General features: G+C 40.7%; 8 protein-coding genes and 1 long non-coding RNA gene across 9 annotated transcripts in view; 7 read left to right on the top strand and 2 right to left on the bottom strand.

Annotated features, from left to right (window-relative positions):
• Positions 1-7,343: 7,343 nt before the first annotated feature.
• Positions 7,344-13,596, top strand: btk (Bruton agammaglobulinemia tyrosine kinase; the record flags this gene model as incomplete). The annotated part of the gene is made up of 17 exons (XM_080840112.1): positions 7,344-7,484; positions 7,649-7,753; positions 8,870-8,951; positions 9,107-9,235; positions 9,749-9,813; positions 9,982-10,178; positions 10,405-10,467; positions 10,654-10,708; positions 10,911-10,990; positions 11,467-11,594; positions 11,681-11,755; positions 12,002-12,173; positions 12,294-12,510; positions 12,671-12,735; positions 13,014-13,132; positions 13,256-13,413; positions 13,525-13,596. 17 exons carry the CDS (start codon positions 7,344-7,346, stop codon positions 13,594-13,596), a joined length of 1,923 nt encoding a protein of 640 aa, XP_080696238.1.
• Positions 13,597-18,989: 5,393 nt separating this feature from the next.
• On the top strand, positions 18,990-24,772 carry slc25a43 (solute carrier family 25 member 43). The gene is made up of 5 exons (XM_080841369.1): positions 18,990-19,377; positions 20,747-20,988; positions 21,099-21,271; positions 22,730-22,864; positions 23,427-24,772. Exons 1-5 carry the CDS (start codon positions 19,106-19,108, stop codon positions 23,643-23,645), a joined length of 1,041 nt encoding a protein of 346 aa, XP_080697495.1. The 5' UTR covers positions 18,990-19,105; the 3' UTR covers positions 23,646-24,772.
• Positions 24,773-25,420: 648 nt separating this feature from the next.
• Positions 25,421-28,401, top strand: slc25a5 (solute carrier family 25 member 5). Its single transcript, XM_080840513.1, has 4 exons — positions 25,421-25,611; positions 27,130-27,613; positions 27,704-27,844; positions 27,947-28,401. The coding sequence occupies exons 1-4, from the start codon at positions 25,495-25,497 to the stop codon at positions 28,102-28,104; spliced, it is 900 nt and encodes a 299-aa protein (XP_080696639.1). The 5' UTR covers positions 25,421-25,494; the 3' UTR covers positions 28,105-28,401.
• An 8,398-nt stretch (positions 28,402-36,799) lies between these two features.
• On the top strand, positions 36,800-38,736 carry LOC308366809. Its single transcript, XR_013968694.1, has 3 exons — positions 36,800-36,931; positions 37,309-37,451; positions 38,656-38,736. It is a non-coding gene; the product is annotated as an uncharacterized lncRNA (long non-coding RNA).
• Positions 38,737-42,265: 3,529 nt separating this feature from the next.
• On the top strand, positions 42,266-43,656 carry LOC308367383 (uncharacterized protein). The gene is made up of 5 exons (XM_080841284.1): positions 42,266-42,375; positions 42,610-42,673; positions 42,781-42,959; positions 43,377-43,465; positions 43,547-43,656. Exons 1-5 carry the CDS (start codon positions 42,360-42,362, stop codon positions 43,634-43,636), a joined length of 438 nt encoding a protein of 145 aa, XP_080697410.1. The 5' UTR covers positions 42,266-42,359; the 3' UTR covers positions 43,637-43,656.
• A 1,209-nt stretch (positions 43,657-44,865) lies between these two features.
• Positions 44,866-48,380, top strand: ube2a (ubiquitin-conjugating enzyme E2A (RAD6 homolog)). The gene is made up of 6 exons (XM_080841200.1): positions 44,866-45,049; positions 45,393-45,473; positions 45,787-45,812; positions 46,674-46,763; positions 46,906-46,994; positions 47,104-48,380. The coding sequence occupies exons 1-6, from the start codon at positions 45,006-45,008 to the stop codon at positions 47,230-47,232; spliced, it is 459 nt and encodes a 152-aa protein (XP_080697326.1). The 5' UTR covers positions 44,866-45,005; the 3' UTR covers positions 47,233-48,380.
• Positions 48,381-48,490: 110 nt separating this feature from the next.
• nkrf (NFKB repressing factor) lies at positions 48,491-52,997 on the bottom strand. The gene is made up of 3 exons (XM_080841097.1): positions 52,984-52,997; positions 51,757-51,881; positions 48,491-51,587 (listed from the first exon to the last, which is right to left on the bottom strand). Exons 2-3 carry the CDS (start codon positions 51,845-51,847, stop codon positions 49,300-49,302), a joined length of 2,379 nt encoding a protein of 792 aa, XP_080697223.1. The 5' UTR covers positions 51,848-51,881; positions 52,984-52,997; the 3' UTR covers positions 48,491-49,299.
• Positions 52,998-54,565: 1,568 nt separating this feature from the next.
• arr3b (arrestin 3b, retinal (X-arrestin)) lies at positions 54,566-60,602 on the bottom strand (the record flags this gene model as incomplete). Its single annotated transcript, XM_080840901.1, has 15 exons — positions 54,566-54,711; positions 56,709-56,758; positions 56,855-56,962; positions 57,147-57,284; positions 57,405-57,477; positions 57,635-57,719; positions 57,870-58,005; positions 58,090-58,166; positions 58,247-58,306; positions 58,418-58,614; positions 58,721-58,765; positions 58,881-58,941; positions 59,051-59,081; positions 59,992-60,022; positions 60,557-60,602. 15 exons carry the CDS (start codon positions 60,600-60,602, stop codon positions 54,566-54,568), a joined length of 1,284 nt encoding a protein of 427 aa, XP_080697027.1.
• Positions 60,603-65,492: 4,890 nt separating this feature from the next.
• The window catches only part of inppl1b (inositol polyphosphate phosphatase-like 1b), a 28,948-nt gene continuing 27,379 nt past the window's right edge, over positions 65,493-67,061 (top strand). Inside the window, exon 1 of the mRNA XM_080841095.1 lies at positions 65,493-67,061. This exon is cut by the window's right edge and continues 144 nt beyond it. The gene's annotated coding sequence lies outside the window, so the exon portion shown is untranslated.

A 67,061-nucleotide genomic window follows, 5' to 3' on the forward strand; every position in this document is an offset into this window, starting at 1 on the left:
AATGTCCACACTAATGATGAGAATAAAGGGCTCTTTTGCAATAACTGATGGGCTATTTATCCATTCCAGTGCTTTTACAGTGGTTGGTTTGTAAGAACTAACTTGTATGTTAGTAACTCATATGCTGATTTATTTTGCTTCCATCCTTCTCACAGAAAGAGATGATGAAAATATGAAAAGAGGACTAGAAAAGCACAAAAAAAAACTGCTGTGAATAGCATATGACATAAAGTACAAATGTAAGTTGCTGAAATGATGTCTGCACACAACCATTACAGCGTCAGAAGCCATATGGCATGGCAGCTCCACATGCATGGCAAATGCAGAGGGTGGCTTTCTTAACATTTGGGTTCCTTGTCTTCATCAGCTTCCCAATAGTGGACCTCAGTAAAAAATACTTGACCCAGCATAACCCTGAAGAGAAACACTGCGATGTGAGTTTCAACCAAGATAACGTTGCCATTGTGCTTACTCCAGGGAGCTTCACGCCCTGGGCTCTGTAAAGCGCCTTGAGACAATTTAATTTTTTTTAGTTTTGGCGCTATTAAAAATAAAATACAACAATAAGATATCAGGCAACCAGGAACACTACCATTCTTGGGGTCGATTAGCTTACTTTCTGTGAGCTAAACTGAGTTGTGACCCCAGAGACTAAAGCCCACGCAAGCAACTGCAACCCGGCCCCGCACTTCCCTCTCACTAATGCAGATGTCATGGTTCATCTGACAGTAAATATTGGCAGTCAGAGCACAGCGAGGTGAGAGCGAAATTCAACAATTCTTATGAACCACATGTCTGCCCACACGACTTCTGTGTATCAGCTTGTTAAAAACAAGAACTCTCATCACCCTCCATGACAGCTAAGCATTCAGTAAATATCTCTACATACAACTGTAAATATAATATTGCGGTGAGGATTCACTTGTGGCCAGATAAGCTGTGGCCAGGCCTATCTTGCACACAGTCCCCCCTAACATCAGCACCATGCACTCAGAGTACTTATCAGTCAGGAAGCTTTCTGAGGGAGGACATGCAAGGTTATCATTGCTCAATAGGCTACACCAACTGCTTTTTTTTTTCAGGCCATAACATAATGTGCTGTGCGATTACATTGAAGTAATATTCTGTGGCCTAAGTGGCAGTGGACAATCAATTACTTAGGTCCTTGGATGATCAAGGTAATATTAGCAGCTGTTGTCCGCTCCAGTGTGTATCAGCGTGTTGGTGTACATTTAGCCGGGTATTTGGTTATGTAGATTAAAAACAACACTCAGGCTCTTGTCCCTTTGGCCCTGTGTGCTATAATGCAACATTATAAATAAAGATGACATGTAATGCCATTGTCGGGTTGCATAGGTGAATACAGAAAGCACAATGTACATTTCTGCTTGATGTACGTATAAGAATGTCATGGCAAACTAAGTCACTGTGCAAGCTGACCCTTCTGAATGAGTGTCTTCCTTTATACTGTAGGGTAGCATTGATGCAACTTCCCCAGTTTGTGGTATTATAAGCAATTGTCCCTTCAGGTAACCATAAAATAATTCCAATACAACACAAGAAGACAATTCTAAATTCTCCAGAACATCACAAAACACAAAGGCAACAGTAAAGGAATCTTTTAATTAAGGAAAGATAAAACGGAGCCCAATAACAAGGGAGACGTGTAAATGTAGAGTGGTGTTGAAAGTGTTAAAAAGTTAACAAATACTCTGCTGTTGCATGGGTGACAGTGTGGTGACAGGGTGACAAAACTGGTGTCAGCAGCAGCTTTAGAAAACCAGGAAATGCTCAAATGTTTTTTAAAGCAGGTCTGTTTTTAGTTGGCGTACATCTCATCATCATCTCATACTCAGGCCAACTCTGGTTCACAAATGTTGGTACACATTATTGAGAAAATCCTAGCCTACAGTCCCCACATGGCCTTGATATAAAGGGGCCTGTTTTTTATCCCTTTTTTTTTTGTACCATATTAATCGTGTCCCTGTGTCCAAATGGAGGGACAAATGTTTTTGGGTGAATTTAGTTGTTTTTTTCTACTCAGGGCATATGGCTTATCATTATAAGCCAAGGCACAAAGCTTTCATTATCCCAAAGACCAAATGATTAACAAATACCCATATCTCTCTTTACCTCTTGTTCCGCCTCAGTATTGAATCAATGGGAGCCTTGTGATGTGTAGGAGGGGGACAGACAACCACAGAGATGCTGCTGATAAAGTTCCTGTGAACTCAATTTCTTCACCCAGACTCAAAATTACATAGTCATTCAAAAAAAATTGTGACATTGAGTTTTACATATACAATTCATGACAGACTCGGGTGGTTCGTTTGGCTTAATGAACCTTAATGACAACACAAAAAGAGCAGGAACCATTGGAAGTGTATTATGAAAGGGGGGAGGTGGGGTGGAGTTGTGGTGTATTGTATGCCGCTGATAGCTTGAGCCTCTGTCTGGATAAGTGGCTCGATGGCCTGGAACACGGAGCAGGACGATATGGGTGCAGGAAACAGATGTGCAGGGGCAGGAAATAACGACAAACAAAGAGTGTCATTGACACAGCATGAGGGCCCCATGCAAATGTCTGCTAATCAGTCGCTGATACCTGGACGCTGATACCTGGCCACTTCCAGCCTCTGCCGGACAGAGGTGGGCTTACCGATGCAGCGTCCCATCCTGGAGATGAAAAAGTGGGGCCACCCATAAGCCCAAACCCTGATCGAGTCCTCCCATGTCCAGCAATAGATGTGTTAAAAAACATTCTAATATTATAATTATACAATATCCAAAATGCTCATACTAAATTAAACAATAAAATATGTTAGATATGCTTTCATAACTTGATCACACCTTTCGAACTCAGCGCACTGAGAAGAAGCAATGCTGCACGGACACGTTGCAGAAGTTTCACAAAAAACAGTCCGGGGAAGAAAACTTTAATTCATTGTCCTGTCAAATACTTGCTCTCAAGTCGCACAAGAAGACAATGCACTAGTCTGACACAAGTGATTAAGGTTCTCCCATCAGACCATTAGCACTGACGCCCATAGATTCATTGATATTGTCCTTACATGTCCTTATAACCTGCTGCAACTATTTTTGTTGTGTAAATGTAAAGAGTGGTCCCTGGGCGCTGAGAAGCTGCCCACTGCTCCTGGAGGAAGTACGATCCGGGATGGGTTAAAAGCAGAGCGTGAATTCACAGCGACCTCAGGCCTGCGTGCGTGTGTGTGTGTGTGTGTGTGTGTGTCCTGGATCGCCTATCATATATAACACGTTTGTGTTGCAGTGAATCGCTTGTGCAATAAAAAACTGACTTGAAAGTCAGCCTTGTTTGTTTGAGTGCCTCTAAAGTGACTGAGCAGTTGATGTCATTCTGACTGCACCAGGAAAAACAAGGTTTCACAATATTCCTGTGAAATCGCTGCATCTTGTTTCTCTGTTTCAGGGGCTTTTTTTTGCATATATTTGAATTCCTTTTCTGTGAATGCATTATTAACACCTAAAAAAAAAAGACTAAAGATGCATAAAAACGACATACTTGTTTGGAACCATCAGCTTGTGCCAGCTCCTTAAGGGCCACCATTACGTACACGCCGTCCATCACAAAATGAATACATACAAATACATTTGAATAGAAAACAATAATCTCCTCCCACCTTTCAGACTAATACATCATTCTATACATATAAGCTATGCACTCTATTGTGATGTAGAGTTATAGATATCGTCATAGTTATAGATATGATGTATAGTTATAGAGTTTAGAACGACGCTCAGGCTCATTTGCTTTCTTCTGCTGTTTATTGTGAAACACAAGAAACTCTGATACTGAATGGGAAAACACATGAGGTCTAATCTCTACAAAACACGGTGGCTAAAGGCGGTCATACGCTTACTACACAGGCTCTACACGTATCACACAGCCTGAAAATGGTAACAGAAATGTCATGTTTTTTGTCAAGTAGGAAGACACACGTACATTCCAAAATCAAACACAATTAAACATTAACATCCTGCTACATTTCTGGTATAACTACATTACATACTCATACACATACACGCTACCCCCTGCACGTTACAAAATATTTCATAGACATAATGACCTGAAGGATTAGGACACCCTTGCATCTCTTGAACGTTCGTTCATTTGTGAAGCCTACCCAATGCCTTCACATACTAGGCAAAAAACATCCAAGTTTGGAAGAAAGCTTAAGATCTTATAGGCAAAATGTAATGTTACCAGCCTAGTCTAGGGGCAAAATGGAAAAAGTAAGTGGGCGTGTGGTTTATTCCAAGACAGTTGTTTAAGACATCATTAACACACAGCCTTCCGTCCATTTACAGCAAATGTCATAGAATGACAATACACCATTGTTTAATACATCATTATACTGCATCAAGTTGGCTATATTTATTTTTAATCTTGTACTTAAAAACAGATACAGAGCAAAATGGACTTCATTTAAATACACTTAAGGTACTTGCCCTGCATTTATAATCAATGTACTAAAAGTGTGCTATTTTCGAGCAATAAAAATGGACTAAGTATACTTATGATGTATCATTAGTACTACCAAATATAAACTTAAATACAACTAAGAGTACTTGACTACTATTTTGAGACGCCATTAAGATGCACTTAAAGGCACCCAGTGCAACTTTCGAGGCATAAAAATAAACATTGAATTTCTAGTCTTTTTTACACGTAGTAAATTTCAATAACTCCATACCATTACATATCGACATTCAAGGAGCAAAGATGAGACGTCGTTGTGTGGTGAGAACTGATAGAAAGTCGATAACAACAACAATCGCCGCCATTTTCTTTATTTTTTGTTACCTACAATAAATAAAGCAGGATTCCAGTCAATGGAAAAATGGCCTCTCCCCACCAGCGATTGTTGTTGTTTACGATTTTCTATCAGTTCTCACCACACCACCACGTCTCATCTTTGCTCCTTGAATGTCGATATGTAATGGTATGGAGTTATTGAAACTTACTACGTGTAAAAAAGACTAGAAATTCAATGTTTATTTTTCATTGAATGTTTATATAAAGTTGCACTGGGTGCCTTTAAATATACTTAGGTACATCTTTTTGACTAATTCTGTCCAAAAATGTACTTTGTTTCAACTTGAATCCACCTTTCAGATAACCAATACTACACTTATAATGTATAGGAAATGTATTTATGATTCAATCAAAGAGTGTGGATAATACATTGAAATATATCTACAACATGCAATGTCATACCCACATATTCTTATTGAATTATACATTTCCTATGTATTCTCAATGTATTAACAGTTATCTAAGAAGAGGATTTAAGTATACTCCAAGCTGAATCAAAGTACAGAACGAGTGTGGAAGAAGATGTATGTTATATTTAAGTGCATCTTAATGGTGTCTCCAAAAAATAGTACTTAAGTATATTTTTATCAGCACTACTAACATATTTTAAGTTTACTACGTACATAATTAGTACTTGAAAATAGCACACTTTTAGCTCATTAATCATGAGTGCACGCAAGTATCCAAATTATACAAACCTCAGTAAAAGTTTTAATCTGGGCTATTTTATTAGAGGGCAGTGTTACTGAGCGAATTCTTAGCATTCAGAAACAGACAGTGCACCTGCCCTCTGATGATGAGCTGGACTGGATCTCCCACCCGGCAGGTTCTACTGCCTGATGCCATGTTGCTTGGAGTATTGCCTCTGGCAACATACAAGACTCCCTTCCACTCAATGTAACAACAGTCCACCTATGACCAGAAAGACCACGTCTTAAATGTATTCACTGGTCTGCCTGGCTCTACCTATCATGTCCAGGTTGACAGGTTGAGCTCAGAATTTGTGCAGAAGCTGCATGAACTACCTGGCTGGTACCTGGAAGTCATTCTTGCCTTACTTCCCCAATCTGTTTCAAATTTGCATGACTTATTTGTGTTATTGTTATTGGTTTATATTAATTATATGAAACGCTTGGCATTTTTATTATCAATATATACACTACTGTTCAAAAGTTTGGGGTCACCCAGACAATTTCATGTTTTCCATGAAAACTCACACTTGTATTTATGAAATGAGTTGCAAAATGAATAGAAAATAGTCAAGACATTGACAAGGTTGGAAATAATGATTTTTATTTGAAATATTAATTTTGTTCTTAAAACTTTGCTTTTGTCAAAAAAGGCTCAATTTGCAGCAATTACAGCATTGGAGACCTTTGGCATTCTAGCTGTTCATTTGTTGAGGTAATCTGTAGAAATTTCACCTCACGCTTCCTGAAGCACCTCCCACAAGTTGGATTGGCTTGATGGGCGCTTTTTGCTTACCATACGGCCAAGCTGCTCCCACAACAGCTCATTGGGGTTGAGATCTGGTGACTGCGCTGGCCAGTCCATTACAGACAGCATACGAGCTGCCTGCTTCTTCCCTATATAGTTCTTGCATAATTTGGAGGTGCGCTTTGGGTCATTGTCCTGTTGTAGGAGGAAATTGGCTCCAATCAAGCGCTGTCCACAGGGTATGGCATGGTGTTGCAAAATGGGTTGATAGCCTTCCCTATTTAAAATCCCTTTTACCTTGTACAAGTCACCCACTTTACCAGCACCAAAGCAGCCCCAGACCATCACATTACCTCCACCATGCTTGACAGATGGCGTCAGGCACTCTTCTAGCATCTTTTCACCGAACCGAACCCACAAATGTGATGCTCCAGATACTCAACTAGCTCAAATGAAGGCCAGTTTTATAGCTTCTCTCACCAGCGAAACAGTTTTCAGCTGTGCTTACATAATTGCACAAGGGTTTTCAAGGGTTTTCTAGTCATCCATGAGTCTTCTAAGGCGATTAGCAAACACAATGTACCATTAGAACACCGGAGTGATAGTTGCTGGAAATGGGCCTCTATACACCTATGTAGATATTTCATTAAAAACCAGATATTTCCACCTAGAATAGTCATTTACCACATTAACAATGTATAGAGTGTATTTCTGATTAATTTAATGTCATCTTCTTTGAAGAAAACTGTGCTTTTCTTTGAAAAATAAGGACATTTCTAAGTGACCCCAAACCTTTGAACGGTAGTGTATTATAACTATTATATTTATTTATTTGACGTGGGGAAGGGCACCACAGGCAGTTCTGGTTAAGGCTCCCAAATGGCCAGCAGGGGCTATTCATTGTAGCGAGAAGCATCTCCTTTAAGACCTGATGATAATGCCTTTATTAGTAATTTCAAAGTTATTTACATTTCAAGATTTAAAAACCCATTCTTGTTGTTTGCTTTTGTCAAAAATCTTTGTGGCTTTCAGATAAGTAGGCGGAGGCATCATGTCAGAAAGGAACCTAGAGCAGCTCTTCATAAAACGTTCGCAACAGAAGAAAAAGACTTCACCTTTAAACTACAAGGAGAGATTATTTGTTCTCTCAGATGACAAGATCTCCTACTATGACTATGACCCTGAGAAAGGGGTAAGCTATGCACTCACATACATCATCACACATACATCAAGTAAGGGGTAAGCTATCCATCACACAGACATCAAGTAAGGGAATTTTCACATGCTGTTAAGGATCTCTGAATGCGTGACAGTTTAGCTGACCAACATGGTGGCTCAATATGCTGTTTTCAACAGAAAAAGAAAAGTTTAAAGGGGTCCATCGAACTCGAAAAGATAAAATGTGTGGAGACTGTAATACCAGAGGACAACTCTCCACCTGAACGACAGTTTCCTTTCCAGGTGAGTTCCTCCTCATATGTAGGTGAAAAATTGGTAAGACTTTATATTGATAGTCCGCCTACACTTTACAGATGGTTGATTGAAATTCAAGGACAGTCTTTCTAACAACAAATCCCTAACCTTAACCAACCATCACCATAAATTATAGTCAACAGAGTTTCAACAGATTGTTTGTTCATAGTCTGAACCTCTGTAGATAGTCTATAGGGTACTATCCCAATAAAGTGTGACCAAAAACTTGTACTGATGAACTTTTTAAAACTTCTTATCTTTTCCCTCTCACCCATGCCATTCCTAGAGTTTCATTGAAACTTAACAACTTAGAGTAAACGTATTGATAAGATGAGCTGCTGTGCTACAACTCTTAATAGTGAATGTGATAAAAAAAAAGGGTAGCTGTGGTTTCAAATCTTTGGTGCTTTGAAACTGTTGACAAGCCTGGCATGTACATACTTATGGTTCACATTCTTTGATTCCTACCAGAGATAGGAAGTGAATTAGGCATCGATTGTTCATGTATCCATATGCATTTTACACCACCGAGCCAGTGCAGTTCCCCCGATACGCTCTTACCACGATGGAGAGGCGACATGATTTGACTTCATGAAAGTGTATAGTGAGAAGTGAAACCAGGGCTCTTGAAAAAAGGCCATGAGCACAGCAGGTGTTGCAACTTTGAATACCACGCACATGCAGACACACACGCACTCACACACACACACACACACACTGATAAAGCAGGCAGCCGTTCACCCTGAGTGGTCATCACATTTTACTATGTAATGCTACTTTTTATGATGCCCCTCATACACTGCCATACCTCCCCGCTTTAGAATTCCAACACAATTACTTTTTTGTTTTGCCACGGTGACTGCTCCTTTCTACGGTAAGGGAAAAAGGATTCTACATTTAGACATTTAGCACATTCCGATGTCTGAATTTCTCAGTCAGAAGCAATGCACAGAAGGTTGGTGTTTGTGTGATTTACCTTAGGCGAAAATCAAAAGCACCTCATCTCAAAAAACAATAGTCTTAAGGCAATAGTGGCAAAAGTAGGTTAATACTGCAGCTAGCATCAGTGCTACTTCACAAAGATGTCTCCTTTTTTAAACACAGATCATTTATGATGAAGGACCTCTCTACGTTTTTTCCAAGTCAGATGACATCCGGAAACTATGGATACGCAAAATAAGGCATGGTCAGTGTGCTAATCAAGGCCAAAATCATGACACACCCTATGCTTGTCATTCAACACTGAATGACTCTATTTATCTATCTTGTTCGAGTTCTCGCCACTCATGCAAATCTTGTGTTGGTTTAATGGAAATGTCTTCCAACACATTTGTGTTCAAGTTGTAAGGTTCAACAAGGACCTGATGCATAAGTACCACCCTCGCTTCTGGGAAGATGGCATATGGAGATGCTGTCAGCAGGCTGTGAAACAGGCTATGGGCTGCCGGGTGCTAGAAACCAGGAATGGAGGTAAGGGGCTGTGACACATTAAAGTAACAATATGCAACAATTTGACACTTTTTGAGGTATGGTTTTATAGGCAACTAGATTTGGTACAATCCTCAAATGCATTTTGATAGCATATGGTCATGTGAAGGACAGATAAACACCTAGGCATCCAGGATATGCCCAATGTAGTTCTGTGTACCGGGCTGGAACACCCTGCAAAAATGGAAGAAAAGCTTTCACAGCATGACATTGCCAGATTTACTGCCAAAAGTTAGTGTGTTGGCAAGCTTCTTTCAGTGTGAGCTGCGCTATTGGTGGTGTTTGCAAGGTTTTTGCATGCCTTTTAGGTAGTTAGCTTGCTAGCTTTGAAACAGAACTCCTTATTGCTGCTTTGACGTTGCTTGAACAATCCAGTAGTTTTCATATGATGTGCATAGATATAGAAAGGGCATAGATTGTAATGCTGAAATGTTGTGGTACAATAGAGAATGTGTGTTCATTAAATTAAAGCTTTTCATATGATTTCTTTTGAAGGGTTTGCTAACAGATCCGAAAGACATCGTAAATCCCAAAAACCTCTCCCACCCACACCAGAGGAGGTCAGTAATTTCTCCACGTGAAGAACTGTCGTTCTTTCTTTCTCTCTCTCTCTCTCTCTCTCTCTCTCTCTCTCTCTCTCTCTCTCTCTCTCTCTCTTATTTCTTTCTCACAATCATCGTACATATATATGTCCAACTCTTATCCCCTACCTGTGTGCCCCCCACCAGGAGAAGCCCTCCAGACCACTCCCCCCACAGCCCCCGCCGCAGCCCCAGCAGCAGGGCCCTTGCCCAGGCAGCACCGTGATAGCAGAGTACTCATACCCACCCATGGCGCCCACAGACTTGGAGCTGAGGAAGGACGAGGAGTACACCATCCTGGAAATGAGCGATGCCAACTGGTGGAAGGCCAGAGATAAATACGGGTGTGTAAAACTGAAGAGATGGTTACAGAAATATTAAATTAGTAAAATATGACTAGCATAATTCAGGGTCTACGTGCCAGTAATTCTACCTAATTCACACTTCTGCTGTCATACCTGACCTCATTTCTTGACTCAAATCGAGTTTCAATTAATTTCACTCTATAGATGTGTTTGTTGATTGTGTGTTTTATCAAATAAACACTGTGGCTTTTTTTTCTCTTTGTAGGAAGGAAGGGTATATTCCAGCTAATTATGTCACAGAGGCAACGAACGGACTGGAGAAGTTTGAGTGAGTATTATAAGCACTAGCTATCACATTGACCCTTAAGATGAAAGCAGAATCTCTCAGGGTTTGCATCTACTCAAGAAACAAGAAGCGTGAAACATACCACTACTGAATGTATCTCTATGAACTTTATGAGCAGATACCCACAGTGTAAAAATACTAACAACATGTATGTTTTTGTTTGCACAGGTGGTACTGCAAGAATATGAATAGAAGCCAGGCAGAACATTTAATGAGGACAGAGGTGACTATTCAACTATGAGACACACGATTATCATGACAAGACATGATAAATGTTTATTATATGAATTTGGGCCGGGGAAAATAAATATTATCGGGGGGTTAACAGAAAAACAGGCCAAATATAATGAAAGTAGAAATATAAACTTCTTTTCAAAAGCTGATTTGTACCAGAAATCCTATGTACTATATGTTGTGCTTCACAGAACAAAGATGGTGGATTCTTAGTACGAGACTCCAGCAAAGCTGGGAAGTACACAGTGTCGGTGTTCTCAAAAGCTGGGGGGTGAGTTTCTGGAGATCTGATCGAGAGTGACAGTAAATGAGCAGAAAGCAGAACATGCAATTGAAGAAGAAAAAAAAAGCCAAAGTGAAAATGAGAGCAGATAGGAGATGGTGGATCGGAGTCTCCTGTCCAGATGTAACAATAGCCATCAGGTACAGTGCTGTATAGTGAGTAAACCTCACTCTTAAGTAAACCTCACAACTTAAGAGATGTGCTGGCAACAGACGCTAGCACCCATGGGTTTAAGCCTTTTTGCTAGCACGTGGGCTTCCAATCCCCTAAGTTCCGAGCTTGAGTCCACTGTGGGACTGTGCTTGTCCACACAATGCAGGCTACACAGAGCTGGGATCAGATGCATAAGAAGCCCATGACACTGCAGTAGCCATCTGAAATGACTTAATGCACATATCTCACCTGTACCTTTTTTTCTTACTGACCATATTCATTGAAAACTAAATCCTTGGCCTCTCCACCAGGGAGACTGTTGGCATGTGTAAACACTACAATATTTGCACCACTTCGCAAGGCCAGTTCTATCTGGCGCAGTCACACAATTTCAGCTCAATCCCGGACCTCATCAACTACCATCAGCATAACTCAGCAGGTAAAGCAAAAATTCACAACAGTGAGTTGTTTTGTACAGCATACTACTTAAACGTTAAACCTTTACTTGCCCACTCTCTATTGTAGGTTTAGTTAGTAGGCTGAAGCATTTTGTGTCCAACCGAGCTGATAGTGCACCATCCCCATTTGGCCTTGGGTATGGTGAGTATTACCAAAATTTGGGGAAATCAAAATATTTCATATTCATTTTATATTTAAGCGTCTATGAGAACTGTGAAAAGCCCTATAAAGATGTGATGTATTATTACTATTATTCTCTTATTATAAATATTCACTTCAATATATGAGATACCAAGTCTAAATAATCAGAATACATTAGCCCTGTTAATAAGCTGAAGTTGGCTATTCTACATATTCCTACCTGCTGCTGTTTTTCATTTTGTTCAGGTGTTTGGGAGATTGACCCTACTCACCTCACCTTTATAAAGGAACTTGGCTGTGGGCAGTTTGGGGTGGTTAAGTACGGGAAGTGGCAGGGACAGCACGATGTAGCCATTAAAATGATCAAAGAGGGATCAATGTCCGAGCTTGACTTCATTGAAGAGGCCAAAGTCATGATGTGAGAAGTTACAACACTGAATTGATCTATTTAGTTTCATAGATAGTTCTGACTACCAAAGGTTTGGGTTACACAAGTGGAAAGGCTGAGCATTTCATTTTTGTCTCTCAATGAAACCAGGAAGCTCCGTCACCAAAACCTGGTCCAACTATACGGTGTTTGCACGACACAAAGACCCATTTACATTGTCACGGAGTTCCTCTCAAACGGATGTTTGCTGACTTATCTTCGGGAAACCCTGAAAGGTCCTACCCCTATTCACCTCTTAGAGATGTGCAAGGACGTGACTGAAGGAATGGCTTATCTGGAGTCTCAACAGTTCATCCACAGAGATCTCGTAAGTGTTGCAGACAGACTTTGTAAGTTGTTGGAAATTCTCTTTATTTTGAATAACCCCTTGAGATGTGCCATCTCATTTTCAGGGGGGTCCAAGACAGATAAGACTAGCCCCTATTCATCTGTAACACAAAGTAATTTGATTCACTTTTTTTCCCCAGGCTGCAAGGAACTGTTTGGTAGCTGCCAATGGAGACATCAAAGTGACTGACTTTGGTCTGTCGAGGTACTGCAGTGTGTCTGTGCTGTGATGAGTGTTACGACTGAGAATTGCATTCAGTATATTCACAAGGAAACACCCAGTCAAAGGATATTAAATATCTGTAATCCTTTAGTATCAGATCTGTGATGAGATCTGTCTGCTTCCTATAGAGATCAGCTGGTGCAGCATGGTGCTATCAACGCCAAGGTCCAGGGAGCGTACATACAGATAGAATGCACTACACTGTATGTCGCTTTCCATAAAATGAGTAAATGTAATGATCTGATCTGTTTTCCATTTAGGTATGTGCTGGATGATGAGTACACTAGTTCTGCGGGAACAAAATTCCCAGTGCGTTGGTCTCCTCCTGAAGTTCTGCTGTACTGCAAGTTCAGTAGCAAGTCTGATATCTGGGCATATGGTCAGTCGTCATAGTCATATTTCATTATAGTCATATTGCAGTAACCATTCTAGATCATCAACATATTCCCACTCATATGTAATAATAAAAATAAAGAAATATGAAATAATGTGATGATTACAGGTGTACTAATGTGGGAGATATACACTTTGGGGAAAATGCCCTACGAAAGGTTGAATAACTCAGAAATAGTTGACAAGGTGTCGACTGGTCTGCGCCTCTATCGCCCCCAACTGGCCAACGAGAGAGTCTACTCAATCATGAGCACTTGCTGGCGAGAGGTAAAGTTGTATACATTTTATCAACACTTCATGCAAGAATATCTGATTTATTTTTTGAGCATTCACCCTGCCCAGTTTAATCTCAGTTCTCTCTCTGGGATCCATCCATAGAAAGCAGAAGAACGGCCAACCTTCGAAGAGCTAGCGTCAAATGTCCAAGACTTGCTGTACGAGATGCAATAGATGACTGCATGGCAGTACGATATGGCTATTCCAGTCTTCTTTCCCCCCACTGAAGAAGAAGTGGCACTGAGGAAATCCCACACATGGACATTGTGAGGACGAGGGTTGGATTCACAAAATCAGAGAGTCTATTTTGAAGAACTACAGACAAACATTCACCCTAAATGTTCTTCTGGGAACACAAATACTGTGAATAACTGAATGTGTGTTTCCCGGGCCTGTGGTTTTATCACCAAATTATATTTTTGACAATATGGTCATTAATTGCAATGGTTTATTATTGTTAATGTAAATGTATGATATTATTATTATCGTATCATTACTGTCATGGGGCTTGTGATTGATTTGTTTGTTATTCCTGAGATTTAATAAATAGTAATTAATGAGCTAGTAGCCTGCTTTATTTCAATATTTCATTGTCTCAAGTAGAAGACTTCTTGGCATTTTACATATTAGCAACAAAAAGTAAATAATCTGAAGATAGTCATCAGAACAGATTTTTTTTCCCAATTTGACACATGCAATAACTTTAGTCCAGGTGTTCTGCCCACAAAATTGATACCGATTCCTTGCAGTAATTCAACCAAATTCATGTTACAATATATTATTAGAAAAAATGCACGCACACAGTTTTAAACTAGACGTAACGCAAAGCGTTACAAAATATGACCACCGAACTGTTCAGTAGGTTTTGGCACAGAATTAGTCATGGTTGTCAGGGTGTTTTTATGTGTTTTTTGTGTGTAAATTGGTTTGTGTTTCATTTTTATGTATTAAAGGAATTATTTGTGATAGATTTTGATGATTTGGTTATGTAATGTTTTGTGTACTACTTTTTTGTGGATTGTTTTGGTATATTTTTCTTTTGCAATGTAGTTTGTTAAAACAGGTCACATAAAGTTGTTAAGAAAAGTTGAATTGACCCAAACACATACAGCCGCGGAAAAAATTAAGAGACCACTTCAAAATTATCAGTTTCTCTGGTTTTACTATTTATTGGTATGTGTTAAAGTAAAATGTTCATTTTCGTTTTATTCTATAACCTACTGGCAACAATCCTACCAAATTTAAAATAAAAATATTGTCATTTAGATCATTTATTTGCAGAAAAATGACAATTGGTCAAAATAGCAAAAAAGATGCAGTGTCTTCAGATCTCGAATAATGCAAAGAAAACAAGCTCATATTCATTTTTAAACTACACAATACTAATGCTTACACTTAGGAAGAGTTCAGAAATCAATATTTGGTGGAATAGCCTTGATTTAAAATCACAACTTTCATGTGTCTTGGCATGCTCTCCACCAGTCTTTCACATTGCCGTTGGGTGACTTTATGCTACTCCTGGCGCAAGAATTCAAGCAGCTCGGCTTCTTTTCATGGCTTGTGACCATCCATCTTCCTCTTGATCACATTTCAGAGGTTTTTTAAGGGATTCAGGTCTCGAAATTGGGCTGGCCATGACAGGGTCCTGATGTGGTGGTACTCCATCCACACCTTTACTGGCCTGGCTGTGTGGCATGGAGCATTGCCCTGCTGGAAAAAACATTTCTCAGAGTTGGGGAACATTGTCAGAGCTAAAGGAAGCAAGTTTTTCTTCCGGGACAACGTCTTACTTTGCCTGGCTGAGGTTTGTAAAAGACCATAAGGATTGAAAAAAGCGGACTGGAGGGTCTTCTAGTTCGTCTTCTCTGATGAGTCCAATTTTCAGCTTTGCCCAACACATGGTCGTCTGATGGTTAGACGGAGACCTGGAGAGGCCTACAAGCCAGAGAGTCTTGCACCTACTGTGAAATCGGACTCAAACCTCAGCCAGGCAAAGTACAACGTTGTCCCGGAAGAAAAACTTGCTTCCTTTTGCTCTGACAATGTTCCCCAACTCTGAGAAATGTTTTTTCCAGCAGGGCAATGCTCCATGCCACACAGCCAGGCCAGTCAAGGTTATTCCACCAAATATTGATTTCTGAACTCTTCCTAAGTGTAAGCATTAGTATTGTGTAGTTTAAAAATGAATATGAGCTTGTTTTCTTTGCATTATTCGAGATCTGAAGACACTGCATCATTTTTGCTATTTTGACCAATTGTCATTTTTCTGCAAATAAATGATCTAAATGACAATATTTTTATTTGAAATTTGGTAGGAATGTTGCCAGTAGGTTATAGAATAAAACTAAAATGTACATTTTACTTTAACACATACCAATAAATAGTAAAACCAGAGAAACTGATAATTTTGAAGTGGTCTCTTAATTTTTTCCGCGGCTGTATGTCTACTGTGTGTGTATGTGTGCATACGAATGTCTTCTGTGTATGTGTGTGTATCTGTTGCAGTTTTAACCATGCAATATGGTGCAGTTTTGACCATGTCAGCCAGAGATACCTGCAATTACATCACCTCATGTTTGCTTTTTCATTTTTAACTAGGTGGCGCTACACATACAATTATTGGTTATAGGATGGGTTGACATGGCCCCTTAAGACAAACATACAAAAAACATGTGGCCCTCCTAAGCCCTACAGTTCTCGGGATATTAGAAGAAAACTGTCAGGCCACCTACAGGCCAGTTGGTGTAAAAAAAAATTTGTATGGCCTCCAATGGACGGAATTGCACGAAACTTGGCATGCATTCAGGGGGTCTCATAATGATCCACCACTTTCAATTTTGTGCACTTTCGACAATATATGCATAAGTTATAAGTGACTGAAGTTGTGAAGAGTGCATAATATGAGGGTTTGCCATGCCCACACCACACCATTCTCATAACTTTGAATTCCCCATTTCTGAAGAGTAACCTGACCACGTTTGAAGGCATTACCATTAAATCTGTAGGAGGAGTTCAATCACATGCGAGGTGAGGAAACAAAGTGAAGTTTCCAACCACCAACAGGTGGCGCTATAGGTGATATCAGTCAGGCATATACGTGTTGGGGCCGGATCCAGCGTCCACCCTAAGACATTTTCTCTGGATCAAACAATGTACGCAAGAGTTATAAGAGACTTTGTGTTTTGTGGCAAGCACTGGCAAGTTGGCAAAGTTTGAGGGTCTGCCACGCCCACAACTTCCGACTAATGAGAAAATCTTCTATAACTTTTAGTCGCCCATGGCTGAAGAGTAACCTGACCACATTTCAAGGCGTTCCGATTAAATCTGTCGGAGGAGTTCGATCAGATGCAAGGTGTGCAAACGCCGTCAAAACGCATCTTCCGCTCAAAATGGCCGACTTCCTGTGGACCTGCCACCATGGCGTCAAGAAACTTTTTGGTGTGTCCAAGCATGATGAAGACCGAATTCCGTCAAGCTACGCCAAAATAACCCTAATGCGCAGGGTTTTTTTAAATGTTCTAGGGGGCGCTACAGAGCCATTTTGCTCCATCCATGGCTCCATCCGAAGATGGACGGTTACATGCTTGATGACCCTGGCAAATTTGGTAATTTTTCGAGCACTTTGACATACCGGCATGCGATTAAAACACCTAATTTTTGCTTTTTAATTTTAAAGGTGGCGCTATATATGTAATGACTGGTTATGGTATGGGTTGACATGGCCCCTTAACACAAACATACAAGAACAATTTGGACCTCCGGTTCTCGGGATATTCGAAGAAAACTGTGTCGCGCCACCTACAGGCCAGTTGGTGTATAACCATATAAATCAATGTATTGAAAGGGGTCCAGTCCGACGGGGGTGCAACGGATCAAAACGAAAATCAATGGTTCCACGCTAATCTAGTGGGGCTACATGCCCACCAATTTTCGTGCACCCCTTTGTTTCAGTGTCCCGGGAATCGTTGACAGAAAATCGGCAAACAAGAAAAAAAAAAACTCCGACTAAACCCGCGCGCCGGTCTTAATTAGTTTCTGTTGAAATGATGATGGATATTTATTTTGATATGAAACAAATATGCTTTGTATCGTAGGATAGTAAACCTGGTTTCTCTTGAATATGCTTTTTTCACGCCCTTGAAAGCTATGGCTTTTAGTTTTTGAATACTTCCAAACCTAGGTTAAAGTGACCTAGAGAGCCTACTTTCTTTGAACTAGTTTTTTGATCTGTTAAATGAAATGATCATATCAACTGCTCTGAATGATTTAATCTTCTTGGGATCAAAGGTAGCCTGTCATTATATTTGATGAAGACATGTTACAGCACGACACATTCTAAAGCACTAAACGGAGGTGTGTGCATGGAACGCCAACCTCTCATCGAATGCAATGAAATAATGACCAACAAATCTAAATACCACCACTAGAGGTCCCTCTCGCACATGGTCACCAAAAACACATTGCTCCTTACATTCCCAGGCTAATTCCTGACGCTCGGATGATGATCCTGCTGGGAAGAGGCATAATACTCTACCTAATTCACACAGAAGTATGATGTATTTAAGAGAAGGTCTGCTGTCATACCTACAATTAATTTCACTCTGCAGATGTTTCATCTGTAAAGATTGTAGGTTTATCATCAATTTGTCTCTTCATATAAGGGAAGGGTATAACCCGAGTAATTATGTCACAGATGGAATGAGCGGATTGGAGAAGTTTGAGTGTGTATAAGCACTAGCTATTACATTGACCCTCAAGATGAGAGCAGACCCTCTCTCAGGGGTTGCTTCTAATCAAGAAACAAGAAGTCACATGAAGTGAAACATGCTGAATTTATCTCTGTGAGCTATATCAGCATCTACCACCGGTGGTCAAATACGAAGAAAATGTATGATTATGTTTGCACAGCTGGTAGGCTACTGCAAGAATATGAATAGAAGCCAGGCAGAAGAGGACAGAGGTAACTATTCAACTACGAGACACATGATAATCATGACTTAAGGCATGAGAATTCTGTGAATTTGTGCTGGAGGAATTCAAATATTGGGGTTTTAACAGAAAAACAGGCCAAATATAAGGAAAGTGGAGGTGGTTCATAAAGCCACGTTGGTGGAATAACTGCCTAGCACTACCAGAGAAGGGGCGTCCCTCTCTACCTTTAAGAAGCTTTTGAAGACCCAATTACTCTTCAGAGATCCTGTCCTGTCCTAACTGGCACTTCGACTAGTGCTTAACTTGCAACATTCCCGCACTTCCTTTTCTTTTCTTTTTTTTTTAAAAAGATGTCCTATGTCAAGTAGTAGGCTATTTATTGTTACACCAGGTTATATTGCTCGTAGCTTGACTGTTTTCTCCCTTTTGCATCGCTTTGGACCAAAGCGTCTGCTAGATTGACTAAATGTTATGTAAATGTAAAGCATATCGGTGGTGTGTGTTTGTGTGCTCAGCTGAGCAAGCTGTTAGGCCCCTACTCCTCCTATAATTTTGTGTGTGGCAGTAGCTGCCCTGGCCAATCAGAATTAGCTTCTCTCTAGGTATGTGGTCTAACATCAGTAGTCTCGGAGAACGCGGCTGCTTCACACACTGAACTGTTCCATGTTTACCAGATACAAAACTCTACCTTTAATAAGTGTTGAGTTAGTTGGTGTATGTATTCGCACGGTAAATTGGATCAACGAGAATAATGGCAACTGTTAAAAGAGACGATAGATTGACACGCTCGCAGGGATCCCTCTGTGTTGGTTTTGCTGGGGTTTTCAGCAAAACGACAACTTCCCCTTTGGAGGTTGTAAAAATTGTAAGCCAAGTAGGCACTTTTCATAGTAAAAGAGGTTTTATTAACAGCTTTTTACTAATCTACCAGAATGAAGGTCTACGTGCGTTTTGGAAGGGAAATATGGTTTCCTGTCTTCGACTGTTTCCTTACAGTGCAATCCATCTGGCAACTTATAAGAAGTAAGTACACTGCATCAGGCTATCTAAATGTTTAACATATGTAGGCCGTAAATGTAACCGGTTGTCACATAGCCTATTTGTAACGTTAAACGCATGCTGGCTTCACTTATGCTAACAGAGCTAGCTAGTTGGCTAATTCTAGACTGTTTGTAAACAATGGGAGAAATGTCCGGTTGGTTGCTAAGGTAGCTCGCTCGTGTTTGGACTATTAATGGTAGCCTAGTGGGCTGTATTTGTTTTTAGTTTCACATCGGGAGATCTCGTGGTCTCTTCTATAATTTGTGAGCAACATTGGACGTAACATGGTTAATTTGAGCAATATTGAACTTTTTGGGAGGGGAACTAGTGACGCTTACGTTAGCCGAAAAGGGGTTACATCGATGTGCAATTTGTTTGTGGTTGCTAACGACCAGATTTTTAATGGTATGAACATGATAAAGTGTCAGTGCTCCTTTATTCTATACGGTGTGCACTTTCACCCTTACACTGTAGCCTGCGTTATAATGCCTTAACTACTCCGGCGAGATAGGAATTCAGTTCGTCAGTAGATTCATGTTCAACTTCCGTGCCGAAGTTTATCATCGTTCATCCAATGTGATGTGACTACGTAATCACGCTTAACCTTCTCCTCCAATCAGAAACATAGAAGTGTTGCCACACCCCTGCCGCAATCCATCGGGGCGTTTCAGTTGTCAGCAAGCTACGGCTCCTGGAAATGGGGTTTCCTTCCTGAGTATAAACTAAAATGGTCTGAGTGCTCATAGCCAGAGAAATGTCACGTGGCATGGAACATGTGTATACAAATCAGGCCCCGCCCCTCTGAATGTTCAGTACAGTATGTACCCGGAGTCTCGACGTGTGTCCTTTAGCCTTTGCCTATCGCTTCACACAAACAACTGTTAGTATCAAAACAGACGAACGAGCTGTAAAATATGGTCATAGGCTTAAGACAACTTTGTGACTGTGACTGGATAAAAAAAAAACAGCTTTCCCAGTGTAATGGTGCCTTCTATCTGTGTCAGGCCTTTACTTGCAGCAGCCTACATTTGTTAATTACATAATTGTTTTCATTTCTTTCAACTGTGGATAAATTGAGAAACACCTGATACTAAGGACCAAGATGTATGACGTCTACTGTGTAGATGATGATGCTTGCCAAGTCTTAAGAATTTTGCTGTGCTGAAGCAATTTGGTGCATGCAACAATAAACACTTTGACTTTGAAGATGCAAAGAATGTACAAAATGTTGTGAAACTGGCGTGTCCTGATCCATAATGATCTAATCATTTTTATTTCTGATAGGAAAAGATGTTCTCAAAAGTATAAAGCCTACTGCTTCATTTTATTTTAACCATTACATATTTTGCAGGATTGTCCACCAACATATGGATGGTTTGGGCCATATATCACAGTGGCAAGCCATGGTGGCTGGAGGCCTAGCAGGAATAACTGCTGCACTCACAACATACCCTCTGGAGGTGGTAGAAACACGTCTCATTGCCCAGAACTACAAGGAGGCGACCTACAGGGGTGTGCTGCACACCCTCTCTAAAATCTACCACAACGAGGGGCTCCTGGCTCTCTATAGGGGCTTCTCCCTTACTGTGATTGGTATGTCCCGATTCCTCTATAACAGTGTTAATGAATATCAGAGTATGCACAAGATTGTCCTCGCGGTATGAACAGAGATGACCCCTTATACTTGGTTTTTGTTGTGATAGGTGCAGCTCCATTCTCTATTGGCTGCTATGCAGTTTACGCCAACCTGGATAAGTTATGGCAGGAGTCACACTTTCGCTTCTCTTCTATGCAAAACTTCATTAATGGTTGCTTAGCAGCAGGAGTGGCCCAGACTCTGTCATTCCCCTTTGAGACAGTGAAACGGAAAATGCAGGTGGGGGAACCTTTTTATCACTTATGATTCATTTGGATTAGATTTGTCGATAATAAAGTTAATCGTGTGTGTGTTCTTGAGCTTTTATGGGTCAAAGGTATCAACGATTCTGAGGTACTTCAGCTGTAGATAAACTTGACTTGGCCATTGTAATGTTAAGGCCTTTCATTCACTTTCTGACAGACATATAAATGCTAATTTGCAATGATGTGCCTGTGCTGCAAGTGAGTAGAAACAACAGTGCGCCAAACATATATCTCTTTTGCAATGTTTCACTACATAGTTCCTGATGGACCACAGGCCTCACCAATGATGCAGTGCCAGTTTTCTCCATGAGATGGCACAATTCGGCTATTGCTAATCTCTAAATCATAGATGGAGTTACTAAAAGACTATTGTAACAAAACCTTTTCCTTTGTTTATAATTCTAATGAGGAAAAATGAAAAATCAGACACTAAATATTGAATAACTTTGTTTTTTTTTTCAAGGGGACAGGTTTATTCTTAGAATACGTTAACTGTGGTCAAAGAACACAAGAGGACATGCTCTATTATTAGGGACCACAAGGTGCTGTGGCAGCTGAGAATGTAGACACTGTTCAGGGCCTGACTTGCCATAGATAAGTTCTCCAAAGATAGGCTGGCAAATATCACACAGTAAATCGACAATGCCTCCCAGCTATCAAGGAACTCTTAATTGTATATACAAAGGTTCTAAATGTCTGATGACAAAGACAGTCCTTCAGTATAAAGAAAGACTTAGTGAAGGAGGGTTATCGTACAATGAAATAAGCTCAAGACCTTTACTCAGGTGCAAATCATGCTGCTGTTTTGGGGCAAACAGCAAGCTGACTCCCCCCTATAGATACAATAGAGAGAGATTTTAAGGAAGGCCTTGGCAAGGGAGTAGTTTTTGTCTCTGTCTTGAAACAAAACTGGTAATGAGACTGCCCATGGTTTTCTTAACTGTCTTACCCTTTTAAGAGCACGGAAGGCCTCGTGACTTGGTGTGTGGTGGGGGTGGGGGAAGGGCAGAGGCAAAGTCTCCTGTCACGCTTCTGAATGAAGTGACATTGCAAAGGGCACAAAGTGGAAGGACAGTGAAGCTTAACAGTGACAAACTTTTCCGTGTCTTTGGTAAAGCAATTATTGTAAGAGAAGTGAATTACAGAAGCATGTGGCTCTGGACATGACTCATGTGATGAGACTTGTCTGTAATTGGTTAAGTTTGAGTCAGTGTGCTGCATTCATTTTGTGCCAGTGCTGACTTGTCACTTCCCACAAGAAACAGCATATTTTTTTTGTCACAACCATCTCCATCACAATTACTCTAAAATAACTCTGGGGGAATCTATCACAGGAGAACCTGAACAGGCTGTTTTTATTTAACCTTCAGTGCAAATTCAAAATGTCCTACAGGATACTGTAATTGATCATGTCTCAAAACTTTTTTTTCAGGCTCAGAGTTCTCACCTGCCGCATTATGGTGGGGTTGATGTCCACTTCACTGGGATGTTGGATTGTTTCAAGCAGGTCATTAAAACCAAGGGCATTCTAACCTTGTGGAGTGGCCTCACAGCCAACATGGTGAAGGTAGGTCATGCTGCAGGGCCTTGTGACTGTGTGTGTGAGTGTTTGGGCTAATGGGTTTTGTGAATTGATTTATTTTGTATTTGAATCACATATATTTGTTTTTTGTTCAATTATTTATCAGTTGGATGTGTGTTTGCGGAATTATTGTACTAATTAAGGTTTGGCTGTAAGAATGTAATGTTCCAGCAGCTAGGGCTAGTTAAAATGGTTGGAAATATCTATATGTCTGGCACAATCTTTTTTTATGGTCAATAAACTTTCATTGTGAATACCCCTAGGACTTCTATTGAAAAAGCTCAACAACAGCAACTTATCAATAGAGTTGAATCAATTGACCTGGTTTAGATGTATTTTTTCAATTGTTTTTGCTTGACGTTAAAGTAGAATCATACTGCTACACTGACAAATAACTGTACTTCACATGACTGCTGTGATAAGGGAGCAGCATTTATACTTATACATTTGAAGTTACAAAAACATACAGCCTGCATATCCCATAATGTTGTATTTGTTTTGAATGTGAAGTGGTTGCCTAACAGTGTATTTTGTTTTTTCTTTCCAGATTGTTCCCTATTTTGGCCTACTCTTTACCTGTTTTGAGATGTGCAAACAGGTCTGCCTGTACCGTAATGGTTACATTGTCTCCCCACTGAGTTACAAGCTGAAACCAGGTGTGGACCAGAGTTTGGGCCCTTATGAGTTGCAGGAGGACAGACGCTACCTCAAAAACACAAAGTTCCAGTCACAGAACTCTTCTATAGGAAACCGTTGGGGAAGTTAAACTGGCATTAATCTTCCAGGACAAGTCTGCTGCTCAGTCATCACCCATAGACACTGTCTTGAATTTTAAAATGTAAAAGTATTCTGGAGTTCTGATGTTTTGAATGAAGTCGTTGTTACTAGGTTGGTTTTACTGCCTAGCATGGCAAATACTTCTGGTGCATCACCAGCAATATGTCTTGAAATGTATGTAGTGTTATGTCTTGATACCATAGAAATGTATCTAGGGTTATGTACAATTTTTTTAAAGAAATGCAGGCCGTCAAAGATTTGCACACCCCGGAGGCACAAATGATGTATTAATACCTCAGAATGTATGAATGCTCTGCATCAAATGTTAACAGAATAGTCCAGCTACAACAAGATTTCATTAAGGTTTTTAAGGACAATTTTTGTGGACCTCATACAGTTTATATGAAAGGCTATTGGACTGATCCATAATATGTGGGGTCCATACTCTTAAAATCCAAAAAGTATTTGGCCTCCATGACTGAAGGTGCCTGTCTGTATGTATTTCTTGTTCTTCATGGCAGTGTTCTTACCCAAATAGATATTGTGGATGCATCTGAGGACATGCTACCCAGATAGCAAATGTTGCTGTGTTATGGATCTGGCACTACAGGAGGCAGAGGATTCATTTAGTTATCTGAAGGTTGCTAGTTCAATTCCCCACTCCTCCTTACCAAGTGTGTAAGTGTCCTTGAGCATGACATTGAACCCATAACTGCTCATGATGTAAAAATGCAGTTTCCTTGTACGTCTGAAAAGCGTCTGTTAAATGACTAAATGTCAAATTATCTGATGTAAATCTTGAAGATCCACGCCAGATCAGTAGTAGATTCAACACAGTCACTGTTGCTCATTGAGTAAACTTAAAGGCCCTTAGAGCCCACCTCAAAAGCAAAACATTTTTACAAAAATGACATTGTGCCCTCACTGTTGCACTCCATTATGAAACTGATTATATTTAATGTCGGAGATGTTTGATAACTTTTAAATGTGTGCAAGACCTTTTTTTGTTATTGTTCATCACTCACTCTAACTTATTCATACAAATGTGTCCATATAATGTAATCTGCATTCAATCAGGGCAATACTGCTGATGATTAATGTATCTGTAATGGAGAGATTAAAACAGGTTTTGAAATTATTTGTCTTTGTCCTTTTGGTATTTTAATGGTTTAACCCTGATGAATAGGCTAGAATCCTTTTCAAATCACAAACTTTAGTGATCTTTGCTTTAAAGTTGCATTCATATCTGTCAATGCCTTTGTTTTCTGTTGTAATTCTTGATTATATTGTGATCCTACTGTGACCTTCCTCGTTACTGTTTATGGCTACTACCATGTTCACACGGATTAAAATTCACTGCGGGAAAAGGTTACCCCCTTTTCGAGATTTTAAAGCTACTTTGCAGCAGAAATAGTCTACCTTTTTATGACGTTACCTTCTATTTGTTTAACAAACAGCTTTTGAGGAACCAAATACACAGTTTTTAATCAAAGGGTAATTAACATGAACACAAAGAAACACAAAAACGTAACAGTCACTTACATTCAATCAGTAATAACACCATTGTGGTAAGCGATCAGTGGTGACTTAACTTTGGCTTCAAATCAAATGGAAGGTTGTAAAAAGCGTTTAGAATTCTCACCCTCTCCTATTATTCCCCGCCCATATCAGCGGAACGACCAATAACCTGAGGTCGCGTTTTGTCTCGCGAACTCAGGTCTTTTTAAATCAGTACAGCAACTTGTACATCGGCCATTTCGACTGAGCCGGCAGACCAGCCTTGTGTAGAGGCGGAGGAACGTTTCCCTGTCCCGACCTTAATTTGAAATCAACCGAAGATGTCGACCGACTCCGTCGCAATGTCCTTTGCCAAGGACTTCTTGGCTGGTGGTATCTCTGCTGCCATCTCCAAGACTGCCGTTGCTCCCATTGAGAGAGTGAAGCTGCTCCTTCAGGTAAATTTATGCCGGTAACCTGAGAATCCTGATTTTGCTAGCTAACGGTAACAAGCTAACGTTAGTAAGTCGTGCTAACGAATGTAATTGTTTGAAAAAATGCAAGTCTTGTTTTTTCATCAGCTGGCCTGTTGGTTATGGGCAGACACTGACTAAGCTACTTGGATTACTTGGTGGCAGTTTAATGACTGTGCCGTATCGCTCAGTTTGTCATTCAAGCGTCTAGAGGTGATGACTTTGAGGCATGTCGTTTATGTTCTTTGCTACGTTATCCCTAGCAAGCTAACAAAGTCCACCATTACGTAACACGAGTGGTTACTAGCTAATATTGGGTAAAATCATTTTAGAGTAAATTGGAATGGTTGTTTATGACAACCAAACCTAAATACAAGATTATTTTACTTTTTGCAATTATGTTAATCTTCACATGTATAAGAAATATACACGACTCGTGTATTCGTTCACGTCGGTCATCTTCACTAACGTTACGGAAGTTATCGTTTACGCTAAATTAATTCGTTTGTTAATGAGGGGTAGTGTGTTTGAATTTATATTTTCATTTCAACAATAAACCCTTAAGTGATTCTTTGTTAATGCATCACCACTCTGTCCTAATTTTTTTTTTATAAATGTATACGGTTTGTTGGGTTAGCACGGTAACGCCTCTTCTGTGAATGGCAACTAGCCGAAGTTGAAGCAGCTACGCTAACCTTAGATCAATTAGATACCTTCAACGTGATCCTTTCTTTTAGCGGCTGTAAATTGTGTAAGTCATTTATGTTACCGAAAACTCGTGACATTTATAACAATTGTCGTGATTTTCAGCCTGTCTGCTGTCAAGCTAGCTAGCTCACAAGAAGCCAAGGTCGTGGGAAGGGGAGGCCTCATTGTGTAGCAGCCTAGCCGGTTGGCTAGCGCGGTGATGGAACTAATTGTTCTCAACGAAAGGAATATGGGAATCTACCGTAATTCAGTTGGCAATCTGAATTTTGTTAATCTCACTTTACCGTTGATTCGTTGTAATCATGCCCTGTCGATAAAGGGGCCCGCCTCCCTAGTTTGACTTTGAAGATGCGCTAATTTCATTGTTTCGGAAGATGGTTGTCGTCTAATGTTAGCTTGTACTAGGCCAATGTTAATAGTTAGCCGGCCTAGTTGAAGGGTGACTCTTTTTCTACTCCCTGGTCAACGTTGATTTGTGCAGAGCACGAAGTGGGAAATGTCCCCTAGACCCCAGCCATCCTGTGTGCTTGTCGAGGATTGACCTCCATCTTGAGACTGCAAGGTGTAAAACTAGCTATCTTGGCTATATGCTGACCTTATGAAGTCCCAAGCATGAATATCCCAAGCATTTGTCTAAGTTAAGACACCATGGGATTTATCACAATAAATCCCATGGTGTCTTAACTTAAAGACAAATGCTTGGGATATTGACCATGCCAGTATTGGATGGAAACATTGAATATGTGTGTTTTTGCCTTCCTTGACTTATTGGCATGTGTTCTTGTTGTTTCATAGGTGCAACATGCCAGCAAACAGATCACCGCTGACATGCAGTACAAGGGCATCATGGACTGTATTGTCCGTATCCCCAAGGAGCAGGGCTTCATGGCCTTCTGGAGAGGAAATCTGGCCAATGTCATCAGGTACTTCCCCACCCAAGCCCTCAACTTCGCCTTCAAGGACAAGTACAAGCAGATCTTCCTTGATGGTGTTGACAAGAAACAGTTCTGGAGATACTTTGCTGGTAACCTCGCTTCCGGTGGAGCTGCTGGAGCCACCTCCCTGTGCTTCGTCTACCCTCTCGACTTCGCCAGAACCCGTCTTGCCGCTGATGTTGGTAAGGCTGGAGCCACAAGAGAGTTCACTGGCTTGGCCGACTGCTTGGTGAAGGTCTTCAAGTCCGATGGCGCCAAGGGTCTCTACCAGGGCTTCGGTGTCTCTGTGCAGGGCATCATCATCTACAGAGCATCCTACTTTGGCGTTTATGATACCGCTAAGGGTAAGGTTTTTTTCCTTCTCATGAGCAAGGTCCCTATATCTAAGTATTATATCTATTGTTTGCTATAATGCTATTTTTGGTCCTTTGCAGGTATGCTGCCAGATCCCAAGAACGCTAGTATTTTCACCAGCTGGGCAATTGCACAGTCTGTAACCGCAGTTGCAGGTCTTACGTCCTACCCCTTCGATACTGTCCGTCGTCGTATGATGATGCAGTCTGGCCGCAAAGGAGGTACTTGACAATTATATTCACACTGCAGTATTTCTATAGGAGACGCTTGTTCTGATCTATGCCCTTGGTGACCCTTAACATACTTTTTGTCTTGCATTGCAGCTGATATTATGTACACTGGCACAATGGACTGCTGGAAGAAGATCGCACGTGATGAGGGTGGCAAGGCCTTCTTCAAGGGAGCCTGGTCCAACGTTCTCCGAGGCATGGGCGGTGCCTTCGTACTGGTCTTGTATGATGAGTTGAAGAAAGTCCTGTAAATCCTTTTCTATGTCCACCATTAATGTTGTGAGGTGTCTGTAACATATCTTGTACATTTGGAAGGACCGTCAAATTCCGCCTTATTTATAGGGACCAACTAGTATGTCAGTACTAGTTGTACTGGGGGAATTGGTTTTGCTCTTTCATTTTGGCCCATTTTCTTTTCTTTCTGTTTGGTTCCCCCGATCACATTGTCATTCCCAAGATTAAGCAACTACACCGGGTACTGGAATCTGTCATTCAGCCGGCCTGTTTTTAGTCGTCATCACTTTAATAAAGGCAACCTACTGAACCTACTTTTGGATGTGCCCTTGTTTTCGTAGACTTAAAAGTGGATTGTAGCTTGACCAGGGTGACATTACCACACTAGTTTGTGTCGTATCCTATCCTAAGGTGAAACTCCAAACCGTGGTTGCCCTCCAAAAATATTTTTGGTACTAGGCCAAAGTCAGCTGTGAAGGCTTTGCACAGCCTGGGTGTAATCCATCTGTGTCTGTGGACAAGTTGACTGTAGGTATGAAGGGTAATGGATTTTAAACGCACTCTTGGACATTTAAATTTATCTGTAGCCACTTGTTGAATTGTTCGCCAGCAGGTAGTAGTAGTAATGGCGTGTGACTGAGAGACCGGGATTAACTGGCGTGAAGTGGATTACTTCCATCGTCTAAATATACATCTTATCTCCTATCAAGCCTCTTTCTGCGTTTAGCTTTGCAATAGTTTAACCTTTGCGTTGGATGAAAGTACTGCACAAGGCAAGATCTAGTCTATTTTTCTAACAGCTTTGCCGTTAGCGATCAAATCTTTCAATTATTCCGAATATTCAACCAAGGGGTAAAGTTTGTAAATATACTGTGCTGACGTGTATGGCCGTTGGGCAGAGCTGCTGGTAAGGGATGAATGGCATGCCGTTCTGGACACATGATCCTGGCAGCTGCACTACGCTGAATCCCATTCCCGACGCAATGGGGGATGTGGTCCCAGCCATGGTACCTGCTGGCTGGACTTAACCTAGCAAAAACTAAAAGACTGAAATTTGAGCCGTCGTGTCACCTTGTCAACATCACACCAACTATGGCTACCCGTGTCCTGAACTGTCGTGCATGAGTCCCCATGCAGTCTCTGGTGTCACTTGACATTGGACTAAGTGGTTCACTCTAGGAAGTTTCACTAGTACTAAAGGTTCTATTTGCCATTTACAGTAGATATCATATTTTCATACTAGGGCTACACCGTTTCCTTGTCGCACAGATCTTCCTTATACTGACTTAATGTTTGGATTAGTGAGTCAATTGGGATCAGCACACTTTCTTGAATGTATTGGAAGTGAGTTCTCTCCAGTAATGATTTGACCTATGGTATACATTATGGTATCACTGGCTAAATATGTGTAGTGGTTTTGCTGCATTTTAATTATTTATTAAGCAAAGCAACATTGTACCAAAACTTTATTTACAAGCAGAAAAGGAAACATTCATTTAAAACAAATCTTCAGTTACACTGATTTGTCTGTTTAACACAATACAAGTCTCATCTCACACAAAAAAAGTATGTTAAAATCAATTTTACCGTAACATGGTACTGTTGAGGGATTAATATATTACATGAAGTTTTAAATGATTCATATATTCACAACACATACACAGGCATGCACATGAGCAACACGCGAGTTTGCATATGCACAGAAAATCTCCATTTTTCCCTCTTGAGTAATGCACCACACACTATGAAAGGTTATGGATCAATTCTTCAATAGTTGAGCTGAGTGCACGCCGGATTCAGTCTGCTGTATAACCCATGGACACTACAAGGACTCGGAATTCACAGGAACACAGGTAATTAACGGCTTTCTTTCTGTATAAAACATGTAGATTCATGTCTAGCATCAAAAGGGAAATGAGGCAAATATGGCGCTGCATGACACGAGCACAAGTGCGGCAAGGAAGCATAACTACCTGTGAATCTTTTTTCCATTTACACTGGATTGTATTCACCCCAATGAAGAGTTGGATGTGCCACTTGGTTTGAACCAGCTAAAGTATTGCCAGGAGACCTCGCTTTTCGCAAAATCCTGAAATATCCAAGTTTAATATTAGCTATGCAATTCGTTTTTAAGATAAGCATACATTTAGGCCCAGATTGATATGTGCTAGAAACAGTAGCCTACAATCACTGAGTTGTTTAAATAAGTCTTTATATATTTGCTGACATGATTTTTCGCAAAAAAATGGAAATGTTGCGTGAACTCCGTGTCCTTGTAGTGTCCATGGGTAATGCAGCAGGTAGAATCCGCGTACGCTCTGCGGGTGGCGGACAGATAGCAAAGAACAAATCCTGCTGAAGGATCACATAGGACTGAGCCGATTACTCAGCAGTACAGTTAAAGGGACAAACCAACGCCATGTTTGATCCCATAACAATTTCCCCAAACTGACGTCGAATAAAAATTACGTTATCGCAGTTTTTGACGTTGACTCTGGTAATTGAAAATACGCGCTGGCTCAAGATGGCATGCATGGTGCGTAGCCTACACGTGTTGACCTCTTCTGTAATGTACGAGGGTGGTCGTCCACGATGATATAAACTATTAAAAAGTGTTGCAACTGTATAAAGATTATAGTTGCTATTATCTGTTCTCATCGCATCTAACGACAAAGCACATCGTTTCTGGTTATTTACAACGTTGATAATATGATTCGATATTGCTGGTGTATAGCCTAATTGTTTCCTCCCATTATAACGTAACGTTGTTATTATCCAAGTTGTTATGCAATCCCAAACTAGGTTATTAAGAACCGTTTGCAACATAACTTTAAGCGTGTTTTCCTTGCATATCCAGAAGTTCAATGACGAGACGATGTTTGGACATATTTGACAGTTTTTGTTTCCTGCATTTGGCCATCCAGGAATAATGTATAGCCCTGTGTGTCTGTTTATTTGCGTTTTACACGATGTGAGAGGGGTCAGTATGTAGACTTGCTAAGAGCATGCGTAGATTCATCAAAGATTCCTTAGACTATTTTAAAGACATAACTAAAAGAGCGACGTAGACGCCCTTACAATCTGTCCCGATTGAGCTAAACAGGTAGTAACTCGCCACCTGGCGGATGAATAATGACACTTCTACTAACATAGGGTGATTGCAGAGCATCATATAAATGTATTGCTTTATGTGATGATTTACAATTGCAAAAAAACGACACAATATCATGTCTGATATGTCTGATAATTTATAGATCCGTAGATGAGTTCTGGGTAGGTAATATTCCTCTATTTTAACTCATTCGACCTTTACCAACAGGAAAACATTAGGTCGTGACACGCCCCTTTATGCAGACAGAAAATATTTGGTATAGCAACCAGCTTACCTGTTATTTAAACCTTTCAAAAATGTATTTAAAATATATTAATTGGAATATGTGGTGAAAGAAAACTCATACATAGCCTATATCATGCATGCATATTATTATGTTTCAGTAAACCCACTAAAAACATTGCCCCTTTCTGTGTGGGTGGTAGTTCCAAGCCAACTTTCAAAAGCAAGAGCATGTTATGGCCAGGTAGCCTAACTTCAGCTTCAAAGTCCTTATCTGGTCTGCTACCACCAAAATTAAAGTTTCCTCCATTTTGATCCTTGAGCTAATCCGTGATTTAATTTAGTCAACAATGCTGATTGGTCAATTCCATACAATTCCAGCATTGTTTGGAAATCAGGCCTTGAAAGCCAACTAATAAACATTTGAAAACAATTCAGGTAGAGTTTGAGGAGCGCAATCTCTTATCCTACCACTAAAACTGCATTGGAACCGGCCATTTGTTGTGGGAGCCAATGATTTTTTTCCATTATTATAGCTAAATTACATAATTAAAAATAAATTAAAACATTCAGTATTGTTAAATTTCAGCTTCATTATTAAGGGTGAAAGTCAGGACAGGAGCAGTTCACTTGCAAGGGTTGCCGGATTTCCAGTTAGGTACACCAAGGTTGTTTTCAAAGTCAAGCAAGGATCCTTAATGGCTGCGTTTCAAGGATGCAACGTCATCGAATCCCACCATAGTCAACACTCACTCGCCCTGGTCGTAAAATATATATGTTTTTGACAGACACGATATCAGTTGGCAATTCCCTCCATACCTACTAGGGTTAGAGTTACAGTTAGGATTTGGCACTATAAATAAGTATGGGAGTTAGTCTCAAGGAATCAAAAAATGTACTAACAGTATCTAGAAGTTTGGGAGGACCCTCGGTTGTCTGGGAGATATGGCTGAGGTAGCACATGTATTAAACAATTCTATGTTGTCATGGTTACCATTACAACAGCTAGACTTATAACTAATCCTGTGGTATAAATGTGTTGAACTCAGGCTTACTCTTTCAGTTAACAGTAGCTTTACACACAACAATTTGATTTGTTGGACAGTTATTGAAACCTGACATTCAAAAATAAAAAAATCCCTACACTAAGCCTGAAAAGCTGTAAGCATATTCTCTGCATTGCAGAGTGCAGACGTTTTGCAGAACTTTCAGGGACTGTGCGTACAACACCTGTTGCAAAGGACTGTGGTTGATGTAGTGATGAGTTGCTGTTACCAGACCCAAAGAAGAGTTTGAAAACAGTCACATAATTTCTTCTGATGTGACTTGTACAGAGGGTAAAGTTAGTTTTGGTTAATATTACACACAGCTTACAATATGTCTTTGTTTCTGTTAAAACCCCAAGCACCTGAAACAATCTTATACATACATAGACAGACATGTAGAGCACACATCAGTGTCATGGACGGATTATGAAATCATGGGCCCCTGGGCCTGGACATCCCTTCGAGCAGATTTGAGTTTGTGTGGCAGTGTATAGCATGCCGACCACGCCTCCTCCCCTGTGACAAAGTTTTCAAAAATCTTTCATATGCAAATGACCCCGCCCCCTTCCCTGCAACAAAGTTTTTTCCGGGTAAAACAGGACGTCTGGTCACCCCACCAACGTCATGTAAAGGCTCTGGTTACGGGGGCCCCTGAGCTCATGGGCCCCTGGGCCTGGTAGGCCTGTTTGGTAATCCATCCCTGATCAGTGTGCTAGACAGAGAGACATTTTACGGGGATAACCTCTGTGGTGTCCATATGATTCAGTCTCTTAACTACTAAAAGGTAAATGATTACAGTAGGAGACCTGTGTTCTAGATTATGGTGTTTAAATGTTTTCTCATCATGGTGGTAAAAAAGACATTGCTATGGAGTTTTTAATCAAGAGTGTCGTCTTTCCACTGGAATGGAATAATCGGATGAAAAATACAGTACTAGGAGGTGGAAATATATTTCACAATAAATGATATGCCAATTTTGAATTCAAAGGCACAAAAATCGCATTACTATAGAATATTACGTTAGAAAATATAACATTTTCCCAATTTAAATGTGACTTCCTGTACAAAACATCTCCCTGACCAGTCTTCTGTCCAAATACAGAGATAGAGGCAGATAATTTTGTCGGTTGAACAGATACAGATAATGACATCTCTGTACACCTGTAGCATACATGTGTCGACTGAACTTCAGTGGTCAATAATCTTTTAATAATTTTACATTATTTACATTGAACTAGTTTTGTGACTTGTGCGAGTTTTGTTGAAAATAATGTTACCTAGTGTCTCCTTAAGAACTGTAACGTAAAGGTTGAAATGTCAAGAGAGAGTGCTATAAGGGCATAAAGGCATTTTTGTGAGCAACTTAATTTAAGATGCAACAGTATCTCCTGGCTGGTTGAATGTCTCCCTCTAGTGGTAGTTTGAGCTGATCACACTATTAACCTCAATGCCTATCATTTGTTTGTACAATAGGTACCAGCCTCACACGGGCACCAGACTACTGTCGGTACCTTACAGTGTGGATGGTGCCAAATAAATGCAGGTGCAAACATTAATACTCTCTTCATGGAGGCCACCCAGATAATATTTTTAGATACAGTATTTATTTATTAAGTATTTATATCTAGAATATTTATAGATTTTATTTTTTATATATTTTTTTTAATAATTGTATGTCTGTTACTTTATATGGAACTTGGTGTCTGAAATAAATAATACATAATATTGGGACTATCCTTACAACAGCACCAATAAAATGTACATGTAAAATAAATGTCAGCGCGCTCAACCTTGCTGGGTTACGCTATAGCCACTTTTATGGAAATGTTATTGTCAAATTTTAGTTTGCTAGTCGTTTTGCCTTTTTACACTTCTTGATTTGTTTCCCTTCCCCTTAACCGTTTTGTTACACTCACAGCCTGCCAGTCAGTAGTTTCCCCATTATTTTAGTTTCAATTTGATCTCTTCCAACACCAATCATATTCTTTAATAGATTTAGTGTAACATTTGTGTTTAGTTTTATTTTGTTTCATTGAACATGATTCCGTATTAATCTTTCTCCCTCTCTTTCCCACAACTGTTCACATTGTTTGGTTTTTCTAATAATCAAATGCAGTTGGTCCATATAAGGATGGGTGTAAAACGTAAATGTTATATTCCATCAGCCACACGCAGTGCTTTTTCATCTGTTGCCTCACACAAGTATAACAGTCGAACTCAAGCCTATGATAAACAGTGCATACGCTCTACTTTTTCTGTATAATTGAAGGGCAAGGTTCACAGTGAAGACAAAATGCAAAACATGGATGGAATGTGTTAGGCCTACATGGCTGTACCCTGAAAAACCGTTCAGGCACAAAGTGACTTGTTTAGCAAGGTACTGGACTGAACACCACACCGATGATATGGTGGCAGTGAAACACTCTTTGATTACTTTTAAGAGTCCCCAAATCAGTGAGATGATCTTGAATGGAGGAAATTATTATTTATGTATTTTCTGCTAAAGTTTTCTTATACTACTCAAACATAGTTCTGATTCTGATCGAGAGTTGTAATAACGGGTTATTGTTAGCACTTACTCAACTTACTGTTGGGCACAGCTCGCTTTAAATACAATATTTCCTTATCTTGTCGACCATGTCAGCTGAAAGTGAGTGATACTATGCTACACTTTATTTAAACATTATATCATAGTGGGTTAATCATAATATCTTTTTGAAAAACTGGAAAAAAAATAAAGACCTATACGATTAGCCAAATATATTACGGCCATACGTTAATGGCTCGGTTTTTTTTAAGGAGAGAAGAGGGGCGTTGGAGAGTTCCCCAGAGAGAGAAAAAACTAACAAAAAAACGCATCTCTTTTTGAGCCAATCACATTGACGCGGCAGGATCGACCCTTTCACTTTTAGCATATTTTTCTTCCGGCTATAGGTTACTCCTTACATTGTTGCATCTCTGTTGTTTACTGCGATGAAAGACAGAGACGATAAACTGAAAATGAATTTTAGTTTGCATAGAATAACAACAGATTGACTGCAGCGTGGAATTTGTCTTTTGTAAACGATGTACCTGAAGTGTATTCTCGTTGCCACGACTATTGGCTTCATATGGTATTTTTCAGATTACGGAGAAGTTACCTTCCAGTTAGGCGTGTTTATCTGCGTTCTTTTGTCACTTAAATTCTTCAAAAGGTCTGCTGAATGTAGTACACAGACAGAGGAGTTGGCTGAAAGTCCACCATCGCAGGTAACCTTCATACTTTGTCGTTTTTCTCAACTTCATAGCTACCAAATCACAACCCCGCTGTATGCAACATTGAGTCAACTAGTGACTTTTCCCCCTGCGAAGACGCTAAAATGCTAAATATAAGTTGGATTTGTTCGCTATAAAGTGCTACGGTGGAAAGCGCAAACAGAAAACTCTTCATGGTTCTTTATTCCAATTATAATTAATTATGACATTTTGAACCGTAATTTATTATTTGCACTCTCATTGAATTGATGTAGAAATGCTTTTCTCAAAATGACATTATCGGCGAGGTTTTAAGATGTGCGTAGTGTCTTTATGGAATTAGTGACGGAGGGGTTTGTTTTGGGCAAAACAAAGACTTTAGAATGTTCTTCAAATAGTACAGGGTGCCTGTATTTTTAGTTTCTGTGAAAACATGGGGGAGTTATGACATTCCCATATAGCCAACACAGACAATGATTGGGTTACTCTCACAACAACTCCTTTGGTAGGCCAGGTAGCACTGATGCCATGACCAAGCTTGTGTATGTAAACTTTAACCTAAGCACACTTCACTGGCCTATATTTATAACCAGAATGAAACAGGTAGAATGTGATAGAATTCCTCTTTATTACCAGAAAATGTGTAAAACATCAAACATCAATCCTCCTGTATTCTTCAGGAAAAACACGAGGAGAAAATCTGCAGTGGTGATAGGAGCAGTATAACTAGTTCCAAAGAGGAATCACTGCACGCCACACAATATTTCAATGTCAAGAGATCTCTTCAACAAGGTGAGGGTTCACAACACCCTATTATTACAAGCTTTTTGGTTTAACATCACTGTCAACTCACTGCAGTGGGAAGTGCATTGTCTTAGCAATGCTCTTTCTCGCTCTAAAAAGAAACCATCAGTGGCTATGATTTTTGTTCACACTACTTCCTCTGCAAGATATAATGCAAAATTCATGATTGACACAGGGTGTGAAAGTAAAATGGTGTTTGCTGTGTCTCCCAGTGTTTGAGTGTGCATACACCCAGACAGTCGTTCCTTGGTACCTTGTGCCTGAGCCCACTACCTGCCAACCTCTCCACGGAGCTCTCAAGACCGAGTTTGACCTGTTTGTGGATCGGCTTATCAGAAGGACACGAGAATTTGACCTTTGTTCTGCCAGTGTGGGCTGTATTCGCATCCTCACCCAACATCTGCATAATGCAAAGCAGTCTAAAGGGTGAGCTTGTTTTTAGCGGAAACCTGTACAGGATACCGTAACAATGAAGCCTTTCATCTCACCTCTAAGCTTAGTTTCAAACCTACACATTGAGATGAAGTTCTTCATAGATGTATAAACCATGTTATGGAAACGTTTTGGATTAGGTATTAAGTTTTGTCTGATTTTATGGCATGCGGTCAGTAAGCTCCATTTAATTGGACCCTTTAATCTATACTGGTTGGGACTTTAGACCTATTTAGCATCATGGATCTTGCTAAAGTCACATGAAACCTTTACAGTTGTGATAGTTTGGGAAATGTAATGCCTCATTTTCAGGGGCTCTGCAACTGTGTCTGTTTATCTCACACAAGTGCCTCTGTGACTGTTGGTCTCAGAACACCATTTTTCAGCTCCAGAGCCGAGGAGATGGCCGTCCTCAGGGTGTTTTCTGAGGCGCTTGTGCGGAATCTCCTCCCGGAAACCCTATGGGACCTTGAACTCTACCGCTGTATTTTAAATGAAGTACTTGCTGTGAAAGGTACAAATCCTCTTGATATTTCAGTAACCATGACAGGATAGGGCCATTAAGAGGCGGTAATCATTCACGCCATCTCAATTTGCAGTGCATTGCTGCATCCAATGGATGGCAAGCCCAGTTTAGTAGAAACATCTGACACGCCTTTTTGGAGAGACCCAAACGTAATTGAAAACATACCTCTTTCGCATGCCTTGGCTTGTACTATTGACTGTAGTTTAAGGAAATCCTTTTCAGTCCTGCTATCCCCACACTGACTACAGTATTTTGCCCTACATTCAGTTGTAACAAGCAATAGCTCCATAGTCAATTCTGAAAAGATTCTTGAAGTAATCAAGAATGAAGACAAATTCAAAAGTATCAAAAGTTACACAACTTGGCGTCAGATACTGTGCACCTGTCAAAAAGGAAACACTGTGTTTGAATTTGGGTAAGGTAACTTCCCATACCCTTAACCACATGGTATCATACTATTGTAAAATTGTTCCCTTTTTCTACTGATAGCCAACTGTATAGCTTAACATGGGTCAGAGCACTACATGTGAGTGTAGAAATCCAATTAGTTATGTTCTCATACATTCAGTTGAGAATTTTAATTAATTATTAAAATGTTTGCTGATCTTTTCAGTGACATCTTGTTTTTGAAGCACTTGATATAAAATGTCTGCTCAGCCACTTGGTAGAGTGTGCCTCGTGTTATTATACACTTTAAAAACAAAAGGAGAGTGTAGTGTACACTTAAATATGTTTTTTGAACTATAAACTAAATTATATCACCGACTGTGATGAAACACATCAATGCTGGTGTGACAAAAAATGGATATGGAATGGAAAATGGCTGAATACACCATCTACTGTTTAACAATACTATACAATATTGTTTAAAATCATCCAAGGCCAATGCTGACGTAGATTCGTCCGGTTGGTACATATTGGTCATCCGAACAGAGTTAACTCTCAGCCCCTTGTCCATCTTTTAGCATTTTTCAGAATTATGCAGTGGGTTAGGCTCAAAGCTGGGAAGTGAACTTACAGTTTAAATCTACTTCCCATTTAGATAGATAGATAGATAGATAATGCAAGTCATTATTATATATTCAACCAATAAGTAAAATAAAAATAATTTGTGGATTTGTGATAACTACTTTCTGAAATTCTTGTCAATATGTTTTTCGTCATTAAACTATCGTTTGTATTTGTGTTTAAGTGTTAGACCTGCTAGTGACATGGCTCTCCGACCCGGACAATCTTAACCAGCTGGTGGTGAGTCAGCTGGATGAAGAGGCGTTCAAGAGGTCTGTGGACGACCTGTGCGAGTCTGAGAGAGAGGACAGAGCCTCCTCCCCAGAGACTGAAGATGCTGGAGCGTACGTAACATCTCTTGCTATCTGTACCGTGTAGTAGCTAAAGGAAACCATTATGATCACAAATTGTGTGTCTTTTGATGAGGCCACACTGTTGATAAAAGAAATATATATTGCAGCTCGGCAGATGAAGCAGAGGATGTCCCCAGAAAGAAAAAGAAACGTACGTTAAGCCGATTGTGTCACCAAGCTTTTTATAGTGTTTGTAAATTAAATGTTTTGGGGTTAATGAACTTCCTTGAACTTTGTTGTGCTCCTTAAAGACGGTAAGAAATTAAAAGAGGGATGGTCAAAATTTCTCGATAAAATGAAGTCAAAGAAGGCCAAAAAGAAGGAACTTAAGAAGAAGGAGAGGGAGCTCATGTTAAGGGCCTTGGCGGACCAGAGCCCAGCTTCCTATGCGAAGGATTGTGGAGCTGGTAGCAGCACGGAGGGCTCCATCAGAAGTCAAACGGATTCCGATAGTGTAAGAGGACAGGATGTTTGTTCTTTTTTTTTTCATTAAACATTTGATAAGACTGCTGAACGGTGCAAAAGCAATGAATGCACTTCCCTCCCCTCATATGAAATGTCAGGAAGAGGACATGGACCTGGAGGCCTACCTTACAGAGGTCCAGGAGGACATGATGGAGTTTAAGTTGTCTTATGAAATGTGGAGAGTGGGGAACTGGATTGTCACAGTCAATAATGTAAGTGAGTCATAGATCAGTTTAATTATATCGTTCCCCTACGTTTTTAGAACATCTTCAGTATGTATTACATCACACGTCTCTGATGCAATCTTTCAGGTTCAGCGAGAGAGTGAGGAGTTATGCTTTGCAGTTCATCTCGAAGAGCGAGAAAACCCTGACAATCTTCAGTGGGATTTGATTAAGACACAAACTGACCTCCTCCATTTCCATAGTCAATGGCAGGTGAGGGATGCATGCAAGTGAAATTCCGAGAGTAACAGTTTGCATGAACTTCTTCTGTATAACTGAAATATGAAACTTTCACCCCTCTGGCACAAAGTAACACCATGGTGTTGAATGCTGGGTCACTTACAGGACCTGTCACATCTACCATCAATTTCTGCAGTAGTTGATGACAAAGGGAGGGATCTGGATGAAGAATTCCAAGTGGAAGCTAAGGCCACGTTGCAGAATTTTCTTCAGGTACAGAATGCATGTATATATTCTCTAAGCATATTTGCATGGAAATACCAAATATATGATTGTCAATAAAGAAGTGGTGTAACAATGTATAACCACTGGACAACAGGAACTGGTCTCAAATTCAGAGTTTGGCCACAGTCAGCCAGTGTTTCAGTTCCTGTGTCCATTGGACAAGCTACTGGGGGAAGAAGAACCCTCTGGAGGAGTGTGGGGTCTTCTCAGCGGCATTGCCTACTTCCTGACTCCTGCTCAGGAGGAAGAGGAGGTATGTCTTGATTTGGGTCGAGATGTATATTTAGCTAGCTTAATTCGAGATGTATATTGTGATGTATATTTAGTTAGCTTTAAATATTTAGTGAGTTAATGCAGATAGAGCTCCTCTGTTACAGTCAGTTTATACTACCATTACCTGAAACTACAGCCAGTAGGCTTAAATGTAAAAGTTGATTCGACCTGTGCATTCATATGCATTGAAAGAGAATTTGCAGTTGTCTGAATCAATGCACACAGCAGCCTTAGGGCTCAGATACACATACGCGTTTTTGTAAAAACGGGACGCGAGCAAATGCATTGATTCCTATGGTACGGCGCGTTTAAAGCGTGCGCCCCTTCTCCACCACGCGTTGCGTCTTTGAAGCGTTTTTTAGGTGCGCTTAAAAGTTGAACTATTCTCAACTTTACAGCGCAAGGCAGGGAAGCGCACCGCTTCTGTTTTGGCCGCCGCACTTTGCCAAGGCGTTACTGAAGCGTTTCTGCCTGAAAAAAGACGCGTATGTGTATCTGAGCCCTTATAGAGTTTCAATAGTTTCAAATTCCAAATAAATGTCATGCGATTCACAAATGCATTTTATGATTCACAAATAAATGTGATGCCATTCACAAATGTATTGCCTGATTCGCATATAAATGTCAAACCATTCACAAATGTAAACACTCACATTTAGACTAACGAATGTGCATTTACAAACCACTCGCGATTTGTGAACATCTTGGCGTTTATTTGTGGATTTTTTTGTAACATTCCTGGCACGGCTTGATTCACGAATGTATTCTTTTCAAAAGGACATTCTCTGCAGCCTATCAGGTGTCCCTTTCAATTTCAGCAAATTACAGGGATGAAAATTTGAGGGTAAGACTGAATGTGACCACATTGTGTTTCACCGGCGCAGTATCCAGTTCTGTGGACAACCAGAGAATTTGTGAGAGTGGAAGCTCTTCTTCTATTAGATATTCTCTGCTCTTACACTATACTAGACATGTGCTTACAACCGATTACACAAAGTATACAAGTTGGGGTGAGGTCCAAAAATCTGAGACCTTACAGCCGCTAGTTAACTTTGCTTTAACTTATTTATTTTATTATTTGAGATATGTAACAAGTTTAAAAAAGGTAGTTATTCTTCCATCCATCCTGTCCAGCAGTTTTCAACATTCACTGGAAAATGTGCAGATGTCTGTTATGGCGTAGTAGTCCACATAGATGGACATATTCAGTCATGCCCTTGAATTTACAGTTATGTTAATGGCTGGAGTTGTGAGAGACATGTGATGGGCTGCAGAGAATGTCCTTTAAAAATGCCTGTGTGAATCAAGCCGCGTCAGGAAACTGTAAAAAAATAAATAATAATAGATGCAGGGATGTTCACAAATGGCAAGCGTTTTGTAAAAACGTGTTTGTTAGGTTGTAAATGCATGTAACAGCATCTACCTTTGTGAATCGTGTGACATTTATTTGTGAATCACAAGTTACAGTACATTTGTAAATTGAGTGATATTGATTTGTGACTAGACTCTTAAAAACTCCATACATCCTCTACTGGTGATTTTGGAAGCAGCATTAGCCTACTTTTGACTTGAGTGTTGCTCTCAAAATGCTGAGTTAGTAGAAATAACTTCCTACTGGTATTTTTACAGAGCAATAACCCTGTTGCAGTGGTTCATTCAGAGGCTGTGAAGACTACGGCCTTAACGCATGAGCCAGAGGTTGCCCAGCTGACTACAGTGATTAACCAGGGAGAACATGCCGAAGGAGATACTATGGAACCTCATCACACAGTCCTCCAAAGTGTTTCTGACACTGCTTCCAACAGTACCAATCAGGCTGAAGAGAGTGATCCTGCACTGACCAATGATGACAGATCTGAGGGGTTAGAGGATCCCAGTGATCAATCTGGAGCCATAATCAGTGGGCTTTCCAGTATTGCTGAAAGTTTTGATGAATTTCTGGCCAAGGCTAGATCTGTGATTCCCAAAGTGCATTATACAATATTCGATCAAAATTCAGACTCAGTGTTCAATGATTCTTGGCCGCATCTGGTGAGCAAAACCAGTAAAAGAGACACCCTTTTACACAGAATGTCTGTTGGGAGGCACAAGAGCAAAGGAAGAGAGCAATGCTGCTTGACAAAGGTGGATTTGCATACCCAGACCGATTTGGAGAAAAACACTAACCAGGCTTGGGAACATCTAGAAGCTACTAAGGCAATATTTGAGTTGCTAAAAGAAATATCTGGTCTGTCCTTTCTGTTCTTCACACTATTACCTCTTAATGACTAAGATGCACATTTACCTAATTTCCCACATAAATTGGCCACATAAATGTGTCTTTTCATCAGCATGAAACTGAATTGATTTATTTTCTAGGTAATTCATTCATCCTCAACATATTTGATGCTATTCTTAAACCCGTCATGCCTTTGGTAAAGAAGTATGTGCAAACCATTGGCCTTCATATGCTTTTTTAAAAAAAATTTAATCAAAATGTTCCATTTATACTCAACATGTATCATGTTTTTGTCCTGATGTTGCTCTCAGGAAAGTGAATAGCTTCTTGGACAAAATGAACCCCACAGAAGCACAGGTGGCATCCTACATTGACACTGCTCGGGAGAAGCAGTGGCCTGATGGTTCTGCTGGGGCACAGAGACCTCAAAGGCGTCCAGAGGAGAAGACCGAGACAAGAGAACGAGCTCAGCAGCTCATCAATACCAGATGTATGGGGGGTACTTTTTATGTCAGTCTACAGTCTTGGCCAAAAGTTTTGAGAATAACACAAATATACATTTTCGCAAAGTTTGTTGCTTCAGTGTCTTAAGATATTTTTGTCAGATGTTAATATGGAAGACTTAAGTATAATTACAAACATTTAATAAGTGTCAAAGGCTTTTATTGACAATTACATGAAGTTAATGCAAAGAGTCAATATTTGCAGTGTTGACCCTTCTTTTTCAAGACCTCTACAATCCGCCCTTGCATGCTGTCATATTAACTTCTGGGACACACCCTGACTGATGGCAGCCCATTCTTGCATAATCAATCCTTGGAGTTTGTCAGAATTCGTTTTTTTTGTTTGTCTAGATATTGTGAGATTACCAAGGGTATGTTTGAAGCCATATTTACTGTGTTTTCAGATTCAAACTACCTGATACTCAAGAAGACTGATGTGGAAGCGGTGTTTAAGATATTCCAAGAGACAGAAGAGAACAAGAAACTGGTTTATGTGAGTTTTGTCCCTTACTGATCACCTGCAAAGCTCTGTCATTATCTTATGTTGACTGAAATGTTTTTTCTCTTCTTTTAGATGCTGCTTTCATTCCTCTTGCATGAATTCTTGCCTGGAGAACCTGCTCTGGACGTAATGGCTCAGCTATATGTGAAAGATATCATTTGATTTCAAACAGAACCTCTCAGGGACTTTTTTTTAGCAATTTATTTATTACTTAATGTATACATTTTAACACTCCAAAGTATTGGTCATGTAATATTTTAGCAAAAATGTCTTTGAAATGAATCATGCCTTTGTTTGTACGAAGCTCAAAATGTGAATTCATGTCTGTGAAGACATTTTTAATTGATTTCCTATCTCTGCCAGCTCTACAAAATTGTAGATATGGCATGTGTGAAGTTTTTTTTCTCTGTTTATTGTTAAATAATGTCATAAACTTACTTTGAGGTAAAGCATCATTTTAATAATTGGACAAGGCAATGAATCATCACTGATCACTTTAAATCACTTTATTTGATTGTTGATGACCTAATTCTTGAGCACTTTCATTTAGATATAGTATTTTTTTTTTTATATAGCATTTTTCATTAATGTTTAAAAGTTTTTGATGTTCATGTCACTTTGGGATATGTATGCAAACTGTATGCGAACAGCAATTAAACTTGTTGTACAGTGTACAAACAATTAGCAGAAGTACATTTCCGAACAAGCAGATTTTTCATAGCTTTTAATGATTCCACAAATAATGAACCACATTGGTCTACTTTAAAAACTGAAACTAGTTTAGTATGCTAGTTTAAGCAGCCAAAGGTTGTGGTTTTCAGATGTTTATAGACACAACTGTTACCTTTTAAACTTTATATATGTTTAAACCTTCTTAATTTTATATATGTGTTTGTCTGGAGATTAGAGGGTGTAGAGACAAACAGGTAGGCTAATTTCTGCATATGCCAATAAAGGTGTTCTTTTTACCTGCAAGTCACTGTGTGCTGCCCTTTATTTTAGTATAAATTTCTTGTAATTATAGAATAGATAATTCAAAGATCTAAATAGTGAAGCTTATGTTTATTTGCTGTAGGCCTACCCTAGATATATCACAGAACAAGATTGCTAAGTGTATGACGCAAGTTTTGCAAGAATGCAACATGCTTACTTGTCAGATTTTGAGGGGGTGTCGCCAAACATACATTGACCACAGAACATGTTTTACAAATTCCTGGTCAAAAATGTAATTATTGTTTCATTTATACTCAAACAGGAAATTACAATATTGCGTGATGTATCGATGACCATTGTGTTTTAGAATCGAAAACGATAACAACTTTCCGTACCCCCCCGGTATTTTCAACAGTGGTACTTCCGGTCCCTTGAGAGCCTGGCTTAGTTGAGAAACAGGCAAGAATATCAAGGCTACATGCTAACTAGCTAGCCAAATTGATCATAATTGTTAGATAGACAAATATTGCAAAATATCGCAGATCGTTGTCAAATCTTGACGTCGATGTGTTAAGCTCTGTATTAATTATTAAGTAAAATGTCAACCCCAGCAAGACGACGTTTAATGAGAGATTTTAAACGGTAAGCGACATGAAAAAAAGATATGGCCTTTGCTTGTTTATTGCTAGCCGGCTAGTAGCCAGAGTCCTAGACATTAACGTTGACTAGCTAGCTGGTTTACCAGAAAGAGCTAATATGGCGATAGTTTAAGATATATGACATACATTTGCTATACATATTTTTGCTTTGCCAGTCTTTTTCTGTATTTGTGCCATCGGTTGTTTGCTATGTTAATTATATTTAAGTCAAAATTATATTTCGGGGTAAATGTTAGGTTAATGTTTCTTGGCTTTGGCTCCTTTGGTGCTAGCAGATGTTTTTTTATACACATATATTTAAATGCTGCGTTGAACGTATGTTTAAGACTTCAAGAGGATCCCCCAGCTGGAGTAAGCGGAGCCCCGTCAGAAAATAATATCATGGTCTGGAACGCAGTCATTTTTGGGTAAGAGGGATTTCCAGGAGAGCTGTCAAGGCTTCTTATTTTGTAGGGAATACTGTTTGTCTGGATCCGAGATGTTACGTTAAAGTCAGTCATACCAAGATACTTGGGTAGTATTGCTTGACCTGCTATTTCTTGTCAGGTGAATTTATATACAGTCAGTTGATTACTTGGTCTGGGCGAAAACTTGATATGACAGGTCGTTCAGTTCAGTGTTTTCACTTGTAGGTGATGAAACTACAGTGTTTTGTGTATACCTGGAAGCCATCCATTAAATACGCTTTAACAACATGAATCATGTTCTTTTTTTCAACAGGCCAGAAGGAACACCTTTTGAAGACGGTAAGCTCAATAACTAAGATAACTTTTGTAGGATTTGACCTTACCTTGACCACAACCACCACTCATCTGTTCTACAGGTGGACCACAGTCAGAAGCTATTACAAATGATCATCAATGTAGTGCTGCTTACCACTAAAGTTTTTTAAAAATTATTATTATTATTTACTTTTTACATTTATTTTATGAAAACAAATAGTTAGATTCCTGTATCTAGATGTTTATCTTGAAATCAGGTGGGACATGCTCTTTACAAGAATAGGTCAACTGTATTGCTTAATGATCATTAATCTGATGTGGTTGTGCTGAGAGATTACTGTCTGGTGACGAGTGAGATCATTAGCACTGTGTAGGGAAACTAGTTTGGCCAAAACCCAATCTGCTCATGTCTTAAGACCAGGCCACATGGTGATTATGTACTGCACTACATACAGTTCTGTTTCACTGAGGCTGTATGCTTGTATGCTTGAGGTTTATTGCATAAAGCCCTTAAGATGTTGTGCAAATGAGAGGGTAAGAGGTTGAAAAGAGCTACAGGCACTTGGATAGCCAGCTAAACTGGCTTCTTTTGAATGGGTATTGTGAAGGATGGAGAACATGGCACACTGGGCTGGGTAAGGCAATGGCCTTAATTCTTAGCCTAATCCTGGCAGTGTGGTATGCTTTGCCATCCAGACATGTCCTTGAGGTCCAGTGAAAATACAGTTTGGTCAAATAACTGCATATATATTAAAAAAAAAAAACACAGAATGTCAAATGACACAGGAACAAGGTGTCAGATAACACCTGAACAAAATGGAACCTGTTATTCAATCGACATTTGATTGTGATGTGTGACCATGACAATTTTTTTTTCTTCTGTAGGAACATTCAAACTCACAATAGAATTTACAGAAGAATACCCAAACAAGCCCCCCACAGTTCGTTTTGTCTCAAAAATGTTTCATCCAAATGGTAGGTATTGATTTATTTTTCTGTTAATAGCCTTGAACACAGACTATGAAATACCTCGATAGTGAAAGCCATGTGGATTGCATGCATTGAATGTTCTTCCAGAGATGTGACCATAAGAGTCTGTTATGTTTTGTGTTTTCAGTATATGCAGATGGTAGTATATGTTTGGACATTCTTCAGAACCGCTGGAGTCCCACCTATGATGTATCTTCAATCTTAACCTCTATACAGGTAACGATGTTCTGTTTCAGCTCAGTTGAGTTTGAACCCCTTGAGAATGGTATACTGTGGTAATGTAAAACATAACTAATGTACGTACTACATTTTTTTCATATTTCAGTCTCTACTGGATGAACCAAACCCTAACAGTCCAGCCAACAGCCAGGCAGCTCAACTGTACCAGGAGAACAAGCGAGAATACGAGAAGCGTGTGTCAGCCATTGTAGAACAGAGCTGGCGAGATTGTTGACCCGTTTCACTGTTCACCAAGTATGAACAAATACCCAGCCTCGATAGTCAAGAGGGAAAAATCAGTCTCGCTCAAGAATAAAATAAATACACATCATGTTTTGAAATCTACTCCTCTTACTCAGTAGAATTGTCTGTTCCTTAGCTGTTTGCAAGGTTAGAGTGCTGTTGTGTTGTGATCTTCCCCATGCAGGACCCTCTCCCCCAAAGGCACATTTAAACTAAATTAAATGTACCATGTTGTGCCTGGGTTACTTGCAACACATTCTTTTCTTGTTGACCTACACCCCTTAAATTGGAGATGGTCTTTTGCCATGTTTTACTCAGAGTTTGCCCCCTTAGGTGCAAGTTGAGTGCTTTTTGAGTGTTAACCAGAGTTGTTTGCATTGCAGTTTGGTGTATGGAGTCATAATTTGATTTGATATATTCTTGTGCCCAAATTCAGTGAATAAGTATCACACAAGCTTTTCGTTTTATTTACCCCTTCTCACTGATTTTTATCCAAGCTAAATTATGTGGAATTGTTAAAAAAACTGAATTTAGTTCAGGCAGACAGGACAGTGCCTGATCTAATAGTTGTATTTGACATCCATCTGACAATTAGGACTAGTGGTGGAGTTGGCATTCATTATCTGTAAGGTCAAAAAAGGTTAGGCCATCTTACATTGTGATGTGTATTCTGATTAAGAGTATTTACAAAAGCATATCTTCAACTCCCTGCTAGAAATGAGGTATTGTATTTGATCAGTGTAATTACTTTGGATGCAGTTTTTAAGGGGAAACTGTTCAGAAGTTGTGCATAAATCGTGCCACTAGTTTTGGACTCGGAATGTATCGAAATGGCACTGAAGATCACCGTCAATACACTGTCCTATACCCTGTTGCTACCTGGTTGCATGGTTTACTTGCGCACCTTTCTGGTTTGATTTTAAGTGCCGTTTACTTCTCAATCCCACATGGAGTTTCTAATCCAACAGCCTGGGCATGACACTCTTGTGTGCTTGTCTTCTAATGCAGTGTCTGTTTCCAATCATCTGGGTGAACATTTTTCTAATGCACATCAAATTTCAGAGTGTCAAATTTGCACTAGTAACCCATGTAAGAAACTGTACATTTTCTCACTTCTTGTAAATAAACAGTAAAATCAAAGTCTGGAAATGCATTTATTAAGGTTGGGTCATGGGGAGGAGGAGGAATGAAACCAAACGGAGTGATCTTCTTAGTTCATTGTTCAGTGAGGATGATCAGATTGAGTTTATTGTTCAGTAATTACAGATATGAAAACAAGCAGACAACAGTATCCACAAACAAAAAAGGCTATTTCACCTAACATCTTACAGATAGTACTGCTTGCACATTTACCAGGTCATAGCATTGTAAATGGCTTACTCTCAGAAACATTGTGTTTAAAAAGATGGCCTCTGTTTTTCACCTGTTTGCAACAAAGTAGAATCATACGTATTTTTCCCTGTTTTTAAAAGGGGCTGTAGATGTCATTTCAAACTAATAAAATAAGAGAGCTTGTAGAAGATAATGGCAGTGGAAGGTGAAACATTGTATAAAACAAAACCTAAGGGATGGAATGTCTCTACAAACGTAGAGTAAAATGGAGCACCTGACCTGCTGCCAAAAATAGCTCCCTTAGTAGCATCCATTGTCTAAACACCTAAGACACAAGATATGATCTAATCCTTTGTGTGTTGGCTACTTTATGTATACAGCTTGTGCACAGATTTTTTTGGGGGGCTTGCCCCAAAGCGCCAAAGTGAGAGCTACAGCAGACAAGATTAAGTGGAATGACATGGTAATAAGCACAGACAGACAAAATGCACAACACAAAACAAAGTATCTACTTGTGTTCAGTATCAACATGAGTTATCTATTTGTCTGTCCAGGAATGAAGAAGCAACAGAGGACTTTCCTGATACAGAGGAGTTTGAAAAATACATTTTACAGTTCCTTTTACAGCAAATCTTTCTGAGAAATCAAATAGAATTTCAGTATATTTCACAAGACACCCCCCAGACTGAAAATTATCTTTAGTTTACTTCGGGTTCTTCGTGTCCAATCAGTGTGAGGCCTGAGGTTTCACCAGCTCGTATCTACCCACCTGCCCTTCCTGCAGGAGCTGACCAATCAACTGGTCTTTATGCACCTTGCGACTGACTATTAGGAAGCGCTGCTTGCCTTGTCCATACGACTTACTACGCAACCCATACTTCTGGGACACCTGGTGAATCTGCTTGCGTTCGTCGTTATTGAGCTCGGTTGAGAAGCGCAGGTCATCGTTGCGGTCCGAGACAGCATAATTGCGAATTATTTCCTCAATGTTTCGTTTGGTGAGCTGGCTCCCAGGCCGGTTCATATCCATACCCAGCCCTTCCCTGGTGAACTGCTCCTTCACCCGGATAGGCTCAGCGATGCCCTCCCCTTCGCGGCCCAGTCCGCCTCCGGTCCAGCCCATTTTCCGCAACAGCTGGTTGCCAATATTGTCCTCTTTGATCTCCTTGTGCAAAGACTCCTCCCCAGATCGAGCCAAGATCTGGTTACGGCCCAGAGCATCTCCGTAGCCTTCCTTCCTGAGGTTGGACTTCACCACAGCCTGGGTCTGCCGTAGAGTAGCCAGGGCCTCCTCTGCTGCGACATGTTTCACAGTCTTCTTAAGCCCAACACCTGCTGCCACATACTGACCCTCTAAGTACACTTCACATCTCCAGCGATGGTCAGGCAGGACTGTGAACTTATAGTCAGCGGACACTTTGTTGAATTGGGCAGTATCATTGATAATACATATAGCATTGTCAGAATTTTCCAGGATCACCAACTCACTGAGCTGTTTCTTCCTGCTCCCAGGTGCGGTGAAGCGTCCACCCTCTGCTTTATATATGCCCTGGACAGGTGCGGTGAAGCGGCCACCCTCTGCATGATATACGCCCTGGATTAACTGTTGCTGCTGATGTTGTAGGTGCTGTTGTAATTCTTGCTGCTCCTCCTGCTGCTGTTCCTTGGCAGCTTGATTCGCCCTTAGCTTCCTCAGGGCTTCTTCAGCAGCTGAATGCTTGGAGGTCTTCTTGGTTCCCCTTGCTTGTGCAACAAGTTCATCCTGCAAGTAGACACTGCACATGAAGATGTTGCTATTGGGGACCGGCTCAAACTTGTAGTCAATTTTCATTCGATTGTAAGCTGCAGAGTTATTCAGGATGCAGATGGCATCCACAGCATTGTCCACAATCACAAACTCTGACCAGTGCTTGGTTTTGTCTGGTTCATAAATACCCTTGGAGCTCAGAGGTGGCTTATCCTCTGGATTTCGTAGTGGTGGGACTAACACTGGAGTTGGGACATGCTGGAGACACACCACAATGTCATTGACAGCAGCACGCTTGTATTTGCGCTGTACCACGCGGGCCTCCACAGACTGCAGGAAGAGTTTAACAGCCTGTTCTGAGGCACGGTCCCTGGCACCGTTTTTGCTTCCAGAATACCCTGTTGCCAAGTAAACAGACTGACATCTCAGCTCGCAGGCATACCCATCGCTGGGCACTTTTCTATTCTTAGGGAGGTCATCTGGAGGGATGTCTTTTAGATGGACATAGATGTACTCGGGGTTGGTCTTGCAGGCCTGGATGCTCCGGCTCAGGATGAAGTTGTAGTTTGGTGTATCAGAGCCGCTCAAAGCTGTAGGGTCTCTGGCTGTGGCGGCAATGGCGAAGGCCACACGTGTAACCAATCTCTGCTTCTCTTCCAGAGTGGCAGCTGCAACTGGAGTGGGCTGTGAAGAAGCTGCTGCCAGTGTGGGGGTGCTACAGACACGACTGAAACCTCGGCTGGATGACGCTCTCTCCTGGTGCCCAAATCCCAGGCCCTGACGCCCCGTTTCCTGCCGCGTCGATTCCCAGGGCCTGGACCTGTTGCCTCCGCCATAGCCATCATGCCTATAGGACTGGGAGGAGTCAGACTGTCTGAAATTGTGCGAGTCGTATCTAGCTGTGTAGTCCTGTTGAATTTTCGTCATGAAGTTGGAGCCAGACCCTCTGCTGCTGTAGCCGAGGCCACCTGTGCTGCCCGAGGAGGCCATGTCTCTGCCTCTGCGATCCCCCCAAGAGCCAGATGCATATGACGACGCCCGTTCGTATGTTGATGAGGTCGTCTGTTGATATGAACGACCAGAGCTGTACGTGGAGTGTGGAGGCTCTCTCTGTCTCATACTGTTCATCTCCCCTCTCCTGCGATCTTTTTCATTCTCCTTCTCATCTGTGGTTCCCCCGCTAGTGCCACTACTGACAAATTGCACAGGCTCAAATCTAGGCCTGGGGTTATATTTTGACGCCGGCATCTTCCTCATTGGCTCGTCTCCTGTGATTAAGACAACATTTACAAGACTTAAACAAGAATGTATAACCTTTGTTCATTTTGGGGTAAATTATTATTTTTTTAAACAGAAAAGCACTCAATACTTATAGTACCTGCTATACCAGCAGTAGAATAATTAGAGGAACCACAATTTGGCTAGAGTTACACCTACTTCCATCTGATGAATTTGGCCTCTTTTTAGCTTCAGAACTTTGAACGAGCTGGAAGGAGGGCATGTCGCCAACATGAATTCCTTCGGCCATCTCCAGCACGTTCTACATCACTTATGGGCCATACCTTAAGATATGGGAGACAAGATAAATGTAAAAAAAATAATGCACTCAATATAATCATGGTAGACACAAGTGCCATTCAGTCTGTTACTTACAACAGTGCAAAACATTTCAAGTTCATACCTATGCTTCAGGTTTTGTATGGCACACTTAAAACACCCATTGAAAAATGCTATAGGACAGTTCATTGTGAAAACACAGCGTAGATAATACACCGCCGAATCCACAGAAACTGTAAAAACTGTTATTTTCACTTATCCTCATGGGGAAATGTTACGAATACGAAGTTATACCATAGTTCCACCGAATTTCAAATATCACCCGCAAACATAGGTGTTAGGTATGGCAGATATATAGCGTCCTTTCCCCTCACATTATGTTTTATGCCGGAGTTCCGCTTAGCTCCAGACCGCAGCGGCCTGCGGCAGCATGGCCACCGTGGAAGATTGAATCATGGGTAATGAAAAATGGACCAAGCGAGGAGGGGCTTAGCCTGCTTCATACTAGGCAAGGTAAGGTTTGTAAGGAAAAATCACCAACAAAACCATGCAATTATGTTACACTACTACTATCATGTACACATTTACATAGGACACCTTTTAATTTAGAGTGATATCGCTTACACGACCATTCAACATAAACACTAGGTAAAAAAAAGCATCCCCATAACGAGCTAGCCCAGCTAGCTAGACAACCACTGTCACACATTAGCATATGAGCTTGTGTTACATCTATCATCCCATTGCACAAATTGCTACATTAGTTATTCCAACGCACACAAAATCAAATATCTATAGAATCCATACCATTTCGCTGCACCATGACCATATAAACACCCGAAAAGTGAGTAAAAATCGAACAGAACCTCTGCTGTTGACAATGCTCCCAAGCGCTACCCTGTTAGCAAGCTAGTTAAACGGGTGACGCAGTCATAACATAGCTGTCTAAAGCGTATTTAAGTCCATTTTGTACCCAACAAATGGTTAAAAGAGTGTCCTGTGAAGTGGAGTTACCAGCATTGTTTTAATTTCATTTCCTGGTCATACACCAAATAAGTCGCTGAATATGAACTGAACAAGTACGGGGCCCGAAAAACCCCATCCTACCTGCTGGTGTAGCTCCGACTGTTTACGTGCCCTTGAGTCAGTACTGCTTTACTTCAGCTGAATGGATGCAGTAAGGCTGTTGCTATGCTAACTTGCTACTTAGCCAGCTACTTGCAGCCATGTCGTGGTAGAGCGGTAGAAGCCTATAATTAAGTTAGAATAAACATGCCAGAATTTGGGTAGCTGATTACAGGCAATTCATTAAACAAAGTACTATTAGTTTATTTTCAATTTACCAAAGGTATAAAAATGTTGCATACAAAAAGTCCCTGAATGTATGACTTTATAATGTTCACAAAAATATATGTGGCCTCTATTGTATATGCATGCATTTGTTTTTATCTATTTTAGTCTACACAATCTAGTTTACACACACTCTCTCTTTCCTTTATTTAAAACCAACTTTAACTGACATCGCTTGACATATTACATCCATAACTGGTGATGCCTATAGCATGATCATAAGTCCATGCCTCTTGTCTTGCTGGGTTGGAGGATGCAGACAAATCAGCTCCTGATTGAGAATGTATCATGTCATCTTGCTACAGTTTTGAGATAAGCCTACATATTATTACAGTGTAATGTTATTATTATTTAAAGGGGAAAAGTTGTTCAACTTTGACCCCATTATACAGACTTTACACAATTGTCTGCACTTTCAGGTTTAGACTTATTAGACGAAGTAGCTGTTTAGTTAGATAATTTAATGCACGTTTAAATATGTGTCCTCCCCAGACCTTCAGTGTTCAGGTGGGCTATCTCCCGGGCCTTTCTGTGTGGAGTTTGCATGTTCTCCCCGTGTTCACAAGGGGTTCCTCCACGAAGAAACCCAACAGAAAAAACATGCAAAAAGAGGGGCCGTTCACTTTACGCGGTCCCCGGGCGCTACAAGCTACAAGCTGCCCACTGCTCCTGGGGGGTCTTTGAGGAAGGACAGTACAGGATGGGGAAAAAAGCAGAAAATAAATTAACCTCGATCTCAGACCTGCCTGCGTGTGCGTGTGTGTGTGTGTGTGTGTGTGTGTGTGTGTGTGTGTGTGTGTGTGTGTGTGTGTGTGTGTGTGTGTGGGTCCTGTATCGCCTCCATACATGCACGTGTGTGTCCCAGGGTGTCGTGTGTGCCATTAAAAACCTGACAAAGGTCTTAATTATTATAACATAAATGCAATGTTCTGTCACATTAACATTTTCCCTTACCATCTTTGAACTGACCTTCCCTCTTTAGTTTCCTTGACTGCAAAGGTCACAATAACAATAGAATACCACTCTTCCCATAGCACAGTAGAGCGCAACAGACTCACTGTAACCAGCCCTGCTGGTGAAAGTTGAAATTCTTTATTGAGCCTATGGAAGGCAATGTAGCATAGCATACACACATTTTTGTGTGAACATTTCAAGACAAAAACAGCTTAATAATCACTTATTTTTTTACACTCAACATTTTGGAAGGCAAAATCATCATGAAAAGTAAACATTTAATTTTACATTGGATAGCTGGAAATTGTGAGAGTGTCACCCAATGTGGTCTCAGTTCAGGTTCTAGATGGGTAAAACGGCTTGTTGAAAAAGACAAGAAAGGACATTATGATGCGCTGCAGGTACTTTGTTTATGCCGAGATTTAATGCGAGGAAAGTCTGTCTCTGTGTTTCTGCGGGGGTCTGTATCTCCGCGTTGGTGATCTTCCAGTCTGTTCTGCAGTGGGAAGCTATTCCAGTATGATGTCAGATCTGGGGTCCATGCAGTAGACAAAATAAAGTCTGTTAGTCCACATTACCGTCGTTGCAACTAAGCTTGCTTGTCCCTTGTCAAGATAATGGCTTTCATTTGCCTAAATCAAACTTCAATTTGAGAGAACAATCTATTTCAACTTGGATCATTTAGTTTTAATGTTCTCATTTAGCGGTTATGCCTAGGTACGTTTCAGAGGTTCACAGATGCAATCAGTGCAACATGAGTTTTGCACCATTGCATCTGTACAGTAAGCTTAGAAAGCCAAAATTTGACCCAACCACACTCCTGGCAGGCATCTGAAAGGACGACTGCACACTTCTTCAAAAGCTTAAACTGCGGTGATTTGTGTCTTTCACATAAACCAGGTTAAAACTTCTAATATTTGCTTTCACTTTTACTATTTGAAGATATCTGAAGACTAAGACATAAAGAAAGTGAAACATTGACATTTAATCCTGCTATTTACAGAATGTATGGAGATCAACACTTGAAATGGCGTTATGAAATCTAGTTTACAATTACGGTCTGTATAACTCATTTTGTTTTTTACACTTTCAAAGATCTGTGAACTAGGTACTATGGCCCATGAAGAAGTGAACAGGTCCGCTGAGGGTCATGAGATTCTCCTCACCTCCTCACCAGGTATTTATTCCTGATTCTTGCAGTTCATGAAATGCTTAAACACATGCGAGAGGAGCAGAGACTTGTGTGTTATGAACATCACAGGAACAAATGTGTCTATTTGTAAACATTTGCGATTATTTAATTACTTAGCCCCTTCCCTCTCTCATATTCATATTTTTAACGAGGTCAGCTGGACAGAAACACATTTTAGATTGCTCCTTATATATATTATTTTCTGTATATGCTTTAGAACAAGGTGACTGCTGGGGGAAAAAATAAATAAAAATGTGAGTGGTTAGTTTGTACTTACACATCTGTGTCATGATAACATTGAAAAGCAGGGAAGAAAGAGAATGTGAGTGTGAGAGAAGATCATTTCCATCTTTTTATACCACAATTATGTGATCAATAATACTCATATTTAGTCAGTAATTGCATTGTTATTGATCAGTTAATTCAAGTAATGCATAGCAATGTCGATAGGCCTAAGAACATATTCACTTCCTCGCACCTTGATGATGTTAGGGTATACTGTATATTAGCTGTTAATGTCAATACATTTACAATTCAAATTCTACAACCATATTTTACCTGGTTTATTGTGTGAAGGTGGAGAAATACTAGCCTTGTGTACTCTACAAATGCTACAAGTGTACAAAAATGTACTACTAGTTAATTTAGTTAGTTTGGTGTTTAAAACCAATGTGCCAGATCTACTGGTAGTTTGAAACAGGTGAACCCTGATTTGGTATTTCAAGCTGTGTTCACACTTGGTCCATTTGCTGTCCGAACTCAAGTGTGATTACAGTCATGGACAAAAGTTTGAGTCCACCCTTGAGAAATTTTACTTTTTTTTTTGTGAACACGGTGATTGCATCAGAAATTAAACTGATTGCATTAGATTGTGTCAGTCTGCCGTCAGCCTATTGGAGTCACTTTTCAATTTACCATAAAGCAGTAAACACTTCATTTTGCTGCATTTTGCTGTGGTTTTACTTTTCTAAAAACCCACAAAAGTGTGTGGAAAACCATCACTTTTCTTTGTTTACCATTTACAGTTGTCGGATTATATCCAGGGACTGCACCTGAAAATAACCCTTCTTTTGTGATGCATTAAATAAATCTGATTACAATCGTGTTTAAATGATCTCCTTACCTTAAAAGTACCATCATTATTTTAGCTCTTGCCTTAAAGAAATAATAATAATTTAAAAAAAAATCTATATTCTGTGCCTTGATTTGCCACCAGAAGTTTATCCCATCAATACCCTCACTGTATTTAGTGAAATGTGAATTATTGTGGGTTACAGCATCAAGTCAAAAGTTCTAGGGGCTTAATCGGTACATGTTCCATTAAACACCTGCTCACCTGCTGGTTTTGGGGACATCAGGACCAAAGGAATCTCCACAGTCACATCACTATCAGGAGAAGAAAGAAAGTGTTTTGCCTTTTTACCTGTGTAAGGTGTTAATGCAAACATTAAGATGTTATATACCATGAATAATTAAATTTACCTGGATGTTAGGCTTCCCAGGATTCCACCACCGGACAGCACGGCAGTTGCTTTGATAGTGTAGGACACCAGAATTCCCAAGATTTCCTTATTCATGCCAGCTCGGATACTGCACAGTGCAAGAAAAGAAAAGAGCAATATAGTTTTTGTTGTCGGAATGGGGATCAACTCCTTTTGTTGCCCTTATTTTATCATATAGCAAACATTCAGATTTTGATGTTCAGTATGACTACTGGACAATTGTATCAGAGAATGTTTAGTATCTTCATCTCTTAACTGTAGAGTGCACTTACATGGTAGATGATGCCAGGTTTGTGTCTTCATCCTTCAGTTTGCCATCTAGTGCCAAACCTCGCTTCTCTATATTATAGGCGAGCAGAGGGGTCACTCTGTATTCCTTCTCAAGAGTGGATGCAGGATCAACTTGGTCTCTGGTAGGGAAATGTACACACTCAATGTAAAATTATAGTGCATAGTCTTGGACATAAGAAGAGTTCAAGGGTTTAATTATGTTATGTGCTTGTGTCAGTTTTACAAGATCATGAACTCACCCAAATTCCTCGCAAAGAACAACTTTAGTGTATTTGTCAGCAGAATACAGGACCACATCTGTCGTCTGTTCAACTAGATTTGAGGAAATGCCATGCCATATAAGAATAAGTATACTGAACTGAAAGATTTTAAACTTCTGAAATTAATTGTTGTTAAGGCTCATGTAGTCTCATTTATGATTCATGATCATTCATGAAGTCTCTACTTTATCATGTGGTTCAACACTTACTTGAGATCTTGACTTTCTTCACCACCTTATTGCTTTCATTGTTTATTTTTACAGAAATTGGAATGGGATCTCCATGGTAATAAAGCTGATTGATGAACAGAACAAATTAGTCATTAGGAAATCACCTCAGTTTTTTTGTCTGAAATAAACGTAACTTTGAAACAGGCATAGGTTTAAATTGTTCTCAGTGTTAATATAGTGTGGTATGGTTGTGGTCAACCAATTAACTATATACCTCTTTTTCAGTAGAAGCCTCAAGCTGAATTGGTTTTTCGCACATTATGAACTGTTTATTGATGTTAGCTTTAGGACCAGCACCTAGTTTGTCTGGAGCAAACTGTATCTTTCGGATAACCAAACGGACTGTGTCCCTACAAACCAATAGGGTAAGGTTAATATTATGATCAATCTTTTTTTTTCTGTTTCCTGTTGATAATTGATAAATCCGTCCTTACTTCTTATCAATCTGTTCATCTGGATTATCTGCTTCCACGGCGATATAGGCCTTAACTTCAAAATCAACACCACAGGCCTGCAGAGACAGAAGGTGAGATTAGATATAGGATGTCTTGGATGGAGTAAGAAAAACATGAGGTTGAAAACAACGCCTACCTTGCCAGCATCACCTGGTCCAGGTTGAAGGGTGACAGAGCAAGGCAGATTTGTGGGAAGCTATTAGACAAAACACATGGCTTTCAAACGCAATGTTTGCAAACATGCTGTTGGAATGTGAATGCTCAGTTCCTGTGAGATATGTTTTAGGTTTGTCCAGTGGTGACTCACAACGAAAATGAAAGGGTGTCCATCGTCTCCAGTCTTCCTCAAGAGGGCATTTTGCACGTGTGTGTTGTCTGGCTTGGGTTCACTGGTTGGAGGGTACACCTGAAGGTGCTTAAACCAGATGTCTTTTCGGAATGATAAACCAATCACATCCAAATCCTCGCGGCCATAGCGAAAAGCACAGGTGAGAGAGACCCACACTATGGAGAGGAATTGATAGAGTGAGAAAAGGAGTAGGTTTTTTGTTTTGTTTTTTGCAACCCAAAGTGGAACGGGTAATGCTTTGGAAATGAGAATAAAGCTCACCGCATCTTCCAGCAAGATCTGATGGATCTATTTTGATCACACCATCTATCATGGGCAGGAAATAAACACATTTTATTTTGTTTTGATGTACCCATAAATTATTGTTTTATAAATTGTTTTGAAGTATCACAAATTTGATTCACATTTTCAACAGACTTACCAACAGCATCTACATTGTCCACATGGTCCACAAAGTCTCTCTTTCCTAGGTAAAGAGCAATCTACAAAAGCACAAAACTTAATAGACTATGGAGCTCATTTGACAGTAGTTGGTCTTGTAAATGATACTATTCTTCTGGTCTTGTAATAAAGAAAAATGTTGCCCCTCACCAAGCCATTGCGACTGCTCTTCTTGTAGACCCTGCAGGGAAGAAGCAAGACCTCAAATTGAAATGCATTTATCTGAAATGCTGTCATTCTTTGCTTACATTCCTTCCATCCTGAATTTTGCCAGGTGAACTGTCCACACCTGTGGTGGAGCATATCCTGATTTACTAAATTGATCGTGATGGATTATCCTTGGTGCTGGAGTCCACTAATTACAGTTTTAGAGAATGATCTGCTATGAAGGAAAATTCTGCCATATATTTCAAAAGTGTTTTTTCAGGGATCCATTTGACTTGAATGTCTAGCTAAAAAAAGTATACGGTAAGAGGCCTTACTTTAACCCTTGATTGTCCATACTTGCCGGCACTAGGAGGATTGTTAGACAAACTGCATTGTTGAAGTGCACATTTAGAATCCAGACAAATAATAAAGTCCAAACTACACCGTAAAAAAAAATCTGTTGTTTTTATGGGGAAAAAACTGGCCGTTGTGGTTGCCAAAATAGTCCCGTAAAAAATACAGTAAAATGTAAAAAACATTACAGAACAACTTGTACAATTTACTGGGATTCAATGCACAATAAATGGTAACTAAATGTTAATTTAGCCGGTATTCAATGTACAATAATCAATACATAAATGTTAATTTTACTGATATTCAATGTACAATAAAAAGTGACTGCATGTACATTTAACAGGGATTCAATGTGCCATTCTTTTGGTACTGATTTTAAATATAATCAGACAGTTCTTTAGGACTATAAAGAAAAAAAAACTTTGCACTCTAGCCATCATGTGTCCTATCAGGATTGCATTCTACAGAAGTTGTTGTAGTGTTGTTATTTACACAAACTTGAATGGGACCTCCTTATTATTTAATCTGTGGAGTCTCTGTAGTTAACCTGTCTGGAGTTAGCAATAGAATCAACATGAGGAGACACTTACTTGGCCATTGAGTTAGACTGGCAGGGGGTATCTGCAATGTGAAGATGGTATAATTATATAATGGACAAAACAATCAAACAGAAATACCTTGGAGGATTAGTTGTAGAGTCTTATTAGGTAAGGGTGTTACTACCAAGATATAAAACTGATTGATGAAGTGTTGCATGTAATCCAGCGGGATTCAGGTAGGAAGAGATTAACATTACGATCAAGTGCAGTTTAATCTCCGATGAGAGCCTCAGAGCAGACTAGCCCTTATGAAGTATGAGGTCATGATGGAACTCTTGTTTATGACTGTTGTCAGTTGACAAACAAAGCCACTTGTCAGAACATGCATAAGTAAATTAACTGGGTCTGTCTGAATGACAACTTTCTCTGATAAACCCACAAGGCACTTTGAGAGGGACTATAGGAGGTGTATCATCAGTTCAGTAGTAGTCATAGTACTATATGCTTCTTCATACTATATGTACAATGTCATACATATTCCTAACACTGCTGTTAGTGTAAACAGGAACTATTTTTATCTTAAACTAAGAAGCTAACCAGCTAAAATTCGACAGACCTGCCTTGCAAACACCAAAAATAGCACAGTTGCCTTTTGCCTCCATCGTGTTGTTAGTGTTACAGTGTCCGGCTACATAGTGAGTAGCTTAGGTGGCTATGTGGGAATGACGGATGTGTTTATCCATCCATCACACTACCTTAGCCTACCATCTTAACGGTAGGCTATAATCTACATCTAAAAACCTGCACAGTGTTGGTTTGAAGCAACTAAACTCAACCTGAGGATATTGATCTGGCCTGTTTATTACTTTAAGATACTGTTGAATCTGAGGTAAAAGCTTTATGACCTAACTAAGTTTGAGTAATTGACAGACCAGACTATGAGATTAGCATCTTTAGCCAGACAGATCTAGTGGTAAACACTCTCTAACTTTGATGAACTTCTGCCCAGTGCTCCAGCCACACTGCTGTTGTTTATGTCTATGCCCCTCTGCTCTTTTCAATAAGGCTGGCTGGAGTTCAGGGGCCTGGCCATGCTTGTACAGACCTCCACTCAAATAGGACTTGCCCTTACCTCTCTAGCGTGTGTGTTTGTCCCGTGTCTCACCCTCACCCCCAGGCTGTAAATCCCTCTATGATGTGGAGACTGCCATGGCCACCTCCTCTTCGCCAGACTTTATAAAGCGACCTCTCTGCCCTCCCCCTCAGCTTACACAGACCATTATAGTACTCCCTTTTCCCTCATAATCCTATTAGTCTGTTGCTCGTCGTCTTTTTTAGGCGACAATGTGTTAAAAATAAGCATGGTGTGTGTGACTTGAAATGGATTAAATGTTGATTATAGTCAAGTGTGAACGACTAGGGGTGTTTTAAGCAGGGGAGCTTTGATTCCTTGAACTGAAAGTACAAGGTCTCCGTCTCCTGCCTGTCTGTCTCAGTACTCTGTTATGGTGGGAGTGACATGCATGTCCATTTGTAGCCTGGCTACATACCTACTGCATATCAATACGGCAAAGATGTCCGTGGGAACACCCTCCCTGCTGTTGTCAGTGGTCTGAAAAGCTATCTTTTAGATATTCGAGTCCCTCGTCGTCTTTTGTGGTTCTATAAAATTGTAGGACTATGTGCGTAGAGCTTTTCAGGGAGATGAAGGGGATTGGGTGGTAGAGTGGACACGAAAGCGCCATGTTACCCAGCTGCTGTTAGAGAGCCACCCCTGCCTCTGGAGAGTACAGCCTGTAATCCTAAAATAGGTATTGTGTCTCTATGGTGGGAGGTATTTCGTCAAACATTTGCATCTATATTTAGTCCCTGCACTAATCTAACGTTAATAGCTACATTTGAGACCCAAGTAAATGCAATGTGATAGTTTGTCTATCTCTGGTATGGATACTTCATGTATGTCACAATGTCGTAATAAATATTTCATTGTATGAAAACACTGGTCATAAAATCGAATTGAGGCGAATCATCACATAAACTGTGAGAAATAAGTTAGAATAATTCTGTTTTCGAAAGTGACAGAACATCCTTGTCTGTCATGAATTTAGACATAAACATTTAGACATGAAGATTCTGAAGTAATTATGGCATGTGGCTGAACTGCATAGAGCAAACATCTGATGTCCTGTCTGTCAGGTCATATAAATGTCCAAATGTCCTGTCTGTCAGGTCATATATTGCCTCTCCGTGGCTGTGAGTGACTGCCTTGGAAATCTGTGGTGAAACCTCCCATTTCATCCTGTGTGGTCATGTTAATCTATGGCCAAATAACTAAAAATAATGTGTCTTCACTTCTCAGGTGTGAATCTTCATCCAAGCATCTACACGCATCAATATAACATCAGTTAGTGCACTGCAAGTCGTTCAGTTACAACACTGTTACTCAGGAGAGGGTTGCCAATTTGGAGCTGATGGTCAAAGAAATGAGGATTAAGGAAAACATTGTTGTAGTACTGAGTGCAGCCAACCAGTTAGTAAACTACCTGATCACCCAAAATTCACCCACACAGGACACTGACACCTTGCACCAGTAACATGGCTTAGAAAAACTCAGAAGTTCACTGCAAGATGGAGGGTAGTTTATGCACAGACGGTGGAAGATAATTCATTCTGATAGCAGGCGTCTGATCTGAGATTATTAATAGGAACTTCCAGGAATCTACATCTCCATGCAGGATGAAGTTGCTGGGTGGCCCAATCCCTCGCTCAGGATTTACTGGATTACTGAAACATCGAGAGCAAGTGGATACCAAGTCCAGTGGAAACTCGCTATAGATGGCCTATGCTCCACTATGGAGTGAGAAGGCGAACAACAACCATACACATAGGACAAATTGTTAAATTCTTTGTATTGTTGGTTGCGGACTTCACACAGCAGCCAAACCTGTCACTGTCACATGCAAGTACCCACACCCAACAACTTGAGTGACAAGCATGAGTATTTTAACACAACAGGTTCCACTACAACCATCATACAGCAACTTAACAACAACAACTACAACAGCATATCACTGTGGTTATCAAGTGGTCACCTTCCTTTGTCAGTGTTTCATTGAATAATGCCAACAACTTGGGACGACGACGGAAAGGCTCAGCGTTTGCCGTCCTAGATCCAACCCCCTCCATACTCACGATGGGTTAGGACACAATTCTTCAGCTATACCCATGCTCTGTTAATGCAGGTATGCCAAAATCGACAAGATCTGGCAAACTATGCCCCAGTCAGTGCCTGTAGTTGATTGAAGGGAGGCACTCTTCTTTGAGTGCCCACTCCAGCGCCACATGGTAGGGCAGTTGACTCCAGGCACTGAAATGGATGCTACATCAAAGACTGGAAGAAGACAAGAGTAAATCAATGACTATACATTTTCTAGTTTCTTTACAGCTATTGAGGTAAACAGATGCAGGTGTATCTCTGTAGGGATCCTTTTTTTTCCCGGTTGCCGGTTTTAGAGTTCTAACTCAATACTGGACTGGTTTTAGGTGTTTTCGTCACTCTGAAGTATTTTCACCAAAAAAGTAAAAAAAAAAAAAAAAAAAGAGCCCAGGTTGAAAAATCCCAAAGTTTACTTTTAAAGTTCTCGAAAAACAAAATCCAACATAGGTGTTGTGGTTGAGTGAACTACAAGGCCTTTAACACCTATCTCGACTGGTCTTGTGTGTGCTTGCCATCCTCATTCTCTTTTTAGCATCTTCCTTTAAGGTCCTCAAAGGTTGCCTCAATCGTATCCTCAATCGTTAACTCAACAAAGTAAACAAGGTGCTGAATACAACTCAGAATACATCACATGTCACACAGGTCTCATTGCATTGGTTTAATGACAAAAATGTACTACAAAAAAACGCAATGTAGAACTTTTGAACCTTTATTATAACATTTATAAATTGAAATTTGCACTCCGTTACTTTTTGGGCATGTTGGTGACATCTCAACAACCGCCTAGCCTACATACACAAGTATGGCTCAGCCAATAGAATGATTGCCAATGCAGCAGGTGATTGATTTTGAACTCATTGTGTGATTGCAAAGTTAAACGTGGCCATCTAAACAGGTGATTATCAACACTCAGTAATTGCACTAATCACTGTTGTTTAGTTGTGCACATACAAACTATGTTTAGCCTGCTTTTTCCTGATCAACGTCTAAACCTTAGGTTAAACACCGTTCTTAAATACAGCCCAGTATGTTTTAATGAGCCAACACCTGTGCATCACTTGCAGCTTACGACTTCACCCTCCCACTAACGTGAGGTTCTGCTGTGTTGGGAGGATATCAATAGTGGCTCTAACAATAAATCCTGATCCTGAATAGAACCTGATTCTGATGCGCTGCTGCGGTGAGTGACAGACTGAAGTCCAGATATATCTGCGGATGGCTGTCTTATTAGATTAAACAGCAGTAAACATTAATTAAGGTACTGTGAAGTAAACATGACAACACAAGACCAGCGAAGCTATCAAGCCTCATAATTAAACACCAGAAGTATTTTGACTCGTCTCCATAGCCTTTGTTTAAAACTTGGTCAAGTCTCATGTCTCAGGTGTCACTTAAATTTCCATCTGTCACACTTTTCCAGATTTGTCCAGGTAGGGGCGCTAGAGAGTCACAGAATAAGACCAGCAGCGCTGTCTGTTGCGCAGGGGATCTGGTCTGATGGGTTCCTTCATGTCGCCCTCTCTGATGTGTTACCGAAAAACAGGGCGGCGGGCAAGAAGGCTGGGGGGGTGGGGCAATACGTAGCTTGCAGCCACACAATGAGTGAAATGTCAGAGGTTGAGGGGTCTAGTGTATTTACGTCTGTGTGTGAGGGTGTGTTTGCTGAGTCGTGTTAAGGCAACATGGCTAAGTCAAAGCCAGGCCAGCCGCAGAGCAACAGAACTAAGGTTGAGGGTCTAGTGATTTACGTGTGTGTGTGTGTGTGTGTGTGCGTGTGCGTGTGCGTGTGCGTGTGCGTGTGCGTGTGCGTGTGTGTGCTGAGTCGTGTGAGGCAACATGGCCAAGTCAAAGCCAGGCCAGCCGCAGAGCATCAGAACTTTCTGAAGAGAGAAAAGAAAAGAAGGGAATAAGTAGGAGGAGGAGGCGGGGTGTGTGGGAGGACAAAACAGAGACGTAAAAAGTGGGGGGCATGATCAAATCCATATGGAGGAGGTCGCTCCACTCACTTTTCAGAGAGAGAGAGAGAGAGTGTGTGTGAGAGAGAGAGAGAGAGAGATAGAGAGAGAGAGAGAGAGAGGCCAACCAGTGAGGTGAGAGCAAAAAGAGCCAAGCAAGCACAAGAGAAAACCACTGGCAAGTAAGTGGGAAGGAAAGAGAGAGAGTAGGAGAGAAGGAATGTTCCATCTGCACTTGCAACAGTGTGTATGTCTGCGAGTGAATCTTCAGTCTTTGTGTCTGAGAGCGAATCTTCAGTGTGTTTGTCTTCGAGCGAATCTTCAGTGTTTGTGTCTGCGAGCGGATCTTCAGTGTTTGTGTCTGCGAGCGAATGTTCAGTGTGCGTGTCTGCGAGAGAATCTTCAGCGTGTGTGAACCTCAGGCAGACTGGCTGGAGGAGAGGGAGCACTAGGGCCCCACTGACAGTCCTGATGAAGCAGTGAAGTCACCAAGAGGAATTTCGTCCGCCGGCTCGCCTTATTTTCTAGCCCTCCCACTTCCCAGCTCACTCTCCTTTCCTCTCTTCCTCTCTCTCTCTCATTCTCTCCCTCCCTCTCTCTCTCAATCTCTGTATTTCTTTAACTCACTCTCTTTGCCTCTCTCCCTCCCTCTCTCTCTCTCTCTCTGTCTTTCTTTCTCTGTATTTCTTTAACACACACTCGCTCGTCATTTCCCCTCTCTCTCTCTCTCTCTCACACACCCTCTCTTTCTCTCTCGGTCTCTGTCTCGAACATCTGGAGCGACGAGTCACTTCCTCTGTTTTTCCCGTAGCTTTTCAAGGCCAGTCAACCGAGGTAGTCATGCTTCACCATGACGACACTCTGACGACGGGAGGGATGTCACGCTGAAGGGGACGAGGCTGTCTTCGAACCGCATCGCAAAACCTCGAAACCCCCCACCATCACCATCACCATCAACATCACCACCCCTGGGATCATCCAGCCCTTTTTGGGAGAGTGGCTTTGCCGTGAACAGCAGTCATCAACTGAACCCTGAGAGGGGCAGTTTGGATGTGTGTGTGTGTGTGTGGGGGGGAGGCGGGTGTTCCCTTTCAGCGCTGAAGGCCAAGTGACTGGAAAAGCATTTGAATTCTGTGGTTTTTGTTCTCGGCTCCACCGCTCTGCTTCGTGCCACTGGAGTCTACAACCGGAGGTGCTTCTGCTCTCTGGTCTCGCTCGACGTGCTCAGTTCCTTTTTTCTCGACATCACTTTGCATGTTCCCTTGGGGGGTGGGGGTGGCGGCTGTGCCTGGGGACAATAAGTGCTTTTGTCTGTCTGTGTGTGTGTGGCTCAAGGCACTGTGACTGTCGTTAGAGGTGCTTGTGACTGTCGTTAGAGGTGCTTGTGACTGTCCTTAGGGGGTGCTTGTGACCGTCCTTAGGGGTGGTGTTTTGGCCTCCCTTCACAATGAGCTGCCCGCGGGCCACATCTGCTGGTCTCCGCGTGTGTCCCGGATCCCAGATGACCTGAGGGGCCAACACCACCTCTCATCCCTTCCTTCCTTCCTCCAGACCCGACCTCTGCTGGATGCCTCCGGTGCCCATGCAAATACATGTGTGTAGGCGGGAGGAGACCTTCTACAGTTCGCCCTGCAGGACCTGAGAATGCCTGCAGCGAGTTTCAGCAAGGCTCTTTTTTTTACTCTTCTGTCTGCTTTGATGAAGTTGTGATGAGGAAACTGTTCTCTCTCTAACACATGCTCGCACACAGAGGCATACAGGTGTCCGCATACAGTGGGCAGTGAGACCATGAGAGAGGTGTGTGTGGACGGACCGTGTGTGACGACGCGTATGTTCCTGATCATTCTTTCGCACTCTTGGATTACCCTGCTGGACTGCGACTGGTCGGACCAGTGCCTTCAGGGAGACAAAACAGACCTGGGCGTGTGGCGGAACATATCCCGGTGTTG

Source organism: Sprattus sprattus, assembly GCF_963457725.1.
Source record: "Sprattus sprattus genome assembly, chromosome: 6".
NCBI classification, from domain to species: Eukaryota; Metazoa; Chordata; class Actinopteri; order Clupeiformes; family Clupeidae; genus Sprattus; species Sprattus sprattus.

Excerpts from the sequence above, each read along its gene's own strand:
- slc25a43 (XM_080841369.1), top strand. The coding sequence starts at position 19,106 with ATGGCAACTGTTAAAAGAGACGATAGATTGACACGCTCGCAGGGATCC. Across the intron at positions 21,272-22,729 it reads CAGTGAAACGGAAAATGCAG|GCTCAGAGTTCTCACCTGCC; the intron begins GTGGGGGAACCT and ends CTTTTTTTTCAG. Across the intron at positions 22,865-23,426 it reads TCACAGCCAACATGGTGAAG|ATTGTTCCCTATTTTGGCCT; the intron begins GTAGGTCATGCT and ends TTTTCTTTCCAG.
- slc25a5 (XM_080840513.1), top strand. The coding sequence starts at position 25,495 with ATGTCGACCGACTCCGTCGCAATGTCCTTTGCCAAGGACTTCTTGGCT. Across the intron at positions 25,612-27,129 it reads GAGTGAAGCTGCTCCTTCAG|GTGCAACATGCCAGCAAACA; the intron begins GTAAATTTATGC and ends GTTGTTTCATAG. Across the intron at positions 27,614-27,703 it reads CGTTTATGATACCGCTAAGG|GTATGCTGCCAGATCCCAAG; the intron begins GTAAGGTTTTTT and ends GGTCCTTTGCAG.
- LOC308367383 (XM_080841284.1), top strand. Across the intron at positions 42,674-42,780 it reads GTCATGCCTTTGGTAAAGAA|GAAAGTGAATAGCTTCTTGG; the intron begins GTATGTGCAAAC and ends TGTTGCTCTCAG. Across the intron at positions 42,960-43,376 it reads GCAGCTCATCAATACCAGAT|ATTCAAACTACCTGATACTC; the intron begins GTATGGGGGGTA and ends CTGTGTTTTCAG.
- ube2a (XM_080841200.1), top strand. The coding sequence starts at position 45,006 with ATGTCAACCCCAGCAAGACGACGTTTAATGAGAGATTTTAAACG. Across the intron at positions 45,050-45,392 it reads TTAATGAGAGATTTTAAACG|ACTTCAAGAGGATCCCCCAG; the intron begins GTAAGCGACATG and ends CGTATGTTTAAG. Across the intron at positions 45,474-45,786 it reads TGGAACGCAGTCATTTTTGG|GCCAGAAGGAACACCTTTTG; the intron begins GTAAGAGGGATT and ends TTTTTTCAACAG.
- nkrf (XM_080841097.1), bottom strand. The coding sequence starts at position 51,847 with ATGGCCGAAGGAATTCATGTTGGCGACATGCCCTCCTTCCAGCTCGTT. Across the intron at positions 51,588-51,756 it reads GCCAAATTCATCAGATGGAA|GAGACGAGCCAATGAGGAAG; the intron begins GTAGGTGTAACT and ends TCTTAATCACAG.